This window comes from Phodopus roborovskii, unplaced genomic scaffold, assembly GCF_943737965.1.
Source record: "Phodopus roborovskii unplaced genomic scaffold, PHOROB, whole genome shotgun sequence".
NCBI classification, from domain to species: domain Eukaryota; kingdom Metazoa; phylum Chordata; class Mammalia; order Rodentia; family Cricetidae; genus Phodopus; species Phodopus roborovskii.
The window spans coordinates 20,296,508-20,367,794 of NW_026125444.1; the positions used below are offsets into that span (position 1 = coordinate 20,296,508).

Sequence of the window (71,287 nt, forward strand, 5' to 3'; positions counted from 1 at the left end):
GGTTGGTTGGTTGGCTTTTTGTTTCGTTCTGTGTTTTATTTGGTTTGGAGAGAGAGGCTGTTCATTTGCTTGTTTGAGATGGTTTTGCTATCGCTGAAGATAGCCTTGAGTTTGCTGTGTAGGGAAAGGTGATCTTGAACTGCTGGTGCCCTGCCTCTGTCTCTCAAGTGCCACTCACCAAGGTTTGTGTTTCTGTGGTGTTTGGGATCGAAGCCAGTGTCTTGTGCATACTAGGCAAGCAGTCTACCGATCGATCTATGTAGACAATCCAAGTTTGGGAGTTGTTGAAACACAGTCTCACTTTGTAGTCCAGACTGACCTGGAATTCTTTCTGCTCTCACTTGGGATTGTAGCCATGAGCCACGACTCTCAGTATGTCTGGGATTATTGTAAGTATTATTGTAAGTTAGGCATAGAAACACTTACTTCTAATCCTACTACCTGGGAGGCTAAGACTAGCGACAATTTTGAGGCTGTACCTCAAAAACAAAACAACCACCACCATCACTACCACGGCAACCCAATCAATATTACCTACCCTTCAAATGTTCTCTCCATACTGAGTTCCCTACGTCCTGGATCATCGTAGGTGTAGACTCATTCACTTCTCTGGTCATGCCCAGTTTCCCTAGTAAGAATGGGATTTTCCTGCCCTGTATAATCTCCCTCCACTTCTCTGAGGCAGCAAATATCCAGTGTTGGCTCTGATGGCCTCTTTAACACATCTCTAACTGGTGGCCTTCAACCCTGCTAAGAACTGAACTCATGACATGGTGAATGCCTGGAATGCAAGCAAGTCCTCATGGTTAGAGAAAACCAAAATGCTATTTCTTCTCTTCTGGTGTTCCCTCTTAACCCTCTTTTCCCTCATCTTATTCAATCATTGCTCCTTCCTCCCCATGCCTGGGAGATTTTTGTCTTCATGGCCCAGTCAGTAGGGTGCTTTGCTTCCGTCTGGAAGAGGCATGGCATAAAGGGCCGACGGAACAAACTACATCTGCCTGCATTTTGCTACACGACCGGAAGGGTTCTGCCAACACCCGACAGATGGCTCTTCACCAAGGGTCTTATCGACACGTTAGGAAGACAGCGTTAAGCTGGAAGCCAGTGTGGCTTCCTCGGATGAATTAAGACCGAAAGTGGACCTCGGAGAACAAGCTAGCTCTAGGTGGATAGATACCGGGGCTGGGGACGGAGACGGGTAGTGTCACAGGTGGCAAAAATGACGACAGGCTGCAAAATGGAGGTCCCTGGGCAGAATTAGGAAACGTTCTTCTGTTAAAGGATCATAGTGAGCCAGGGATGGCGGTGCCTGCCTGTGATGCCAGCACTCTGGAGGCTGAGGCAGGAGGAGAATTCTGGGTCACTCTGGGCTACTTAGCAGAATCTCATCTGTGGGGGTGGGTGGGTTAGTGAGAAGAATCAATCTCTGTGGAATCCTTGGGGTTTTTTTGTTTTGTTTTGTTTTGTTTTAAGTGTTGCAAAGTGGTTTGCTATTCATTGTTGGAGTTCCAGGCTATCCATTAGCTCCTCTCTACTGACCTACTCCTCACACTGCTGAGAGCCAATTTCTTAACACACCTTAACCTGCATGGGCTTTTAGAAGAGAAGGCGTCAGTGTATCTAACCTGTATCTTAGAGAGAACTCAAACCATGGGCATCCGCATTGACACTTGGGAAGCTTCAGGCCCCTACAATCAAGAGGGTTTGGGCATGACTGTCAGACAAATTAAAATCCTGGGAAGATTCTAGTAGCATTTACCTTCTATTCATCTAAGCAGTAGCTCTTATTAGCTTCTCTCCTATGGCTTAGACCTCTCTGATATTGCCATAGACTGAGTAACCAACCACCTCTTTAAGGCCACACCTCTGGTTACAATTGTAGCTGAATTCCAGCCCTGTGTCTCTCCAAGTGACTGTCATAGGATAAAGGTGGCCAGTCTCTCACCAATGTTATGGATTCCCTGTTCTGAATCACTGAGCTCAGGGGAGAGTGGACCCAGCAGGAACCTAGTCCCCAGCACTAGGCATGGCTGCTCAGAGAGAAAGGAGATGCAGCCCCTCTACTCAGAGATACGGGAAGGAGCTCCCTGTGTGAGGGCTGAGCCTCCTCAGGTGGAATGGATAATGCCCAAGTAAAAGCCTTTGACTTCTATACCAGGGGGTGGGGGCGTGGCTCAGTTGGTAGGATGCTTGTCTAGATCCATGAAGTCCTGGGTTCTGGGTCATGGCACATACCTGTAATCTTAGCCCCAGGGAAGTGGAGGCCAGAGATCAGGGTTCAAGGTGATCTTCAGCTACATCGTGAGTTTGAGGCCAGCCTAGACTGTGTGAAAACCTTTCAAAGAAGAAAAGAAAAGCCTTATATGTCTCAGAATCATCTCCTACTCTGTAAACTCATCTGTGACAAATGTGACACCGATCTCAGTATCACAGTCATCTTTACAGAGTAACAGAAGCGAGACACGGTAAAGCCATGCCTGCGCCCCTGGGAAATGTCATGTAACTGCTTGCTTTCACAGGCAGGAGCACATTCATGGCTCACAGATCCGCAGTGGACATTTTGACCAGTTTCTTTGTTTTTGTTTTTGTTTTGTTTTTCCTTTTTCCACTTGTAACCACTCTCTATACCAAAGAAAGGCCATTCTTAAGATTAGAAAGATCGCAGTGTGGGACCCCAGTCCGTTAGGCTTGGAGCAGACTGAGGGACAGCTCTTGGGGTTCAGGTGTGATTCAGGCTGCAGAGATGAATGTCTGAGTCCCTGTGATGTGTTGGTGTGCTGTAGGGGTGAGCCTCAGTGCCCCCAGTGGTCTGTGATGTTAGGGGCCACACTTCCATAGGTGATCTGGGGTTTGCCCACGGTTTGTTGTGTGTCTTGGTTATACTCGCTACCTTGAGAGCTGCCTTCTTTCTTTCTGTCTGTCTGTCTGTCTTCCTCAATGCTGTATCTTTAATATGCAGTGCTAAAAGGGGTACATTGTGTTGTAGATTATAATGGCCACCCCTGGAGAAGGCAACCAACCCAATGATGAAGGGGCACCCCAGCCAGTGGTTCAGCTGCGGCAACTTGAGCCTCGGGTGGCCCGCAGACGCCTGTCCCAGGCCCGCCATCGAGCCACCCTAACAGGGCTCTTCAACAACCTAAGGAAGACAGTTTACTCCCAATCTGACCTCACAGCCTCAAAGGTACAGGGACCTAGGGATGGGGGGAAACATTGTCCACATGGTGGGACTGCAGACTAAGGTAAGGGCTGGCCTAGAGCCCTGCTGCCCAGAGGCAAACCGCCAAAGCCATGTTTCTCTACCAGCAGTAGAGCAGCCAGACGTAAGGGAAACTATGGGTCTGAGGGAGATACGTGGTTACTTGGTGACTTAGCATGTCCTGTACAAGGGCAACAGCCAGGCTCCAACAGACGCTCCAGGACCTTACATCTATCTACACACACACACACGCACACACGCGCACACACGCATGCATGCACACACACACGCACACACATTCATGCACACACACGCACGCACGCACAAACACAAACAGCACCAGAAGTATACACACATGTATGTGCTATAACACACACTGGTACTCGTGTGCATGCTCAATGTATGTGTACACATTGTGGGTTTTTGTCCCCCTGGGCTCTCAGGTACACACTGATCTTTTCCTACTTTGCTTTTTGTAATTGATGCTGATGTTTGAGGCAGCCTCCATGTAGCTCACTCAGGCTGGCCTAGAACTTCCCAGAGAACAAGCCAGCCTTGAAATCACACCCCTTTGCCTTTGCCTCCCCAGTGTTAGGGTGGCAGGCATGCTCCACCCAGCTCTTTTTCTACTCAGCTATCATTTTAGCTGCTAATTAACAATAATTAATTAATCAGCTGGCAGAGATTAGAAAAGGGCCTGGTAGATGGGGTATCGGTAGAAAAAGCAAGCTCATAACTGTAGGAGCATTACAGGAGGCCATGGGGGAGAGTCCTGTACTTCCTCACCCTCTCAACAGAAGGGCGGGGGGGGGGGGGGGGGGAGGGAGAGAGGAGCGACTTGACCTCCTGTAGAAGTAGAAGACAAGCCAAAAAGAAGCTGTTTCCCCTGACGCACTTCCCACATCTCTCTCTCTCTCTCTGAACACTTGAAGTCCGTACCTATTCCCAGCTAGCTGGCTTCCTTCCGAGGACGGTACCTTCAGCAAAGCAGCAGCTATGGGGTGGAAAATAAGAATCTGGGAAAACGAATAGGCTGATGGTTGTTTATTCGGGGAGAAATCACTTACACCAGAGACAGATGACCGCCGCAGGTTCCCATCCCAAGGATGCCTCTGGATTCTCTCTGTCTCTGAGCAAGCTGGGGTTGGAGACCCCAGACCTAGTCCCCCCCCAGGTCACGCCCACACCCGTCCCCACACCCCCAATGGGCGTGGTCAGCGCAACAGGTGCGGGTGGGGGTGGGTATCTCACTACAAGCAGCCGTGAACTGTTCATAGAATTCCCAGAGGATTCTCGTTTGGGGGCCGGGGTAGGAAGCTCCTGAGTAGTCCAGGCCTCTGGGGAAATTTTTAAAAGGTGGCATGACACCTGACTATTTTGCTTAAGCTCCGACTGGCACGTGGACTGTTTTCAGCGCCAGGGATCTCACAGAGGCCCCCCCATCTGCCCTTGGAGAAGGGTGGGGTACTGGTGAGTAATGGAAGAAAGCCAGGCTCAGCAGCTCAGGGTGCAGGCATGTGCTGTCCACTGGGAGGCAGAGGGTTCCCCAGGCCAGAGCTCGCTCCACACCCACCGAGTGAAGACAAGCTTGCGTGTGATTCTGAAGGGCATAGAGACCTAAGGTCCTCATCAGTGACCAATGGAGAAGTGTTCACAGACTAGCAGGACCGGCAAACAGAAAACAGGCACCCGGGGCCTTACAGTGGAAGGCGTGCGGCTAAACTTGGAGAAGACCCATTCGCACCTCCAAACTCTGAACTTCATATGCTTACCAGCAAGAGCTGGTAAGACCATGGCTCTTGACTGGTCTCAGGGCATGGAGGCAGATCACTTCTGGCCTTCAGTCCCCATGCCTGCTGGACAAGGAAATGCTAACGGCTTCCTTGTAGATCTTGATGGGTTTCCTAAGACTCACACCGGACGTCACACCGCCGTTTCCCAGGATAGTGAGTTATTCATTCCCCACATCTCTGCTCACATCATCGTCATTTTACAGACCAGAAGACCGAGGCTCTGAAAGGCTAAACTGTCCCGCATTGATCCGCCTGGGAATCCAGGCGTCTGCTGTTTTCTTTCTTTCTTGGTTACCAGAGGGACAATCTGGGCGAAAGTCGCTCTGTGAGACTGATGTGTGGCAAGGTTTTCTTAGTTCTCCAAGGCTGCCACAGCAAGGCCGCAAACATGGGGAGGGGTGCTTCAAGAGGCTGGGGAATCCAAGGCCAGGGTTCTGCTCCCTCTGGCAGCCTCAGGGGACAATCCTTTATGTCTCCCTTAGGTTCTGGCATCTTCCAGAAATTCCTGCCATTCCTTGACTTGTAGTGGCACTACAAGCCGCACATCCACGTCCCCCTGACTTCATGTCATCTTTTCCCTGTAGCGCTGTTCTGTCTCTGTCTACATTTCTCCTTTTCATAAAGACGTCAATCATATTGGATCAGGAGCCAGTCCGAAGGCTCCATTTTAACATGGTTATCTTACTGGCACAGCTGCCAGAGGTGGAGACTTCACATATTTTTTGTTGTTGTTTTGGTGAGATTTGGGGGGAAGGGAGAGATAATTCAATCAAAACAAAAGTTCTAAGAAAGTGGGCCTAGTAAAAGCGTTCTAAAGGGCAGGAGGGAGAGTCCAGCAGGTAAAGGTGCTTGCCACCTGAGTTCAATCCCCAGAACTCACCTGATAGAAAAAGAGTCCCTGAAAGCTGTCATTGTGGCATACCCCCCATCATAAAATAAATGTTTAAAATAGAAAGGAAGGGACTGGAGAAATGGTTCAATTTTGAAGAACACTGGCTGCTCTTCTAGAGGACCCTGGTTCAAGTCCCAACACCCATATGGCAGCTCACACCTGCCTGTAACTCCAGTTCTAGGGATTCTGACACCCTGGCACATACGTGCATGCAGTCAAAACACCCATAAACACAAAACAGAAATAAATTATATATTTAAAAAATACTCAGGAAGAAATATCAATATGCCGGGCTTCCCTAATGCAGCAAGAGTATAAGAAGACGTTTGGGGTGGGGTGTGTCTCATGTGGCAGTCTGTCTAGCATGTACCATCTCCTGCATTATAAAACCAGGCATGGTGATGCACACCTGTAAATTCAGCACTCTGCAAGAATCAGAAGTTTGAGGTCGTTCTTGGATATGCAATATGTTTGAGTTTACACTGGGCTACAGGAGTCCCCCCCCCAAAAAAAAAAGAGAGAAGGGGGCAAGGAAAGGGCTGAGGTCCAGCTGAGCCTAGACAGGCCACTCACTGTCTCTGGACCAAAATGCCAATGCCACAGATTTTTGTAGCTGCTGTGACCAAACACCATCCTGGGAAATTTATAAACCTTAGAAATGCATTGCTCACAGCCCTGGAGGCTAGACTGTCTAAGTTCCAGGTGCCCGCAGATTTAGTGTTTAGCATGTCTGTTTCGTTTAACGTTCAATCCAGCCATGTCCTCACATGGAAGAGGGGGAAAGCTCCCGTGGGCCTCATATCTCGGGGTTTAGTCTCATACATGCAGTGTCTGCTCTCATAACAATTGCCCCAAAAACGCCACCTTTGGTTATCTTCAAATAAGGGTTAGGTTCAACGTCTGTACCAAGAACACTAATGTTTAGACCAGAGTAGCCAGAGCACCATCTTGTCCTAAGGTCAAGTCACAGAGTGCCCTTGTGTTTCTAATCCTTTGACCGACAGTCCATGAGTCCCAGGACAAGGACAGTGGGTGTATAGGACAAAGGGGGTGGGGTGGGGAGGGAAAACTTCTGAGTTCAAATTCACAGAACACTTGCTATTTTTAGATCACATGAAATATGCTTAGACCACATAAAAAGTGTTTAATTATTTTATTTGTTCCCCCACCCCCTTTTATTTTGAAACAGGGCCTCCTGTATCCTAAGCTGGCCTTGAACTCACTACGACTGACCTTATACTTCTGATATCTTCATGGCTGTACTTACTGAGTTCTGGGATTATAGGCATGTGCCGCCATGCCTAGCTGTATGAAGTATACGAATTTAGCAAATTAACATTTCGAGGGAAGGATATTGAGTTGCACTGGTCGCAACTTGAGCAGAAATCTAGTGGCCTTTGTGCGAGCCTGAGGCTGACATTCAGCCCTACTGAGCCTCCTTATCAGCGTCCACCTGCGAGCTGCCTGTGCAGACATCCATTACTCTACAATCATGGCAGTTGTTTTCCAAACACAACTTGTTTCCAAATTCTCTGGTATCTCAGTGAGCATCCATTTCTCGAATACAAACGCATTACGAATGCATCCCAGTGCCTTCTGTGCGTTGGGACAAACCTCCTGTCCACTCCACAGACAAGGCCGGGATGGGACTGTGGCCTTGGACTGGGAAGGGGTTTCCTGGGTCCCGGAAAGAAAATAGTCCCTGCAGTGATGAAAGGCTGTGCTTTCAACAATGTCTATGTCCTCAGTGGCAGGTACTGAATAAGACGAAGATTCATATTCAGGAACTGGAGCAAACCCTGGATAATTTGCTGAAGCTCAAAGGCAAGAGACCTCTCCCCAGAGAAGGCTGGCTCAGGTTTTCCATTGAAGGCACAAATGGGGTTACACAAAGTCAACAGGTTCATATTAGGAGCACACAGTATATCGGGCACTGTGCTTGGGCCATAATGGCCCTTGTTCCAGGGCACTTGTAGCCTGGAAGCATGGGCAAGGGTCCCCAGGCTGGGTAGCTTTGACTGAGTTCCGTAATGGGGCACTGCTGAAGACACCTGACCTCAGCTTTAGAGACCACAGAGGAAGTAAACCAGTACTTCTCCTGAGCTTTCCCTCGTATCCTGGGGTAGAAGTGGAAAAGGACCCTTCACTCTTGAAATCCGGGAGGTCAGGGTTTTTCATGCCCCTCCAAAGGCTCCCTGAACCAGACAGGCAGGAGAGACCCAAAGGGCCTGCTTTTTCTCTTTATGACTCTTGCCCTCGCCTCCCTGATAGGATCCTTCAACCTGGAGGATGGGAATGCCAGCAGCCTAGAGGAGGTCAAGGAAGCATATGCCAAAATGTACTCTGAGGATGACAGGTAAGACCTGGCGGGCACCAGGAGGGAGTTTGCTGTCTTTCTCTGGAAGCCTTCGGTGCTGAGGTACAGCGGCCTTCATGAAACAAGGCCGGCAGGGTTGCTGCTCGCCCACCACAGCTGTCTTATTTGGGGGAGAACTCTGTTCTCCTTTAACATGGCTTAGACATTTCTTCCTAAATGCTTATTACAGAAATCAGAAAAGTATGGAAAAGTATGAAACTGTATCATCTCACCTCTCAGCGGTTAACTCTGAAGGCTATCCATCCGTCTGGCATTTTTAGTTTTCCAGACTGCTTTAGAGAAATGATATCATGGAGTTTACCCATGTATCCATGGGGGCGGGGGTGGGGTGGGGTGGCATGCACGCATGTGCATGCGTGGGTGCATGCGTGTGAGAGAGTGTGTGATATTATTTATATTAGCTGATATACATATCAACTTTATAGGAAAATACTAATCCTGGCCTTTTTAAATCTCATGGAAATGCAAGGCAAATTTGACTTGTCTTAGGGGAAAGATGGGTCTTACAGATATGAAAGGGTCTCAGCTGGGGTCGCAGTCAAGCTTAAACAGAGCAATGTCTTTCTCCTGTTACTCCTGTTCTCATTGGTGGGACTCAGATCCCAGAGGTGACAACTCAAAGGAGGGAGCCTTTGCTTTGCTCACATTTGGGGAGAATTCAGTCTATGGCTGCTTGAACAGGATATCATGGTAGCAGGATTATGTGGGAGGGAGAGGACAGAAGGTAAAGGGAGGAGTAAGAAGGGGCCAGGGACAAGATGCCCCCAAAGCCCCACCCCAGCGGCCACTTCATCTAGCTAAGTCCTACAAGCTTACAGTCCCAGGACTCCCAAAATAGCATCACCGACAGAGACCAAGCCCTCAACACATGAGACTTTTTGAGAGAAGAGGGAGGGGGACTTTATACCCAAAGCATAAAAGAAGTCAAGTTTTGCATTTAAGTTTCTCGCTGCCTGTGCTTTTCATGCAAGTTGTATAGGTAGTCTCTGCTCTGCATCTCTGTCATAATAGGACATAGTGCCCTTTCCCATGCACGGAACCCACAGGCTCCAGATCGGCTCTGACGACCTCTTAGACATGGGGGACAACCAGTGGCCCCATGGCATGTCCGTCTCCAATGGCGTGATATATGTCCAGGTTGACCTCTGATGAGTGCAAGCCATGTTAACCCATCCCAGAGAGACTACAAACCACTTGCTGTTACAGCCTACCAAAACATGCTCCTTGAAGTATTGTAGCTCATGGCTTTCTTGTTTGTTTTTGGTGTGAACACTTAGAAGCTTTATTTTCTTCTTTGTGCCTTTTTTCCCTCTGGTTTCCAAATTTTCATTTTTTTTAAGTCAAATGCCTAACTTTGTTTTAATTTTATTTTATGTATATGGGTATTTTGCCTGCATGTTTGTCTGTGTGGTACACATGTGCATACATTATACCTGGAGCCTGGGTGCTTCATCCTCAGGACTGGAGTTATAGAGGGTTATGAACTGCTGAGAACTGAACCTGGGCCCTTTGGAAGTGCTCTTAAACACTGAGCCATCTCTCCAGTCCTGTTTTCCAAATTTTTAACAATGAATGTGTATTATAGACTATAGGAAATGATTATTAAGTACATGTCCTTGGATAAATTAATATTTGATAGTAATTAATAACATAATATTAAATATTAGCTATGTTTTCCTAGTGGGAAAAATTTATTAAAAGTCAAGTTACACCATGTGCAGACCTTAAAAACCGAGTCAAGAAGAAAGAATTACCTCACTCTCCCTCCACACAGGCCTTATTGCTTTCTTGTTCACAGAGGGATGAGATAAGCTTGGGAGCTTTCCCCTGTACCCTGAGGATATGGTAAACTGAATTTCAAATGATGCACCCTAAGGTCTGCTTGGTTATTATCTACATAGTTAGTAAAACTGCGTTGTGAATGTATGTGTCTGTGTTCACTGGCGATATTTGTCTAGCACTCCGTTGGCTCTGTATTCTCCCCACAGCGTGCTCCTCAACAGTTTTCCTCAGAACAGCTCCCCGCCATGGTGCCCCAATGAGGCCGTTGGGAAGGATGCTGAGGAGGAAGGAAATGATGAAGAGAGAGAGGAGGAAGGGAAACAGGAAGAGGAGGAAGGGGATGAAGAGGAGAAAAAAGTCGATCTCTCACACCCCTCTAGCACTCTATTGCCTGACCTCCTGGAATTTGAACGGTGTGCTCGGCGGGGTGGGATGCTTTACCGACCGAGGGGATTCTGTGGGGAAGGGGACAGACCCTCCAGCTGGCCTGTGTGGTGGCCGCCAAGCATGCATAACTCAAACCAGGTCCCAAACCACCCAACTCCAGGGTCTGCATGTGGGAGGTGCCCCATGGAGACTAGCCGAGGGGCTGGGCAAACACCGTTAAAGTTACATTTGTGTAGCAAGCCCATGGTTTTTATTAGAGTGGGTATTTACTTGGGGCCCATGTGGACGGAGCGTGATTTCTAGTGTTCACCCCTCCTTCTATGACATACACACCTCAGGAGTCTGCTTTTGGAGGTAGAGAACCAGGCCACACCTGCACTCACCAAAAGAGAGTGGCTGGCTTGTTCAGACTCCTGATGCCTCCTCCACAGACGTAAGACCCCCAGCAGCCATGTTGGCATGGAGTGGAGACAAGGAGACACCCTCCATAGCTGAGTCTTTCAAGCCCAAAATTCAAGGAGTGTGGCAGGCCGGCTATTTCATAGCCTCAGAGCGTTCCAGAGTGGAGGGAGTTAATGCAGCCACACCTTCCACAAGGCAGAGAGTTTTAGAGCAGAAGAAATTGGAGAGGCATAAATGTGTGTTCTCCATGGCCCTCAAGATGACTTCTGCATTCCGGGGCCGGGCAAAGGCAGAGACAGAACCATGCTGTTGGTAAACCAAGGAACTGTTTCCTGGCCATAAGGACCCAGCTACAGATCTGAGGGACATACCACTTCTGTTCCAGGTACCTCAACTTCTACAAGCAGACGATGGACCTCCTGACCATGAACAGCATCATCTCCCCACAGGAAGAGATAATCCCCATCGTCTCCGCCGCCATCTCCCACCTGTGGCAGACCCTCTCTGAGGAGAAGAAGGCCAGTCTCCTGCAGGTGTGGGAGCAGCAGAGTACCACCTTCTCAGACCTCGCAGAGGCCTGCCTAGAGCTGGCCTGTGCAGAGGACAGTGTGAAGGATAGTGGGATGGACAGCCAAGGAGCCAGCTGCTCACTGGACTCTACTCCGGAAGAGGTGATTCAACAGTCCTTTGCCTTGACTTCCTTCCTTCCTTTTTTTTTTAAGATTTATTTATTATGTATACAGTGTTCTGCCTGCATTCCAGAAGAGGGCACCAGATCTCATTACGGATGGTTGTGAGCCACCATGTGGTTGCTCGGAATTGAACTCAGGACCTCTGGAAGAGCAGCCAGTGCTCTTAACCTCTGAGCCAACTCTCCAGCCCCTGCCTTGACTTTGTTAATGCCCCTCAGTGGGTGACTCATAAGAAGGCTTTGTATGTGAGGACAGCGAGTGGCCTACCATGTGTGGACTAGTTATATGAGGTTAGCTGGGGGCTAACTATCTGGGAACTCTATCTCAGATCTGTGGGAAGGAAAAGCAAATTGATAGACACAGGCCGTTCCATGGCCCTTTCCTGATTGCCTTTGAAGGGACATCAGGGTTGTCATAGAAGACACCGAATGTGTGCAGAAAACTAGCTGGACGGCTGAAGCCTCAAAGGCTTATGTTCCAGGGGGACAAACCGAGAAAGACTGTAGAGCAGATGCTTGCCCTCTGGGAAGGAAGTGTGTACCCTGGGTAGAGTGAGAACCCCTGGCAGACCAGTGAACCCTCAGGGGGCTGCTGTGTTGGGGGGGCAGGAGAAAAGGAAGCAGGACCCACTCACACTTTTCAGTCAAGTATTTCTCCTGCGGCCTTTGGAGCCTTCTTATGCCAAACCCAGAGTGTTAAGTCTTCTTATTTGTAATTCAAATTTACCTCAGCACCCTGTATTTTTATGTGTTAGCTCTCCCGACCTGAAGTGCAAATCACACTTGTTTGAACACTTAGTATTCTGTTGGAACACAAATTCAGAAAAAGCAGTGCCAAAAAACTATATGAAGACAAGATTCTACATTGGAAGTGTATTCTCATATCATTAATCACCGTAACTTTTATCTTATAACACAATGAAGGAGAGGACTGCAGAGAAATAGGTCAGTGTGTCAGCAATGAGCATCCCTGGCGGGATGGTTACTAAGTGATTTTTAATCCACCTATTCCTGGTTCAGAACTCCCAATGTTCATGAAGTTCTTTTGTGACTCGGACAACCTTTAATACCGCCAAAGTATTTGAGTTTCACATACATAACATATATATACATACATACATAATACATACATCATACATATATACCTCATACATACATACATACATACATACATACATACATACATACATACATAATCTTTACAGCAGCTCTACACCTACATCGTCTACAGCATCTTGCCCTTTTAGTGCCGTGGTAGAATCCCCGAACCAGGGAAATTAACAACAAACGATTTGTCTGATCATGGTTCTGGGGCTGAGAAAATCACAGTTCCTGTGCTGACATTTTGCCAGGTCCATCTTCCCATGTCTTCACATTAGAGGGGAGGGGAGGAGGAAGGAGGGAGGATTTTACTATTTCATTCTTATTTATGAAAGTGTGTGTGCGTGTGTGCATGGGTACAGGTGCCTACACAGTGGAAAAGACATCAGACTCCCCTGTAGCTGGGCACAGAGGCAGTTGTGAACTGCCCAGGGTAAGTTCTGGGAACCAAACTTGGGTCCTTTGCAAGAACCCTGTGTGCTCTTAGCCGCTGAGCCATTTCTCCAGTGCCTAAAGCCCAAGTAAGTCAGAGATATTACGAGTTTTGGAATGGACAGACGTTTGACTGTAGCAGATGTGACTTGTTTATAAGAGAGTTTGAGAGAAGTACCTTGCTGAGCTTGGAAGTGAATGACCGGCCTCGGCAAAGCTGTCCCGCAGCCTTACCTTGTATTCAGCTTCCCAGGATGAGATGGGGGCTGTGTGTCCTAGACGTGAGCGGATCTCCACCTGGGAGGTTTGGACGGTTGCCTGGGCCTTCCCTTGCTGTAAATTGAGGCTTGGCTTTGGCCTCTCATATCTGGTTGCTGCCAGGTTTTTTAGAGAGGAGAGGGTAGCGGTGCCCAGTTCTTTCTCCTCCCTCAGTCACTCCCTGGGAAGACCACTGAGCAGAAACCCTGAGTTTGGGCTAGATTTGACATGCATGTGCTTTGGCCCAGCAGCTCAGGGCATGCAGCGGACTGCAGCAGCAGCGGTTCTGACCCAGGCAATGCTGTGCTTTCTTCCAGGTCCTTTTTGAAGATGCTTTCGATGTGGCAAGTTTTCTGGACAAGAATGAGACTCAGCATATGTCTAACATCAGGTGAGGAAGGTGGTAACATATGTACGTGGGTATGAGTGTACAACTGGGTGATTGTAAGGTACATGTGTACATACGTGAAGTTGTATGAGTGTGCGTATGTGAGACTGTTAGCTCGAGTGTGTGTGTGTGTGTGTGTGTGTGTGTGTGTGTGTGTGTACACGTGAGTGCCTGGGTCCTGAGGTGTTTGCAGCTACTCTTCCCCATCCTACAGAGAGACACATAACCCCTAGGCGGAAACTCGTCCCGCCATGTATCTTGGCCCTGCTTGTGCTTGTGCCTGGGCTGGGCTGTCACAGCCACACTACCCGTCCATCCTTGCTGGGTCCTCCAGCGGGTAGGGCTGTGGAGGAGCCCGTTTAGCTGGTCTCCTCTCGGAGCAGGATGATGAGTGCGGGCAACTCATAGGGGAGAAACACACACTGAACTGGGAGCCTTGTCGAAGCAGGAGCTCGGTTCTTTGCATCTGGCATGCGCCTATATAGCGTTGAGAAAGAGGGTGGGACCTCAGGATGGGGTGAGGTGTGAGGGCCACTAATATTTCACCATGTCAGCAGTAGCTGGGCAGAGGCAATTTTGCTGAGTCACTCCTATGCGGAAGTGATAGGCCAAAGACAGGTGGCCAGACTCTAGCCAGGCTCAGGAAGTTCCACTAGGCCTTGCGTCCGGGCCTTTTCAGGCCCAACACATCCTTACACAGCACAGCTGAGAAGCAGGATGCTCTGCCATGTGAGCCCTTCACCTATGTGCAGAGATCAGCAGCAGCGAATGGCTAGGACCCAATACTCTTACTTCTGTACTGGGTTTAGGTTGTAAAAACGACTTTGTCAAGAAGTTTCCAGAGTACACTGTCAAGCAGCGTTAAGAAGTCCTCATTCCACTGAAAGGACAAAATGACCAAACAAAAATCACCTATTAAAATGCCTTTTCCTGCCTTCCATAGAAAAGGATTCCTGGGCTAAGAAACACCCTTCCAGGAAGAAGTGAGGGCAGGCCTGTCCTATGACACTCGGCCTCTGTGCTACAAAGCACCAGTTGCACAGGGGCTGCTCCTAAAGACACAGAGGAAGAAGCCCAGTAAATAGAACTAGTGTTTCCTCAAAGCTGAGTACCATGGGAAGAAAACTGAGTGAGGACCTCTGTCCGGCTGAACTCACACTAGGAACACCCCACGCTGCTTCACATGGACCTGGAACCATAAGCTCTGCTGCAGGAGCCTGACTGGGAGCTACGGGGCTCTCATTCCTTCACTAGGGAAGTCACAGCTTAGGACACTACATTAACACCCCAGGGGCAGGCTTGCCACAGTCACGGCATTTCAGGGACAGTCCTGGGCTACTTGAGAATTCAACCTGCTCCTTAAAGTTTGCACAGTGAGCCAGTGTTTAGGGCATGGGTGAAATGTTGAGATTCTAAATGGTTTCTATTTCCTCTGCTTTCAGCTCTGTGTTTGCCAACTGCAACCCAGAAAATCTAGAGGAGAAATTCCAGCTCTACGTGCAAATCATCGAGTTCTTCAAAGGCCTTTGCTGTGTTAACACTCCACTGAACCAGGTAAGACAGAGTGGGGACAGTGACTCCTTTAAGAGAATAAAAAAGGTCCTTTAGCGGGGAGGGCAGGAGGGCTACTCTAGCCTAGCCTGACATCGACCCACCCCCCAGGGGGGCTTTCAGGCTCTTCGTTTCTCCCAAGGTCGTTCGCCTTCAGTCCAGCGTCTCCCATACAATGGGGGACACCAGGGACCTGAAGAGACAGAGGGATGTCCTCCATGACAGGGCTGTAGTTGGTTTGTTTTCTGTTTGTTTTTTGTTTTGTTTTCCTCTTTGTTCTTTGGGAGCTCACCACTCAGCTCCCAAATAATCACACACAGGCTTATTCTTATGGATTCCTGGCCTTAGCTTGGCTTGTTTCTAGCCAGCCTTCCTTAACTTAAATTATCCTGTCTACCTTTTGCCTCTGAGCTTTCATCTTTCTCTATTCGCTAGCCCTTTCTTCACATCTTACTCCGTGGCTTGCTGTGGAGCTGGGCAGCTGGCTCCCGACATCCACCTCTCCTTCCTCACTCCTTGATCTCCTCCTCCCAGATTTCTCCTCCTATTTATCCTCTCTGCCTGCCAGCCCCACCCATCCTGTCTCCTTTCTGGCTATTGGCCGTTCAGCTCTTTATCAGACCAATCAGGAGTTTTAGGCAAAGTAACACGACTTCACAGAGTTAAACCAGTGCAACATAGAAGAATGCACAACATGTCTTTGCATCGTCAAACAAATGTTCGGCTGGGTAAACAAATGTAACACAAATATTCAACTCATATTCCACAACAGGATCTGCTCCCAGGGGCTGGCTCCCAGCAGTCACCCATAAGTACTGTGTAGAGTATTTTAGTGTTCTGTGACTGCGGTAATATTGCAGATCATCTTCTGAAAGCTGATGTTGTAGCTGATGGTGACATAAGTCAAGGGGAACCTTGGTTAGTAGGCCATCCCTGAAACTCTCATGGGGGAGAAACCGCCAGGAGACAGGCCCTTTCAGATGCACCATGGCTAAACAAGAAAGATAAAGAAAGCTGTTTGTCTAAAATAGTAATACAACAGTAGCAAACGTTTTCAACGAAGGCGTTATTTCCATACACTGATGTCTTTTCCTCATTTCCCCTGCTCCCACCACTTTCAGCCCCGACTTGGGGCCGGTGTCTGTCCCTGCAGTCCCCTCTCTACTTCCCACCGATCCCCAGTGCCCGCCCATCCCATAGCAACTCTTCTGTTGGCTGTAGTTATGTTCGTACATTTTGCCAAGAGCTTAAAAACAGACTCAGCCTACATGGTAGAAGCAAAGGACAGCGATTAGGAGTCCACACTAGGCAGAGGGCTTGAACTTCACCCCGCCCAGGTGTGAATCACCTTGGGATCCCATTAGCCATCCAGATTCCTGGTGCCACCACCGGCTCCCTCGTTCAGCATTATGAGGACGGGACCTTACAAGCTGTGTTTTGAAGAGGGGTGGTACAGGAAGCCTTGTGGATGAGACTGGAATGTAAAGGGAAATTCCTTTCTCTTCCAAGTTGCACCTCCAGCTAGCTCTGTACTGCCCCTGTTACCTTGGGGGGGGGGGGTGAGTGAGGCTCTGTGGGCCTCCCACTGCGTTCTCTAAATAGCGGCTTAAAACACAGATTCACGCCATAGCTCTGACAGCCTTAGCAGAGCTGGGCTGTTTCTGGAAGCTTTGGTGGCTCCTATGCCTTGCCCCAACTTCTGAGGGCTCTGACAGAGCTCAGCGTCTGTAGAGCAGGGGTAGGGATGGGCGTTTGCAGAGCTCAAACCTCACATCTAGCTATTACCCTTGGGACCAGGGAAGGCTCCCCTTAGATGGTTGACTGGTACCAGATCTGCTCTGATCTGCTGGGCTACCAAACAGCAGGAGTCATCTTCTGCTTGGCAGAGAGAAGGAAATCAAAAACCCTGGAATTAATTTTAAGGGAAGAGATGTTACAATCCTGAGGGATTTGCCTGGCATCTTTGCAAAGAGTGAGAAGCCTTTGCTAAACACAGTATTCTTTCTTTCTTTTTAAGTTTCTTTCTTTCTTTCTTTTCATAATAGGTAACATATCTACATGGTATGAAATTCAAAACTTATTAAAAGATATTCAATTAAATCTTAGTCTCTCCAACTGGCCCAAGTTAGAGGGAGCTCGAGGACTAAGGGCTGGCAACAGGGAATCCTGCATAGGACTGAACTAGACCTTCTGAATGTGGGTGACAGTTATGAGACATGATCTGTGGGGGGGGGGGTGGCAGTGTCACCAGGACCGATCCCAGGGGCATGAACTGGCTTTTTGGAACCCACTCCCTATGACCTTGATGTGGGGGGGGGGGGTCAGGGAGGGTAGGTCCTGCCTTGACTTGACATGGCAGACTTTGTTGACTCTCCGAGGAAGAAGACCTTACCCCTTCTGAGGAGCGGATGGGGGTGAAGGGTGGGAGGCAGGGGGATGGGAGAAGGAGAGGGAGGAGGAACTGGGGTTGGTATGTAAAATGAAAAATAAAATTGACCTTGTTTACGAGCCCATGCTTTGCGCCAGAGGCAATTGCCAGGACAGGTTTCCCGCAGACCCTTTCCAAGGCAGCCAGTCTATGGATATGTACGTGTTCTTTCTAACACAGTGGCTGCCTACTGTCACAGGGTCTTTGCCCTTAGCTCTTTTCCTAACAGTCTGTGCTACAAATAAAGGCCATCGTATTCCTTTCCTTCAAGCCAGTGTCATGGTCCATCGGTGTGTGCATCACCACATTCTGTAGACAGGTATTTAGATGGAGCTTTAAGATTTTCCCTCTCCTATGGGTGCCTGGAAATTCCAAGCATGGGGCAGAAGCCAAATCTCCTCCTGTTTTCTGATTTGCAGGAACCAGATCCTCCAGTCGATGAGGACATGATGCTGCTCAAGTGCCTGGAGACCTTTGACGACGAGGACCTGTAATGCAGGAGAAGGGCTGGGAAGGAAGGGGTTGAACAAGTGTGCGGTTTTCAAGTTTCGTTGCTAGTAGCTAGGTTACACCACCTTATCTTCCAAGACTCTTCGAGAAAGGGTGCTTCCGGAAGTCTTCTTGATGTTCTTCGTTTTCTGGTTATCATAAAATGTTGAAAGAAGCATAGCCTTGCATTGGTCTTCTGGGCTTCCTGAATACAAGGGATTGGTTTGCTGCAGGACATGCTCACATGTCCCTGCTCAGGGGTGGATGGGGCATACCCGAGGCCCAGGCCATGAGCTTGTCAAGAAGGCTGCAGGCAGGATCTAGCCCTGTGGGTGACGCATATCCAGTCCTGTCAGTGTGCTCTGGGCTCAGGGCGTTGCTGTGGTGGGTTCTCTGGAGATCAGAAGCCCAGTTTCTCATCTTGTGTGCATGGGAAGCTTGGGAACAGTGCTTGGCTCAACCCTACGATTCAGGGCCACAGAGCAGAACCCGCTCTACGGGCTGCTTCTGCTTTGGACTGCTGGCTGGTTGCTAGAAAGACAGCCAGTTGAAAGCACTTTGGGGCCAGATTCCTGGACTCAGTGTGGGTATCCCTGGGCTTCCACACTGGAAGTGAGGGGGAATTTTGTGTAACTTGACCAGGCCATGGTACCTTTACACTTAGACATCTTTCATTCGAGATGTTTCCATGATTTTTTTTTTTTAATGAGACTGCGTTTAAGTCAATAGACTTTTGAGTATAGCCAGTCATTGTCCATAATGCATTTATTGAAAGGCTTTGACAACCAAGGGCTGGCCTCTTGGAAGGAAGGAGGAGACCCATGGAAGCTTTTCCTCACTAGCAGCCCCCACAGTGGGTGTCGGATTTGTACCGCCATGATGGCGTGGCCCCACTAGTGAAAGCAAACCTCCCTCCGTCTGTACAGACACACACCAACAGTTGTTTCTGTCTCTCTGACATGCTTGACTAACACACTGGGTGTGCAGAGAGGAAGAGTTACCTGGTCCTTCGCAGTTTAGGAGTTCCAATGACCATAGCTCTTGCCACTGAGGTCCATCTACAGTTCATCTCCTCAGCCTCCTAAGAGCCCGACAGACGACCATCGTAGGGTGCCTTCAGGCTCCTGGACTTCAGCAGAGCCTCTGAAGAACCCACTGGAGAGCTCTGTCGGAATCACAGTTTATAAAAGATCAAACTAAAGAGGCGGCAGGGGGCGGGTTGCTGAATTTTCAGATAGCGAGGCAGCTAGGGGCTTTGCTCTCATTGGTGGCCTGAGTCATGCCGGAAATAAAAGAGGAAGCAGTTAGCTACCCCCAGTCACTGAGCAAGCCCAGAGTACACCAGCACGTGGACAGGGGACACGAATGTCCCCAGAGGAGCCTGCCCCTGTGCCCCTAAGCAATGTGCACCACTCTGGCCAGACCCTCCCTCACTGCACCCTCTTTAGTCCAAAGCTATGACTTCATGGAGCAGAATGTTCCAGAAGCACAGGAAAATGTAACGGGATGTTGGGTTATACCTTGTCTTCAGTGACATGTGCTGGAACGACGCCCCCACTGTCACCAATCCCGGCACCCCCTCTCATGGACCCTGCCCGATGTTGCATAACTCGGACGCTTTCACCGCGTCTCCTTCCCCGCCAAGGGCCCTTCTCACATCACTCAGGGACCTTCCCGTGGTGACCTTTGGTTAGGGTCATTGTGAGGTGGGGAGGCACGGCATGAGGGGGGAGAGGGTACTCTAAGGATTGGATTGGTCACACAACTGTTGGCTGTGGGAGCTGCTGGTCTGAAAACCTTAGCCATCAGACCAGAGTTCATGAGGAGCAAGCTCCCCAGGCAAAATTTCTTATTCTCCAAACTCCATTCCACGCTACGGCTAAGAAGATGCATCCCACCCACACTTTCAAGGGCAATCTCTTAAGGCTGACTGACTGTAGGTGTCAACCACATCTATCATGCACCTCTAAGTGTCTGGTTGGGTGGCTGTGTACTGCACACAGGCCAAGTTGATGGCTAAAGCCCACGGTCTGGGGGGATTCTGGTGCTCTTGTTGCTATAATGGTTCTCACAGGAGATGGGGCATCTGTTCCTACCTCTGTTTGGTAGGAGCATCATCAGTAGATTTGGCTGAATACAAATCTAATTAAGAAGAGAATATCACGTTGCCTTACAGCAAGTATCTTTTTGATTGAAATAAAAAAAAATGTAAAAAACTTGAGTCTTTTACTAAAGAGTTAGTATGTTATTAGGAGTATGAAAACAGCTGTTAGAGCCCACAACACTGGCCACAGGTACCACTCTGGGTCCCAGGTTCTTATTCTACGGGTTGTAACTTTCATATGGAATCATGGAATCAATGGTGGGAACCATATAACTTGAATATGGGAGCTCTCTCTCTCTCTCTCTCTCTCTCACATACACACACACACTCACACACACACCACACACACGCACACACACGCACACACATGCACACACACACTCACACTCGCACTCACATACACATGCTCTCACACACTCACATGCACTCACACACACATGCTCTCACACACATGCACGCACATGCACACAGACGCACACGCGCGCGCACACACACACATGCACACACACATACGCACGCACACACATACACACACACACTGGCAACAGGTACATTTGGCTCTCAGCATCCACAGGGTGGCTCACAACCATCCTGGAGTCCCAGAGGGTCAAATGCCCTCTTCTGAACTCCAAGGGTGCCAGGCACACAAGTGACACATGTACAGACAATGCTGGCAGAACACTCAAACACAAATAAAGTAAATAAACTTATACACAATTTGGCAACAGTAAAAGGGCTCTGAAGCAGCAATGGTTGAAAATTAACTTGAAGTCAATGCATGAGGAGCTAAGGTGCTTCTGCCAGCAGCTGACCACGTTGTATCATGTGACCACTTTGCCCTGTACATGCTATCAGGCCAGGCGACACCACTGCCGAAGACACTTCTGTTCAGATCTGAGAAAATTGCGTGGTGAACTGTGCTGCTTACACTGTACATACAATTCCTGCTCTTATAGAAATGTAAGTGTTTGATTACAGAAAACAAGTACTTTTAATATTCTTTTCTGTTGTCATTCCTCAACTTGTAAGTGTCAAATTAGCATGCCTTCAGGTTGTGCTGCATTAGAATATTTGAGTTTAAAAATTGGCACTTGCCAGGTATGGTGGCCCACCCTTTTGGTCCCAGCACTTGGGAGGCAGAGGCAAGCGGACCTCTGTGAATTCCAGGACAGCCAGCGTTTCACAGGCTTGAGAAGCAGCTAAGCCCTCCAGACAGCTAAGCCTGGCTCCTGGGTTTGCAACGTATTTATTAAGGCATGATACAGGGCGCAGATTCTATTACTTTAAGCCCACCGTGAGACACAATAAATAGGCTTTTAAAATAACACAAACAGATACATATGCCGGCATACAGTATTGAAAGAAAATGTAGTAATACAGGAGGAAGCCGGCCCTTACATGGGAGCAAGGGAATGGGCTCTGCAGCTCAGAGGGGTTGGCTTTTTTCTGAGGGACATCCAAGGATACAGGTTCTGAAACTGGGAAGATGAAGAGATGTGCCATTCACACAGGTCTGCTTCTTCTGTGTCCCTAGGGATTGCTCAGTGAAACAGGAGCTTGAGAATTCAGGCGTTACAGGGGACAGGAGGGAGGGAGGGGGAGGGAGAGGGCTCTAGCCTTGAAGTGACTTGGGAAGCAATTTAGGGCCCACATGAGGTCCATGGCTGTGGTCCAAGACCAGGGACGCCTAGTTCTCCCCAGTGACACTGTAAGCTGCAAAGAGCCGGTGACACAGTTCCCTTTACCTTTGTAGAAACCCCCTGTATCCAGACACCCAGCTGCCTGGACTCAATCCTCCCCACCTGGTGATCCATCCCTATCCCATGGTAGAGTGGGGCTCTTGGAAATATAATGGAGGGCTCTGGGAGAAGGAAGGGACAGCATCACACTCTGCACAGCACCTTTCACTGGCGCCCGGCACTCACCGTGCCCTCCCATTTACAGCAGGCAGTAATGTTTGAATGCCTGTGACTTACATTGCCCTTGGCACCCTCTCCAGCTCCTAGTCTAACTCACAGGGGTGTGCACACTTGCCCCCTCCCAGCCCACCCTCTTCCTGCTCCTTTGGTCACAGATTGGGTGTCACCAAGCACTCACGGGAGTCAGGTCCTCCCTCCCACCCCGTGCCAAGCAGAGACAGGTGAACGGCAGGGGTGGAGAGTGGAGAGGGTCCCCACACCCACAGTGGACCTCTGCACAGAGTTTCTGGCGGTGAACGTGGAGCTGGGAGAGAGGATGCATCCTTTCTCTGGCTCACAGGGACTCCCGTGCCTGTCAGAATGGGAAGCCCCGTGCCTGATGCCCCTGGGGAACAGTGGAAGTTCTGAAGGCAACTCCGATTGAATGGATTAAATGCGGGGAGCCCAAAGCCTTGCTCTAGCAGACAAAGCCTGAGGGCTCAGTGGAGTCTGATCCTCCTCCTCCAAGCCAGGGCTGTGTCTACTTGAAAGGGGTCTGTGGTCCACTACTCCAGGCCTCGTTCCCTCCTGGAGGGAAGACTGAGGAGCAGAGAGCAGAGTGGGAAACCGGCAGCCTTCTGAGAACAGGGTGCAGTTGTGGTAGGCAGCCATGGGTCCAGCCTTAACTCTACCTAAATGCCTGAGGTCAGGCCCTGCATGCGCCCTGAGGCTTGCGGGGGGGGGGGGGGGAATTTAGGGGGGAGGGGCTGGAGAGGGGCCAAAGCCATCATGTCAGTTTCCTCCCCCCTCAATGCACGTGCTGAGGTTTGAACCTGGGTCTGTGCATATGCTCCACAAAGTACTCGATCACAGAGCCACATGCCCAGCTTGCTTTTTACTTTTTATTTTGAGGCAGGATCTTGCAAAGTTGGCACAGATAGCCGCAGAGTCGCTGTATCCCAGACTTCCTGTGCAGCCTCCTGAGTGGCCAGGGTTACAGGCTGCCTGGTCCCATTGCCATTCAGCCAACAGCCGGCCCCTGTTGGACCCCATGCTTCTGCTCCAGATCCACCAGGACACTGGAGCACCACAAAACAGCGGGCTTCTGTGTGGATCCCAGGCTTGTGTCCACACTAGAGAGCTAAGAGACGGCAGAAGGATGCCCGAGGCCAGCCTCACACACACCATGGTCTTCATCAACATTGCTCGGCCACATCACGCAGGCATGGAAGGTGCTGGGAAGGACCCTTGTGCACCCACTTGTGAACAGAGATCCCTGCATGGCGCAGGCAGGTGGGCGGCCAGAGTTTGACTATGAGAAGATGGGGGCCGTGTGCAACTCTCCTCTTCACATCTTGGTTTCTGTAACATCCCCCAGGTTCTTCCCTGAGGAAGTCTGGGAACACAGAGTGAGCTGGCTCACTCCCATCTTATCCCCGCGGTGGTCTAGCCTGGGCCAGAAGGGGAGGGCCCGGGTACATGAAGATGTACAGAACTTGGTCCCAATCCCCCAGGGAAGGCCGTAGACCTTCGAGGCCTTCACAGTCTCCTCAGAATCTTCCTGGATTTGACTCCATGCCAAGAGGCCTCTCTCCTCCAGGGTGCCTGCGAAGTGGACAGTGAGAAGTCAAGGCAACCCCCTGCTTTTCCTCCTCCTCTTCCTCCAAGCCTTGGCAGGAACCCTGCATTCCCCTGTGCTCGTTAGACAATCTCAGAGCCCCTACCCATGTGGTGCCCAGCCTCGGGCTCGGCCATGGAACCTCAGGGCTTCCTAGGCCACGTGTGCTTGTGGCCTGCAGGCACACATGTGCTTGGTGAGGGGTACGATGTGGGCAAAAATGCACGAAGCGGGTGCAGTCACGGAAGTCCTTAGGAGAAAGAAAGACGAGGGGTGGGTGCCTCCCCAGATGCCTGCACCCTCGGCCCCTGGGTTGGCTCATCCCAAGCCTCACTATCACTGGCTTGCTTGTCTGGGTTCCTTCCTATCTCTCTATCAGCCCGTGCATTTGTGGAAGGCAGAGGCATGTCTTGCTTCTCGTTGTATCCTTAGCGAGTAGCACCCGCTACATACATGATGTGGATGGATGAATGAATGAGCGCGTGTGTGGTTTTCCCCAGCAGTAATTACATTATAGCTTTAAGAGAGCCACAGCCATCTCGGATTCCTTTTGTGTCTGGTGTATTGTCCATTTGAGGGCCATGCTATGCCCGGACTGTATCCCATGAAGAGCCGTACATGGAGATCCTAACCTTGGGGGTGCCAGTACTTGCCAGTAATGTTTGAAGAGGTAAAGAGGTTACAAGGGGCCTGGGCTTGCATGGAGCTCACTGAGTAGCTGATGATGGCCTGGAACCTCTGACCCTCCCACCACCACCTCCCCGGCACTGGGATTACAGACATGCACCACAACTTAAGCATCAGTGTAAGTGGAAGCTAGGACTGTGTGCGCATCTAGACAAGCCTCTACCAACAAAGCTACGTCCCACCCAGCCCCGTCTTTTTTACAGAAAAGGACATCGTGACACACAGAGAGACCACAGGAATGTGCCAGCACAGGGCAAAGGCAATGTGAGGACGTCCTCTGCAAGCCAAGGAGACAGGTCCTATAAGGAGGCAGCCTGCCTCACAGCTCCAGCCTGGGGTCTGGAATGATTTTCTGCGGCAGCTCAAGCTGACTAATGTAGGTGTGCCTTATCCTGACTCCAGAGCCAGAGCCCATTTGGGGTGCACTTCGAGCAGCCTGACAGGAGGTCTCCAGGGGCCCCATCACTGTCCAGATGCCCACAAGCCCTGCTTCAGGCGGCTGCAGCCTTACCAGGGATGGTGTTGTCCAAGACAAAGCCCAGAAATCCGCCAACAAACATGCCTGTGGTCAGGAGCACCTGGATGACCTGGTCCAGCTGGACAACCCCTGGAACGGGACAAAAATGACAGTTCACGGGGGACCAAGGGCCGCCCTGCTTCACACTCACAGCCGTGACAGTCCAGGAGAGACAGGACGCACCTGTCTGCAGCTTCTCAGGGTTCTTGTTCACCCAGTTGGGGATGGCGAGCCCGCAGTAGATGGAGAAGCCAAACACAAAGAGGTTCCTGGATGAATTCATGTCCACATACTGTGGGAGAAAGGGTTCCTGAGCTCAGCGGGACCACAGACGCCTTTACACATGCGCACTCTGGCTGGTTTGGGGAGGCTGGGATGTGGTTGGCTGTCTCTTGTGTTTGGAGGACCGCAGGAGCCTTTCTCTGACTCCTCCCTCTCCCCCTTTGCCCTCCCTCCTCATCTTCCCCTCTCCTCCCCCTCCTCTCTCCCTCTCCCGTGCAACTCCATCCCATGGGCTCCTCTCAGGATGGGTGGGGTGGCCCTGTTTTTTACTGAGGTACCTCACCTGCAGGTTGGAGATCCCCACGGCGCTGATGACCCCGAACATGACAAGGAACATGCCTCCGATCACCGGGGTAGGGATGGTGGCAAATGCTGCCCCGATCTTCCCAAACATGCCCATCAGAAGCAGCACACAGCCTGCAGCAACAATCACCATCCTGCTCCCGACCTGCACACCCAGAGAGAGCGGGATAGGAGTTCCAGGCAGACACCCTGGAAACCTGCTCCTTCATCCTTCACACTGCTGAAGTGAGCCCGCAGAAATGGCACCCGGTATGCGAAAAATGCCCGGCCCGATGCTCACACACTGAGCTAGAGAAAGGTGAAGGGGGAACTTGGGCCCAGTCTTCAGCCCGCATCTCTCTGCCCAACTCTCTCACACCTGGTGGGCACATTACTAACCTCTCTGAAATCAGCCTCCACATGACCACATGCGAGCAGGGTTATCACACAATTCAATATGACAAGGCGTGTGAATATTCCAACTAATATGCGTTACGCCCATGGGATGCTCAATAAAGGGGACATGGCAGGGGACAGAGGCATAAGGTTCTTCTGCAGTGTGTGCAACTCTACTGTTGCTTATGCTTGGACCACTAGGAATGGATGTTTTGTTTTCCTGCCACATCACATACCCTCCCAAAGACAAGAATCCCATCAAAACTCCACACCTGCTCCTTGCCCACAGCACTATGCAGTGCCAGAGGCACTGATCACAAAAGGCCAGGGAGGAAGGAATGACAGAGAATGACTTGTACACGCCTCTCATTCTGTAGAAGAGGAAACTAGAGAGAGGCGCCCCCCCAGAGTCGCCGAGCTTTACTGGCAGCACTGGCCATCCACAGGTGGCTAGGTGTCTGATTCACAGTGTCCACCTCCATCCCCTGTCATCTGGTGCTTTGTAAGTGGAGCATCTATCTCTCAGCAGGAGTGACAAGTGACAAGCAGGGATCTCATGAAGGGTGCAGGGAACACCCATCAGCAGCCCAGGGAGTGTTCTGAAGCCTCAGGACAGTGGGCACTGGGGGAGGCTCTGTGGTGATTGGCTAGTCTGGGGACAATTCAACCAATATACCAAGAGACAAGGGAAGGGAGCGCACCGTGTGCACGAAGATTTGGTGGGAGAATATTCTAGAGGGAAAGTGGCATATGTGAACTCCATGGTGGGGGAAAGCCTGGGGGGGTGGGGGAGGGCTGCAATGGTGGGAATCCACAGCAAGGGATGGGCTCCATCCTTCAGGGCCCTGGGGGCAGGGAGGGGCAGAATCTAAACATGACACAGCCACACAATGAGGTATTACCCAGTCCCCAAGGGACGTACTTCTGATACCTGCCGCAACGTGTAAGTGAGCCTTCTGATTTAAATGAAAAATTTCCAGTGGGCTCACATGTTGGTAGTGCAGCCTGGAGAGGTTACAGAACACTTAGGATTGCTGGATACAGGGTGGGCTTTGAGGGTTTATAGCCTTGCTGGCCTTCCTGAGTCTGTTTGCTCCCCCCCCCCCATCTCTCCCTCTCCCTCCCCCTCTCGCTTGTGATTGGTGAAAGCGTGACCAGCCACGCCTTCCGGGTCATGAGGGCGCTGTCCCTCTGGGACCATATGTTAAAATAAGCCCCTTCTTCCTTAAGTCGCTTGTGGCCACAGCATTTTATCACAGCATTGGGAAAGTGGCCTAGGTAAGCCGCCCGGGGTCTCCAGGGGCAGGAAAGGAGGGGCTGAGAGGAAGAGGAGCAGGAAAGGGGGGGGGGAGAGAAGAGAAATGGGAGGACAGAGAGGGGAGTGAGAAGGGGACTGGGTGAGGAGCTGGGCCTCCTTCAGGATGGGAAAGGGACCGCAGTGCCAAAGTCGGTGAACACGTAACCAAACTGCTCCCAGCAGTCACCAGGCCGAGGCAGGGGGTGCAGATACTCGAGGCTAGCCTGGGCAACATAATGAAGCCTGTTGTCAAAACAACAGGGGAAGAATGTCACAGCATACTGTATATGCATGATATTGTGCATAATAAACTAATTAAAGTATGCATTAAAGACGCCTGCCACACTAACCATTTAGAAATGGCTACAATGGTAAGTTTCATGCTATGCGTATTTTATCACAGTTTTTCTCCCTTCTCTAGAGGGCTTTACAGAAAGGTAGTCCACATCCTAATCCCTCCGGGAGAGGCATTTCATTATAATCACTCAGCAGATTTCCTCAACAAGCAATTGTTAATACGATGAACCTGGACTTCTCCTTTGCCCGCTTGGAGATTCACTTAACATCCGAAACTCACCTCACTCATCATTTGCTGTTTCTATTCAGAATCTTAAAAGAGATTCCCCTAGTTCGGTGGTCCTCACCCTTCCTAGTGCTGAGACCCCTTAACACAATCTCAGCACTAGTGGTGACCCCTGACTATAAAGCCATTTTTATCGCTACTTCGTAACTGTAGCTTTGCTACTATTGTGAATCATAACGTAAATATCTGTGTTTTCCAATCCTCTTAGGTGACCCCTGTGAAAAGGCCGTTTGACCTCCTAGAGGGGTCTCCACCCAGAGGTTGAGAACCACTGCCTTAGTTCATTTCAATGGGCTGATTATTGCCATGGAAGCTGACTCATAATACACACAGGCACACACACACACACACACACACACACACACACACACACACACACCTCCTGTCCACCCTCCTCCATCTCTCCCTTTCCCTCTCTGTCTAATTGTGTGACATGGAAGAGGCTTAGAGTTCTGGTGTGGTGTTACAGTGTGAATATACTAAACTAAGCTTCCAAATAGTTAGGATGGCGGGTTTCTGTCTTGTGCTTTTCCCACAATCAGAAAAAATATTTTTAAAAGACATTTTAGCACCAACTGACGTTCACCTATATAGCGAGAGATGGAGAGATCGCAAAGTTGCTTATTCTTCTCTCTCTAGACCAGGGGTCCTCAGAAATGCTTTGTCCCGTTTAACGCCGCAGCCGTTGACTGGGTATGGCTGCAGGTCCAACAGCTGGGTCTTCAGGTCCAGCCTGTGGCGCCAAAGTTCTCACGGAAGGGGACAGTCATCCCCAAGCCCATCACCATGGGAGCCTATCATGGAGACCTAGGTCTCCTCTTTGGCCTCAGAATTGGCATGTGGGCAGCTAGCTGTGACATCCAAGAGAAGTTACAGGAGTTATGTGGCCTTCAGCCTCACCTCCTAACACACATAAACACACACAGACAGACACAGAGAGAGACCGAGACAGAGAAAGTACCCATTGTTGCAATGTCTGAAAAGGCCACAGGGTGGAGTGTGAGCCCATAAAAACTAAGTGTTCTCTCTCAGGGTTTATCTGACCTCCCACCTGAGTCACAGCTTGCCTGTGGCTCTTTAACTCCCTGCTTTTTTTTCTCCCCTGAAAAGCCTCAGCTGAGAAACTGTCTACAGAGATTTGTTTTGTTTATGGAATGTAAGGGGCCACAGCCAGTGGACAGGGCATCCTGTAGAAAAGGCCTCCCAAGAGCGAGTGTTTCCCTGTGCACACCTCTGCTTTAGCTGAATACAGCCCCCATCTCATTCCCGACTGCCAGATCAGCGGGTGACATTTGCAGGAAACTAATTTGCAGGGACCTAGCCCCACGCCAGGAACCTCCATCAGCAGCCTTACCCTGGTGATGCCCAATGCCCCGATGTTCTCGCTGTAGGAGGTGGTACCATTCCCGGTCCCCCAGGCTCCTGCCAGCAGGCAGCCAAGGCCCTCGATGCCAATGCCACGGTTGATGGCATGCTTCGGAGGGGGCGGGGCCCCAACCAGCCGAGCACAGGCATGATAGTCACCCACCGACTCCACCATGGAGGAGATCACTCCAGCAATGATCCCAAAGACTCCAGCCAGGCTGATGGTGGGGAGGCCCCACTGTCCTGCAGAGGTAACCCAAGGGGACTGTCTGGGCAGGGGAAGCTGCTAGGCCCCAAGCCGTTCCTTTGCCGGAAGCGTCTCTGGAAGGCTTTCAAGCCTGGGGAGCTCTCAGCTACCAGAAGTATCAGCAGTTCTAGACCTCCCTCCACCCTGAGAGTTGGAGCGGACGTTCAGATGTGGACATCGTTGTGTGTGGAAAGGTAGAAAAGACGCCTTCTTCAAAGGAAACCTTGGAACTGTTGGAAACTAAAAGTCTCTACTAGAGAGACATCATCATATCCATGAACCAGGCCGGCTATCCTTCAGCCCTGGCTACTTTTGTACTCTTCCCCAAAATATTCTAACTCAGCCCTAAACCTGCTTTGTTTGAGATCCACTGAACCTATCAGGAGACCCATAAATCTGCCCGAGAGTCAGGCCTGGCTCTCACCCCCCCCCCACATACCCCCAGGGCCCAGGGCTTATTGGTAACCTGGAGGAGACCCACTGCTCCCAAGGGCTTTTTAGCACAGCCTGGGTTTAGTGTCTGAATTCCCAGCTTCTGAGGAGGCTGAGGCTGGAGGATCACAGCTCAAGGCTTGCCTGCACTACTGAGTGCATTCAAGGCCAGCCTGAGCAACGTCGCAGTCTTCTGTCTCAAAGGAGAAAAGTAAAAGGAGGGGCTGCGTTCGTGTGGCATTGGTGCAGCAATTGTGGAGAAAGCGGGGGCCCTAGGCTCAGTCCACACTAGCACACGTGGCGTGCACCTTAGAACAACCTTGGTGTCTCCCTCTTCGCCCTCACCTCTCAGGGGTCAGGCACGGTCTCCCTGGAGCCCATTGCTCCTGGTGATCCCTCCCCAACCCTTTTCAACCCTCCATCCAGTGTCCCCAGTCCCAGGAAACACGCGCCCCAAACGATAAGGACACCCAACCCTCCTCACCTGGGTAAGGGAAGCGAAACCAAGGGGCCTGGCTCAGCACGTTGCCTTTGGTGTCCGTGCGGGCCATATATCCATATGCTGTGGGGGACTTGGGGAGGGTGTTGGTAACCGTGAGCACGAAGCAGAAAAGCCACGAAAGGCAGAGGGCCAGCAGCACCTGCAGGAGAGAGTTGCCCTTCACACTGCCCGCCCCCTCCTCGTGTGTGTGTGTGTGTGTGTGTGTGTGTGTGTGCGTGCGCGCGCGTGTGCATGCAAGCATTGCGCAGCGGCAGTAGCGGTAGGGTGTGCTCTGAGACCCGGGTGTCCCAGGTTACCGAGCCGCTTACTGACAACAGGAATCTGCTGTGTCCGTGGATAAATTAGCACAGGCTGGCAAGAGAGGCAGAAAATTCCCTATGGAAAGAGACCTTGGGCAGAGTGGGACAGAAATGTCCACACCGGGGAAAGCCTGTGGCACAGGCTGGTCACAATCTGGCTCTCACACCATGTACTTACTTCATCTGTGCTGTGAAATTAGACCCACTCCTCTGACAGAGCCAGAAAAGTGGTGGGCTCCTAGAACACTTAGTGGATGCTCCCTCCCACTGGGAGACTGTTGGCTGAAGAGGAAGGGTGTGATAGGAGGCCTTTGCTTCTGGGAGCCAGAGAGAAACTTGTGTGCAACTACCTTTCTAGAAAGCTCTGGAAAAGGAGATACCCATGAATCACTAGAGGCGAGCCTGCCATTCCCAGTACTTGGCTATGGGGACAGCCAGGATGTCTGTCCCATACAGGTGCTCCGAGTAGGGACCTGAGATGGTATGCCACCAACCACCAGGGGGCAACACACACACACACTCACACACACACACACACACACACACACACACACACACACACACACACACCCCTCAGCCTCCCAGGAAGAGCTCTCCAGAGGTGACAGAGCATTGGTTTTGGAGTTAGGCAGGCATAGGAGTTTGTTGTCCTATGTGAGCCAGCCAAGGGTAAAAGAGGAGCGAGGGGCAGCCCTTACAGGGAAGACCTGAAACAGGTTGAATCTGGAGATGTAACACTTCTTCTCTCTCCCATAAGCGGGCACAGGAACCATGACATTCTTGAGGTACTGAGAAAACAGCACGATGAGGAAGATGGTCCTGAAACAGAAACAAATGACCACGTCTACGGTGGGCTGGATTCTTCCTGGTGGGGGCAGGGTACCCACTCCCGGCTCTAGGGATGGGCCAGGGAGCGGAGCCATCCCATCCGGTCACAGAGGCCTCTGAGGCTTTGCCTGTAGGAAGCACAGGCAGAACAGGAACGCTGCCATCCCTGAGGAGGGGCCGAGCCCCACTGGGAGATGCTGCTGGCTGAAGGGAAGTGGAGGGCTAGGAGACTCACTTCTGTGGGTCGGAGAGTAATGAGAGTCAGAGATCTGTCCCAGGCAGCTCTGCACATCCCACACACAACGGGCACGGTGAATGAGGATGCCACCCCTGAGCTCCAGGGTAAATGCCGAAGGGAGGCTTCGCTTCGCCTGTGGCCCCCTCGAGCCTCCTTGGCTGTCATCACCTCCCCATAAACACCCCAGCGCCAGCCCAGGACACACACACACAGCACCCTCTTGACTCCTGGCTGTCTCCCAGAATGGCAGGTTCTTGGAACTCAGTCTTTCCCCGTAGACTGCTGACCCCCTTGTGAGCTGGGGCCGCTCTTGGAACCCTCTTCAGCTTGATGAAACCCTAGCAGGCGAGGGACCAGAGAGTTCTTACACAATGCTGTGATAAACTGGTTTCTATGAGGATCGGTACGATTAGAACACCTCACAGTCATAATGCATTCTAAGTCTCGACGATAATGCCCATGGGAGTATGTGTAAACAGTGAGAGTTTGCCAGTGTTCTGGATTCCCCAAATGTCTAGTGGGTAACCTTCCACCAAACAGGACTGAGATGGCCTACCTTTCTCAGAGGATACTCACAGGGCAGAAATCCCCCAATGGATCCCAGCGTCATTGCCCGCAGATTCAAACAGAGGCAGAGCCACCAGAGAAATGGTCGGGGCGATGGTCAAGGGGCCGATGTAGCGCATGAGAAAGCCAATGAGACCCGAGAAGCCCACCAGAATCTGGACACAGGAAGCCACCATGACAGCGCCCTGCAACTGAAGGACAGGTGTGGACCTCAGTGGGGACCAGGACACACACCCCACGGGGCTGGCTACGGCAGCCCACTATGAGCCCGCCTGATCACACCTAGGGAGAACTTTCCCAGGCAGTGCAGGGGCCAAATTGGACCCAAAGGGATGGAGGGGAAGGGATGTGAGCTGGCATTTTGATTTAACTGCCGCTTTCAGGGGCTGGGTTTCACAATTACTTGTGGATTGCTGTTGCAGTGGGAAGGGAGGCTAGCAGACTAGCCACAGGGGCGCAGCATCTTGCGTCTCTGTTTTCAAACTTTCTATGGCAAGTGGTCAGAACTTTTCCCACAAATGGGAATATTTTGGGCTCTGTGTTTCCGGGCAAGACCAGAACAAATAAGCAAGCTGTGTTCCATCAGGACTTCATTTCCAGGCAAAGAAAACGGAATTTCATACAGTTTTGATGTGTCAGGGTATCTCATTCCTCTTCCTATGTTCCTAAAACCACTCAGCCCATGGGCTGCCCAGCAATTAACTAACAGGCGGGATTTGGATCTGTGTCAGCTGATCTACTGGATTGAGTGAGTCTGTTTCTTCCTTTTTTTGTTTGAACAGTGCAGATGGTATCTCTTCTCTTTAAAAAAATGCTGTATTTTGTTTTGAGACGGGAACTCATGTGGGTCCAGGCTAAGCTTGAGCTCACTGTGTAGCAAGGGATGACGGAATTTCTGATTCTCCTGCCTCCTCCTCCAGAGTGCCGGCATTGCATCTGGTTTATGGGCTGTGGAGGGTCACACCAGGGTTTTGGGAATGCGAAAGCGAACACTCTGCCAGCTAAGGTGCATCTCAGTCCCCTATGTTCATCGCTGTGGATTTATTGTTACCTTTTCAGCGTGAACACACTGCTGTTGTGTCTTACATCTGAAAATACCATGCAGGTTCATGTGTTTCAACACCTCGTCCCATGGTTCTCTATTATTAGTTTTCCTCTGCAGCTACTTCTTTAGAAAACAGAATATGGCCAGGTGGTGGCTCACACCTTTAATCCCAGCATTCGGGGAAGCAGAGGCAGGTGGCTCTCTGAGTTTGAGGCCAGCCTGGTCTATAACATTCCAGGACAGCCAGGGCAACACAGAGAAACCCTGTCTTGAACCCCACCTCACCCTCACCAAAAAAAAAAAAAAAAAAAAAAAAAAAAAAAGAGGAGGAGAAAAAGAAAGCATCTGTTTGCTTTTCTTTGACAGTTCCTCCCATCTCAGCGTATCAGCTTTCCTGCAGCTGTTTTCGTCTGTGGCTGGACCTGTGCTGTGTAGTCAGCCTGCTGACTGACCATCTCTGTCTTCCATCCAGGCAGCTCCAAATCCTCTCCTGCCCATCATGATGCCTTGTTCTCATTTTCTTACTGGAGTGTTTCTCTCGCTCCCTCCACCATGCACACACACACACACACACACACACACACACACACACATACACGCACATGCACGCACACATGCATGCACACACGCATGCATGCACACACACGCATGCACACACACACACCCCGCTGGACTGCCAGCTTCCTGAGGACAGGACCCTTGTCTGTCTTGTCCATATCAGTGGATTAAGTAAAGCATCCTTTTTACAGGGAGTTGGATAATGACAGTTGAGCAGCCTGCTCTCCCATTACCTCTCGGATCCTTTTCTGCCACTCTTCAATGAATTCAGGAGAGCTGGTGTTGACCTGGCTGGCATTGAGAGTCCACTCCGGGCATTTCCAGGCAGGAAGAGAGAGCATGGCGAGGGAGGGTGCCACAAAGGCAAAGGTCCCTCCTTGGAGAATGGGCAGCCTGGAGGAGGGGAAGGATGTGGTTACCACCAAGGTCCTCTCACAAAGCCCTGCTGCGAGCCCCAAAGGGCCTCGTGAGCCCAATTCCTAGCTCAGTGGTAACACGTGGCCCTTGCTCCTTTGGTTGCAGGGAGCTCTTCTGAGTTCCAAGGAGAGGCCATGAAGCCTGTGCAACTTTGGACAAGTAGCAGGAAAAGAAACTCAGACCCAGGTGTAGTTCCAGGAGGAGGGGGCCGGGTTCTAAAGCACAATGTGAAGCCCGCATGGGACTTGGAGAACGCCGTAGCTACCATAATTCTCCACCCTAGGCCCAGTGCATGCTCGGCCAGCCCCAGCACAGTTCGCACCAGGCAGCTCTTATTTCCCAGCAACTTATTTCCACACTGGTGAGAGTGGTTGCTGGATTCCCTTGTGCTCCGATGACCCAAGGGCAACCTTAGGCCCCTGTCCTCAGGTTCCTTATCACAACACGGTTGAGGGCCGCGCTCAGATGTGTCACTTCCAGACCCGAGTGACTGCTGGGACACCTGTGACAGCTTAGCGTGCTTACCCCGTGAACACAGAAGCCCGTGTGGTAAGCGGCCTCCACGTTCACGAGCAGGCCAGGCTTACCTGCTGCTTCCTCATCCCTGGACACTGGGATTTGGGGGCCCAGACGGCTCCCCCAACTTGAATGCAGCTGTCACTTTGTGGGTGTGGGTGCATGCATGTCTGTGTATGTGGAGGCCAGACCACCAGCCAGAGTGTAGTTGCTGAGTCACTGTCCACCTGTGTCTGTTTCCTCGGCTCTGGAGTTACAGGTGCTGTCACCACGGCTGCTTTTTATTGTTGTTTATGTGGGTTCTGGAACTCAAACTCAGTTTCTTTATTCTTGCAAATAATCAGACCCACTATTTCTACTCGCCTTTGGGCAAGGTCAATATGCAGTTAATTTAGAACAACAACAACAACAAAAAAAATCTGGCCATGACGTTCCAAAGGAAAACAGGAGGCATGGATGGTGTGTTATGTATGCATGTGTGACTGTCTTCATTTCAGAACCCTAAAGCTGAGCATCAGGACAGAAAGGGGAGAGCGTGGCGTACGTTGTTGTGTGGAGGATAAGCGTAGAGTATGTTCATTGTCCAGCCACATCCCACACATCTGAGTCCTTCATCAACTTCTCACTGAGGATTTGCCGTGTGTCAGGCATACGGGTCAGAGCCGTGATGGAAAGGCAATGCCCACTTGCACAGTCATCCACCCTCATCTACGGTTTTTTCCCCCCACCCTCTTAGTTACATGTGGTCAAGTGTCCTCTGAAAACATTATTAATTACCTCAAGTCTTTCAAAAGAGATCACTGTCAAGATAATTATTATAATTCCATTTTATTACTGGACATCGTGTTAATCACTCGCTGTGCCTATTCATAAATCAACCTCCACCACTGGAACACATGCATAGGAAGGAACACAGCATTACAGGGTTCGATATTTAGTGCAGTTCCAGCGTCCGCTGGGGTTTCGTCGTTTGTCCCTTCAGACCAAGAGGGGCCTGTCCCTCTCTTCTGCCATTTCTGTGTGTGCAAGTGTCCCTGGCCCCACAGAGTGACAATTCACAACAATTTGCACCCTCTGACCCCTATAATTACGTTTACAAACAATCTGCCACGGGAGTGTGTCCCTGGGTCCTGTCTATGTCATCATTACCACCGGGGCCCAGGAGAGCAGGAGTCGCTCCAGGGCCGAAACTGCCACCACCAAAGACATGCAACACTTTAAAACGGTTGTTTCGGCTCCCTCTCGTTTTATAGGTATGTAATAGAGCTTTCTCACATATTCATTGGGCATTTCATTATGCCATCGAAGACTTGCATTTGTCCCTGTAATTTTGTGGCTATTATTACTATCCATAAACTCATTGCAGAACTCTGATATTGTCAAAATCCAGTTCTAACGATTATTGCCTCAGGATGGTGAGTTTTCTTACATTCGTCTGTGTGTATGCGCACACATGTGTGTGGTGATCAAGCACCGACAGCGGAAGTAAACTCTCTCCTTCTAACGTGGATCCTGGGGATTGAACTCAGGTCACCAGGCTTGGTGGGCAAGTGCCTTTACCCACTGAGCCGTTTTTTCTGGCCTTTGTTTTCATTTTTAGAAAGTGTTTTCTGATCTGGAAAGGTAGTTCAGTGGTGACAGTTGTCTGCCGCTCTCACAGAGGACCCACGTTTAGTTCGCGTACCCACGTAGGGTGGCGCACACTGTATTTAGTGTCCATCTACTCTGAAGGCAGAGTATTTGTGGAGTAACTTCTGCTGTGCTTCTCTCTGTGTGAGGGTGTGAGGGTGTCAGGTCCCCTGGAACTGGGGTTACAGACAGCTGTGAGCTGCCGTGTGGGTGCTGGGAATTGAACCCAGGTCCTCTGGAAGAACAGCCAGTGCTCTTAAGCACTGAGCCATTTCTCCAGCCCAAAAATAAGTATTTTAAAGAAGGAGGGATATTTAATATCCCATTTCTTTCCTCACCTGAATTTGAATAAAAACTTGTCTCTATAACAGATAATGGAGGCTTAGCCTTCACCCCTCAAAGGGCTAGTAACCCATCTCACAGCTAAATGAACATATGTTCTAACTTTTGCACAGTGGGGAGAAAATCCTCTCCCTGGATTGCCCAAACTATAAATAAATTAAATTTCCTCTATCACTTTCTGTTCCCTAGTTCCTTTGAACCTGAGATGGCATGTTTGTAAGTACCCTGTCATATCATGGCATCCACCACGCCAGAGACACGCACACAGTTCCCACCGTGGCATCCACCACGCCAGAGACACGCACACAGTTCCCACTGTGGCATCCACCACGCCAGTGGCATGAACACAGTTCTCACCGTGGCATCCACCACGCCAGTGGCATGAACACATGTGTATTTCAGCTCTCAGTGGTTCTTCCTCATTCCAAACTCAAGCTCATGTAGCTGAGGATGACCTTAAACTACTGATCCCTGCCTCTGCTTCTTAAGTGTTACAGTTATAGGTATGCCGCTAGGGATTGAACCCAGGGCTCCCAGATTGCTAGGCAAGCACCTTACCAGCTGAGCCACATTCCCAGCCCCCTGCCGTTAATCAAGTGCCATATCCTCTGCGTTCCTAAGCAAAGCCAACTATGACTTTTTCCTGCTACAATATTCCTTAAAGTATCACAGTATTGTGCTTACAACACAGCCTGCCAGTGTCTATACACATATTTTATTTCCTTTTTTAAAATGTACGTGTGTGTGTGTGCACACACATGTGTGCAAGCGTCTGTGTGAGTACATGAGTGCAGCACCCATGGAGGTCGGGTGTCCTAGAACTGGAGTTAAAGGCAACTGTGACTTGACTGATATGCTGGGAACTGAACTCAGGATCCGATCTTAACCGCTGAGTCGTCTCTCCAACTCCTGGTTCCTCTTTTGAGCCCCGCATCTCCCTGGGAGGAAGAATCATAAGTAACTCCCAGCACTTATTGATGCCAGGCAGCCATGAGGCAAAAGCTAAAGACTAGTTACGACAACTTCAGGGTTCACCCAAGGGAGCTATAGCAGCAAGGTTGGAAGTCACACCTACAGGAGTCTGATGCAGTGGAGAGCCTCCAGCCACTGAGGATTCAGGGCTTCCTTGACCAACAAGTCTTTCTCTTAGAAGACAGAACATACCTTAGGTTGCTCCCAAGATGCAAGGTCTGTGAGCATTGTCCCCAACTACCTACTTCTGTGGCAGCTACTATGACTTAGTGCATAGACCAAACATGGGTACTCTCCCTAAAGTAAATTTCTTTCATCCTTAGCCTCAATCTCATGGTATTTATTAAGAGATGATGCCTCTGGGAAGGATTTGGATTTAAATGAAGTCATTCAAATGACGCCTCTCCCCCCCCCCCAACCAAAGAGAGGACTAGTATATTTATGAGAAGAAACAAGATGAGAGGTTTCTCCACTACTGGAAGGATGCCACCTGGAAGCCACAAGGGGGATCTCACTGGAGCCAAAGCATGCATGCACCCTGATCCCAGATGCCCAGCCCAGAACCATAAGTAAAGCACGGTTCTTTTGGGTGGACTGAAGTGTCCAGGGGGTGGGAAAGCCATACATGGTAGAGATGCTCTGTGAATGATTGACTGATTGTCAATCAACTTCCTGGTTGTCAGGGATCGGGAGATGGCTCAGCAGTAAAAGACACTAGCTACCCAATGCTGCAAATCCAACAACCTGAGTTCGATCCCAGGAACTCACAGAAACGTGGAAGTTGAGATGACGCTCCTCATATTCCCCAATCAACAATAATAATACATTTTAAACCTTCCCGATGGTGGAGAGTGTAGACATGTGGTAGTATGTTCAAACAGAAATTATCTTGGGCTATCTTTAGATTACATAATAACCACCTATCACTCACCTTGTGTCTCACCCAACATCCTTGTGACTGATAGGTAAAACTTTGGGGAATGTATCAACTTATCAGAGCACCAGTTGTCACCAATCCAAAAGCCACAGCAGAGACTTCCTTGCCTCTCTGCACCCTGCATACCTGACACTTTTGAAAACACCTTGACTTACAACTTCCTTGTGTTGTGTAACTATAAAAACATCATGAAACTGTTTCTACATTAGAGTATTATTCTGAACAACTGAAATCCACATTCCAGGGCAATGGATGGTTGACCGACCATTTGGCTCAAGAATGTTCCCTTTGGGTTCTATGCTGACAAGTGTTTAATTGCTCAGTCTATGATATTTTGCTATGGCAGCCAGAGCAGATTGTGACACTTAGCAAACAAGGTTCAACGGAAAAGAACTGAATCACTTCACCTCCCTGTACTTAAGCTTGCCCTTCTATACAACACGACTAACACTTAGACTCACTTCAAATGGTTCAGGGGAAATTATGTGTTTGTAGACCACAACATATGTATGTGCATCATCATAGCTGCTATGTTCATATGGAAGAGGAACAAATCAGGTTTGGGGTGGGGCCAGGCTACAATCCCACCCCACCTGCAGTGGGTTACCCTCTTTCCAACGTCATTCCCAGTGGTTTCTCCTCGTTTCCATTTCAGAGAGAGCAGGTATGAGGAAATGAAACACAAGCAAGTATTTGTGATGACAGGAAGAGCAGGCTCTGTCCGTCTCAAAGAACTTAGCAATGCCTGGGATAATGCAGGAGATTGGCTGCTCTCGAGGTAACCTGGAGAGTGAGTCAAATATGTCTCTTCCACATTTTGTTGGCACACCCAAGGTATGCAGAAAAATGCAAACACTTTGGGCAGCATTCTAAGAGGAAACCAAAGTCCAGGTGTGATGACATTATTGATAAGGATGTTCCCTGGTCATCTGATGTGTGTTCTTTCCTCTACTTCACAGGTGACCTCATCCATGACCTATCCTAAGTCCAAGACGAAGCACTTCTATGAGACGTAGGCCAATAGGCCACCATCTTCCCTCGGTGCCCCCTGCCCCCTGTGCCAGCCTCTCTCGATTCCCCTCTCTAACATGGCAATTTCATGAAGATCTGTTAAAACCTCCAGAAGCCTAAGAGGTCCTGACCTTCCAGCACATCTGTGGGAGGATCCAGGAGTCATGATAAACACTCCAGATGATGCTGGAGCAGCAGCCCAGGGTCCACCCAGTCCGTATTCTTCAGGGTTCAGAGTCTCAACTCATGAGACAAAGAGGGAAGGGGTCCTGCCGTGACTTTTGCAATTCTGTCCACTGAGTCACTTGATACGAGAAGATGAGAGTCCTGGACGTCGTCCATGATAAAGAAAGGGAGACCTGGGGGCCGGCAAAATGGCGCAGCGAGTAAAGGTCCCTGCTGCCAAGGCTGGTGACATGAGTTACACCCCGGGACCCACGTGGTGGAAGGAAACCACTGAGCCCAGAGAGTTGTCCTCAGGACCATGATGTGTGCTGCTCCTCCCCCAAGGAATAAATGCAATCTTTCAAACGCAAAAAAGGGGATCGTTCATCAAATCACGCTGTGCAAGGAACTGCGAATCCAATGATTTAAAGTAGAGTGAGTGAGACACAAACACTTAGCACAGGAGACTGCCAGCTCCAGCTAGCAGAGCCCAAGCAAAGCATCCCCAAACGGGGCTGCTCAGGGACTTCTCAAAACCGAAACACAAAGTGGAAAGAAGAGTTTATCTGTTGTCACCAAGTGTCCCAGATAGGAGGAGCAAAGGCTGCTCTGTTATACCCTCCACAGGGAGCCCCACCCAGCTGGTGATGAGTAGACAGCCTCACCGGCCTGTGCAAACTCTTACAACAAGAGGGTAAATGTTGCCGTGGCCTGAACACTTGGAGAGGGATAGTCTGTATGAAGCTAGTGAAACAGTGTGGTTGCTCATAAGATATAGAAGAGGGCACACGCCTACATGACTTTGGGATAACGTTTAAAAGTAAAACTCTAGTGGAAAACAAATGATAATTTGCATAGATCACACACACACACACACACACACACACACACACACACACAATGAACCTTAAAAGAAAAATTCAACATTACAAAGTGGCCAGATATCTCCAGTTGATCTATGGATGTAACGCAAACGCTACCAAAATTCCAAGATGTTTGTTATTTTATTCAATAAAATGCTTTGGAAATTATGGAATAATGAAAAAAGCTAGAATACTTTAGAAATAATTTTAAAGGAGAGCACGATGAAGAAAAACACACTCAATCAAATAAAGTATACAATGAAGTTATTAACTTCAAAACGGCCAGGTACAGGATAGAGAGATGATTCAGCCTTTAAGAGAGTTTTCTGCATGTATATAAGGACAGGAGTCTGGAGTTCCAGCAGATGTGTAAAAAGTTAGATACACACACACACACACACACACACACACACACACACACACACACACCTGTAACTCCTTCAGTGACAGGAGCAGAGACAGGGAGATTGCAAAGACTTGCTGGCTGCCACCCTAGGTGAAATAATGTGACCTCCAGGTTCAATAAGAGACCCTGCCTCAAAGGGACAGGCAGAGTGATGGAGGGGGACCTCCCTCTGACTTCTGTTTGCATCATGTGTAGTCAAGGGAACACATGCACATACACCACACAGACAGACAGACATATACACACACTATTATGTAATTCCTTCTGAAATTAAATCCTTTCATCTTGGTGAAACTTAAGAAAGGGTGTTTATAGGGGAAACAACAGCATGTTCTAAGAGGAGGTGAACTACTTCAAGGATGCTCATTAGGAAAGGAAGCACACAACTCCAAAATAGCTTCAGGAAGTCCCTGGAACTGACCGGGTCCACGAGGACCCTCCCTCCCCGGGTGCACAGGAAGAATGAAGATGCTGAGAGTCATGTTCAGTCAAGCCAAGCCCCAAAGAGGACTTTCAGAAGCCCTTCTGCTGGGAGAAGCAGAGAATTACCTAGGAGAAACAAAGACCAGCTGAACTGCTTGGAAGATCCTCAGACGTACTGGAAGGATGCTCTTCAGCCTGCTGAGCTGCCTGCAGGCTGTGGAGTACATGTCAGGCTTCTTAGCTTTTTGGATCTCTGAAGTGATTGATGGACATCAGGAACAGCAGAGCTGCTGAGATGCAGCCCCATGGAATGAAGCACACAGCCACAACAGCATCCCCTGGAGCCTCCCTGAATGTGCAGATTCCCATCTAAGAACAGCCCTAAGGATGTGGATGCGCCACATAACCGATGACTGTCTTGGTGATAAGCAAATAAATTCTGTTTCCTATTTCCCTCAGTGTTGTGTAACAGTCTCCATCCTACTGGGGAGCTTATTAATCAGGGAGGTAAACAACTAAAAAATAAATAAATAAATAAATAGTGCTTCAAGAACTCCCTGAAACTGGCTAGATTCATTAGGGCCCTCCCTGCCGAGAAAGCACAGCCCAGCTGCCAAGGAGACTGAGGGGAGAAAAGAGCCAAGACTGAGACCAGAGCAGCTGCCTAGAAGAACCGGAAACCAGCTGAGCTTCCAGGAAGAGCTGGGGCACCCAAAGGACACTCTAGCTAGCAGGCTGTGCAGTGAGCTCCAGGTTCGCTGCTGTGTGAGCTGACTCCCATGCTGGGGTGGGCTTTGGTGATGCACCTGCCTTTGAGTCATTTCTGCTCCTGTAAGTGACCCCTCAACCACATTCCTGTAAGTAACCTCAATAAAACTTATTGGCAAACCAAGATGGACGTTGGTTGTGCCCATACTTTGGTCAGTTGTCGGTTCCCTTGCGGTAATGAGAAGACATTTGTTCATGTCTTTCCAGGAAAAATCTGACACACACACACACACACACACACACACACACACACGAGAGAGAGAGAGAGAGAGAGAGAGAGAGAGAGAGAGAGAGAGAGAGAGAGAGAGAGACTCTAGTTGAAGATATAAAAGATTCCTGGAAAAAGTTGGATGCTCAGAAAGACTTCTTAGGATATTAAGAATTCAAGGGCTGCCAAGCTTGAGAAGCTGAGTTGTATCCCTGGGACCCACATGACAGAAGGGAAGAACTGACTACCACAGACTGTCCTCTTGATATCTACACATTCACTGCAGCTAAATAAATAAACAAAATGTAAATCAAGAATCAGCATGAATGGATAAATAAGCCATTAAAAGCAACGTGTCCATTAAAAACCAGAAAGACTATGGCATGCAATGTAAGGTGTGGTTGTCACTTGACGAGTACAATTGGTCTACTTTTACTCTTTTCTTTATCCATTATATATAATTTCCAATGTATACAATATGCACGGCCAAGCAGAAAACATGAAAGTGTGTAAAACAAAATGTATTTCATCGTTACAACAAAAAAGAGCTTAGTCTAAGGCACACGGCAACATATTCTCTATGAGAGATGGATGATTATTCAATAAATAATGCTGAGAAAATTGGTGTTTAGGGGGAGAGTGATCATTTCTAACCCTAGAAACATAAAACCTTTAGTGTAAAACACAAAGTACAAAAGTCTTTGTTGAAAATTAAAGATACCAAAATAGTTATGCTAACTAATATAGACAAAATTCAATATTCTCAATATATATTTAGATAATAGATGTAAATTAAATTTCTGATTAAAACTTAAGAAAAACATTGATTTGTTAATAAAATTCCCCCTTCTTATATGCACTAAACTGACATTAAAATATAGTTTAGGGGCATAAGTCCCAAGGATAAAGAGGCTGGAGTAGGAAACGATTGTGCTAAAGTTTGGCAACTGGAAAACAGATGATGAGCAGTAACAAGGGAACTGCCCGCCCCGGGAGACAGATCCCATACAGGAAGAGGACGGTAGTACTCCGAGAAGTCTCTGGAAACAGTCCCCAGTGTGGGGGTAAACATAGGGCTGTAACAACAGGTGTGTTGGCAGGAGACTTGAGATCTGTTGTATGGAAAGAGCAGAGCATGGGGTCCCTGGGCAGGTAGACAGCAGGCAGAACTGGATATGGGAGCCGGGGGAGGCCCTCGTGACCCAGCCTCTGATCAGTGCGTCCACATGAAACACCAACCCCTCCCGCTCACAGTCCCACGAGAGTAGGGTGGCCAGCTCCTGGCCCCCAGGTAAGAGACTGTGAAATCTTTTTCTGATGGAATGAAAAGTACAGAGATGCTGAGGATGAGACTTCCTCGGCACCACTGTGACATCTACAATTAAGAACAACTTGAATCGTGGTCCTTGCAGCTGCATACCGGGCATGCGTGCAAGTTGGGCTATAGTGAAGGCCAATACCCACTTCAGGTTCAGGACTTCTGGTCAACCTCTTAGAACAGTACTTCTAAATATGAACAGATATACAAGGATAGTCAGCAACCAGGAAAATACGAAGGAAAAAGAGGCAAATAAAAAGAAAGCATTCCCACTGTACACTTAAAAAAAAACTTTGCAACCATAAATCAAAAAGAGTATGATTAAAAAGGAAATATTGTACTTAGAGAACAAAAATAGCTCTTGCAAAAATGAACTTAATCAAAGGCTTTAAGGATAAAGTTGTGCTGGCCTTTAACCCCAGCACTGGGGAGGCAGAGGCAGGCAGATCTCTGTGAGTTCAAGGCCAGCCAGGTCTACAGAACTACACAGAGAAACACCATCTCGAAAAACAAAACACACAAAATGCAATAGGTTATCATTTTTCCTGGTCATAAAGTACCACGTATACTTCAAAGGCAAGTAGATGACAAGTAAAGGAGAAATATAAAGAGTGAATTTAAATCACCATAACTCTACAACTCAGAAATAGCCATCGACCTTCTGTTTCCATATTCCTTCTATTTAAAAACTAAATAAGCTTTTTTAGCACATAGGTGATACCACTGATACCACCCACAAATAGCTTACAGTATATTCTCAGCTGTTTTTTCTATCTTTAAATAAATGCTTACCTCTCTCAATCATCAATTACACTGGCCACTGTAACGATGGTGGTAAACACGAAACTTTTCAATGGGAACTCATTGAATAGATGAAAATACATTTATTCTATAGAACACTGAGTGACCAGCTTTTAGAAATTACTACTGCAAGGACGTGTTTACTGAAATGGGGGGGTGTATTTAAGAAGTGCTGTGTGTGTCAACAGGGAAGCATTCCTGTTTGCCACAGTTACATTTTAAATAATTTTAATGGGGAGGGCAATGTGCAAAATTATATAGATAGTACTGTCCTTTTATTTCTGTATGGGAAAAAATTCTATGCCAGGCATTGAGCTAAGCACTTCATATACATTCTCTAATTTAACTCTCTCTTTTTAGGGTTTCCGGGTAGCCTGGGGCGACCTCACATCTGTCACTGCCGGCTTTGGACCCCTCACTCTCCTTCTCCACTTCCACTGGGTCCAAAGCCAGCCATGACTGTATAATAAATTTGAGGTCATCCTGGGCTACCTGTGACTCTGTGTCCTCCCACTCCCCAGAGAGACAAATGCTAAGCAGCTCAGACTCACCAGTCCCTGCAGCCTCCCCACATGACGGATCACTGGCTTTCTCTTCTGCCCAGTATGGTAGGCACTGTCCCCACTCCAGCCAGAGATCGGGTGATGGCAGGAATGAAGATAGTCCAGAGGTGTTTGTGCTCCCCCTGGGTTATCAAACTATTGAATCGGTAGACCCCAGGAAGGTGGGATCTGCCCAGTGTCTCATGCTGGGAGAAGGAAAGAAAGGGCTGATACCTTGGTGCCAGCCAGGGGGGACGAAATCTTCCAGAAAGAGAGTTCACATAGATCTGACAACTTGCCAGACCACCTTGCTGGAGAGACGGGAGCTCAGCTGAAGATGGGTTGGTGATGGGTAGAGCCATACCTTGACCAGGCATGCTTGGCTATTGTGTCTCTTGCCTCTATTTAACTTAATCCCGAGGGGACAGTGTCATTGGGGCTCTTCCTTTTCCCAATGTACTCGCATTGGATAAATACCCTTTATCTGTTTTTCAGTGTTGTATCTGTCTAGTTGACCTACTGACTATGGGTGGCTGCGCCTCAATTGCCAGGGCTGCCAGGTTCTGATCCTAACGACTGGGTAACAGAATCAAGGACAGGGACAGAGCTGAGTCAAGGTAGGGAAGGTAGAACAAAGGTCTGAAGAGTTGAAAGCACAGGAACGGTTCTTCCAAGATGCAAGAATAGAGACAATTGCCTGAAACCCCTTCAGAAGAAATCCCACAGTTACAATTACATACAACTAGTGCCAGAGGCAGGGTTAAACCTGAAGCCACACACAAACAACCTTTTACTTCCCCCGGAGATTACCCTGGATACGCAATGTTTTGACTTGAAATGAATAGTTTTGTCTCATTTTACAACCTCTGTGAGTTTCCGGAGTGAGCAGATAGTCAGGGGATACACAAGAGAGCCCCAGAGTCAAGCGCCAGAGGCCGCCAGCCCCACACTGGGAAAGTCCTTCACAGCTCCCAGGCCCCATGCAGCACGAATGGACTCTTGGGATTCTTTTGCCGTTTTGTAACTAGGTTTGAGTTGTTTTTTGGGAAATCTTTCTGCATCACCAGCATTTGTGTGTCTCATGTAGAAAAGCACTGTGTTATCACTGACCAACAGATTAACCAAATGTACTTGGCCTTTGATTCATTATCATCACAATATGTGATTCCCGGGCAGTTACTCATTAGGACCTGGGCGGGAAACCCATTTCCATGGGTTGGCCCAAGCTCAGCTTATCTACTCCCACATAGTTTAATGATGTCAGCATGATTTATTTCTTAATTTTATTTCCCTGGGGTGTAGATTCCTTGAGTTCCTTCACCCCTGACTCCTGATTAGCTAGTTCGGCTTAAAGAACAGCTAGATGGCTAAGCTAACTCCTGTTACCAGCTGAAATACACTCGTTCTGTAGTCATGACATTAGAAATGAGAGTTCGGGATGGTGTTCCAATCAATTATTTCATTGTACAAAAAAAGAAAATCCCGGAGTTAGTGAAGGTAAGTGAGCTCCCACATTCCCACAGCTCAAAGCCAGGTCTAGAATTTGAACCTTAAGCGTTCCCCAATTATAGCTCACAGCATCAAACGGATGTGATGAACCCATCCAACTGCCTTCTAGTTGTTTATATTTATGCCCGTAGATTAGGAATACACTCAGCTTCTGTCAGAGCAGCTTCTTTTCACTGTGGGTGACAGGTGACTGCCGAGACTCATAACTGGTCAAGGATCAGGGCACATCATGGAGGAAGAGAGGCAGAGTGACTGTAGGAGGTCAAGAACAGAGGGTGCATGCTGTCTTCTAGCCATGGACGACACAACAAGGCACCACGATCTCGAAGCAGCAAGTATTACCTGCACAGGACTGGTCCTGTCAATGTTCTGCGGGGACCCACAAGTAACAATCCTCCTGGAGGAGCTGTTGCTCGGGAGAGGGAAGCGTTTCCTTCAGCCGTGTAGCCACGGCTGAGGCTGAGGTAAATGACCTCCCACTTGTGCAAGCAACCCTGATGGAACTCATTGGGTCACAAGAAAAGAAGGAAGGAAAGGGGGAGGAGAGGTAGGGGGAGAGAAATTGGGAGAAGAAGAAGGAGAGGAAACTTTGGTTGGGATGTAAAAACAAAAGAGTAAATAAACAAAACCAAAAAAAAAAAGAGAAAAATGGAAACATATGGTGAGATCAGGAAGGAACTCCTGAATCATTGCAGACAGGGAGGAGTGATGAGCAAAGGGGTCAAGACCAGGCTGGAGAAACCCACAGAGACAGCCGACTTGAACAAGGGGAAGCTCATAAACCCCAGACTGATAGCTGGGAAACCAGCATAGGACCAGACCCCCTAAACGTGGGTCTCGTTTAGAAGGCCTGGACAGTCTATGGGACCTCAGACAGTGGAACCAGGAGGACACATTCCCCATGGAGGGACACTCCCTTAGCCTACAGATGCAAGGGAGGGCCTAGGCCCTACCCCAAATGACTTGACAGAGTTTGATGATCCCTCCTGGAAGGCCTCACCTTCCCTGTGGAGTGGGTGGGGAATGGGATGGGGGGGGAGGTGTGGGGGGATGGAAGGGTGGGAGGGAGAGGGAGCTGGGGTTGATATGCAAAATTAAGAAAAAAATTAAAAAAGAAAAGATCAGGAAGACTGGAAGGGGGTCACGAGAGGGTAGGGGTGAAAATTATCAAAGTACAATATATGCATTATGAAATTGACAAAACATGTTTGATGGAAGGAGGTAACAGAAAGGTCAAGAGGTTCCTCGGAGAGGAAGTCACAGACAGTGACTTGCAGCCCCCGCCCTCCACATTGTGAAAGGCAAGACCCCCCACTTTCCTACAAATGTCTTCCACATTCACGTCTATCTGTTTTGAGTTGTGACCTGCTGAGTGTAACCAGGGTGGTCTGTGTCTGGTGCTATCCACCGGGGCCTGGTGCACTCTGCAATGGATAGCGCCAAAGACAATGACTACCCTCTCCCAGAAGCCACCGAGAGACAATAGTTCAGCAGTAACGTAAAGCCCTGTGAGCCACCCACCATCTCCTGTTGATAGGGCCAATCTTGTGTGAATGGTCCAGGAAACAAGATACTGTAAGTTGGAGGTTATTTGTTTGTTTGTTTGTTTGATTTGGGGTCCAGAGAATGAGATTCACAGCCCTTTATATATCCCAGCCCTCACATACTTGCAGGCCCCTCTTTTATAAAGTTCCCTGAGCCTTAGAGACTTCTATTACTTTAACGTATCAGTTTGACTGGGTTGGGGATGCCCAGATGGTCAGTAAGAGCACATCTGTGAGGGTGTTTCCAGGAAAACTCGGCAGTAGATCAGCAGATGGCGCAAAGATGCTGACCAGTATGGTGTCCACCCACCTACAGGAAAAGCGAAACAGAACAAAAAGACAATGGGAGGGTGGATTTGCTCTCTTCCTCCCCTGAGGTGGGGATGCCCATCTTCTTAAGCCTCCAACAGGTTCGCAGAGATGCTCATGCCACAGCTCCCACCCTGCATCCCTACCCCAAAAGTGTCGCGCCTGTACCCAGCCCAGTTACAGCACATCTCCCCCGGTCCCCCCAGAGCCTCCTCCTGAGCCTGCTTGCCTCGCTTTACCAGGCCTGCCTGCTGAAAGCAGTGAGAAGCCGTGAACCCTAGGCCTAAAGATGGGCAGGGGTAGCTATTGCGGGACTCTGTTCTTGCCAGGTGGAACCTGGATGTACAGGCCGGAGTGTCCACATTCATGCGTGGGAAGCCATTTGTGATCTGGGCCAAAGACTGAGGCAGGAAGAAAAGGAGAAAGGCCATGGGCTGGAGGCTGGCCTCTCTTTACTGCACGGCTGGCTCTACACTGACTGAGCTGCAGAGCCAGAGAACTCTAAGCTCAGCTCGGGCTTTCTAGATCGGATGACGGGTTCATGGCTCAGCTCACAGTTTCTTCAGCTTGATTTACAGCTTTCTAACATCTATCTACTCGTGGGGCGTCTGAGTCCTTATTGGTTTATTCTTCTCAAGGGCCTCATAAATATTAGGGGCCTGAGGAGAGGGAAAGAGAGAGAGAGAGAGAGAGAGCTGTGAGGGCTGAGGGGGTGGCTCAGTCCCCAGTGTGTCCTACGCAAGCATAAAGACCTGGATTCAGCCCACCTCCCCATTAAAGAGTCAGATACAACAGAGCACACTTGTAGTCCCAGCCCCGGGCAGTAGATACAAGAGGATCCCTGGGGCTAGAAGGCCAATCAAAATAGCCTATTTGGAGGGATCCAGGCCACTGAGAGACCCTCAAAACATAAAATAAATGGCTCCTGAGAAACAACACCCGAATTTGTGCTTGGACCTCCACACACTCACTATATATATATATATATATATATATATATACATGCACATGTACATACACATGAGAGAGACAAAGAGGACGAGAGGCCTGTAGCATTTGAATCCTTGCTTCATCATGTCTCCTCCATTTCTCTTAGCTTAATTTTATAAGCTAGTAAAGAACACATTTCCCCCCCTAAGCTAATACAGAATTGTGTTACCTTAAACCAAGCATCCTGGATCGTCCCTTGCTCCTCCCTCAAACCAGCTTCCTGTCAATCCAGCAGCACCCAGGCTGACCCCGCTGATACCATAGCAAGTAGAACTCAAAATCCATGGAGAGCAATTTTTACCTACCTGATCCCAAAAAACACTTGCAAGAGGGTGCAGATGCCAGAGACGAAGAAAATGGTGCTGATGAGGTAGCTTTGGGTCAGGGGGTCATGCTGCAGGCACAGGTCCTTGGCTAGAATGAGAGGCACAGCCACGAGGCCCCCCAGGGCTGTGAGGAAGTGCTGTGGACAGAGCAGAGAAAGACACGCTGCTGGCTGCATCTTCATCCTCCCAGGCGGAAGAGCATCCTCGCCAGGGATGCCCTACTAGGAGGTTCTGTCCTGAGAAGCTGAGACCCGGCCAGAGAGACTGGGCTGTGAGCATGAGGGACACTGCACTGGGAACTGATGCCCTGGGGAAGAAAGAAAAATATCAGGGGACACAGGCTCAGGGAGACAAATGGGGGCTTAAGAATAAGATCACAGCATGGTAGGTGTGAGCAAGGAGGACCCCAGTGTGAGCTTGGAGCTCACTGAGTCCCACCTGACAGAACAGAACAGACCCAGAGTTCAGAGCAGGTTAGAAATCATAGCGCGCAGCCTCAGCTACCGAGGGGACAAATCAGATGGATGTAGGTTATAGAAAGACAAACAGGAGATAGATAGCAATTAACAAGGTACAGGAATGAGCCACTATTTCATATACTCTGGCCTCAGAATGGCCAGTCTGATTGGATCTAGGGAACTGCTCACTCACGGGCTACAGCTAGTCCTGTTTGGAGTCATGCCAAGTGTCTTGGGTGACGGTCCAGTCCCATACAAACAGGACTCTTGTATGCAACTATTTGTCCTCTCCCCTCTTCCTCCCTCTCCCCCTCCCCCTCCCCCTCCCCCTCCCCCTCCCCCTCCCCCTCTCCTCCCCTCTCCTTCCCCCTCTCCTCCCTCCCCTCCTCCCTCCTCTCCTCCCCCTCTCTTCCCCCCTCTCCTCCCCCCTCCTCCCCCCTCTCCTCCCCCCTCTCCTCCTCCTCTTCCTCCTCCACATCTCCTGGTCTTGCCAGTGGGGAATATTAGGAGGGTAACGGGAGAAACAAACTGCCAGGCCTGTAAGGGGCAGCTCCAGCTCTTGTCACTGCATCAAGCGATGTCTCAAAGGGACCAGTCAACTAACGGATTAGACACAGGTTAATCCCCTCAATGAAAGTTCTGGAATAATCCGAACAAAATGACCGGCACTGCTTTTTGACAGATGGGGGTTGGAGGTGTACCGGAAGCAGGGAGAACTTGAAACTCCCCGACAGCTTACAAGAATCAGTGATGAGCAAAGATGGCTTGGCTGCTCTAAGGGAAGGTGGTGGACATTTCAAGCATGGATGTTTCAAGGCACACCCTGACGGTCTCTCTTTCTCCCATGATCCCTTGGAAAAATAACACAAGTTTAACCCTTTACAACCCTTTTTGGTGAGACGGTGAACTGAACACAGGGCCTCACACATTAGGCAAACATAGAACTTCTAACTCTGCCTCCCTCGATACCATCTTACACACATCCTCACACGCTGGGGGGGGGGGGGGGGGATCTGGGATCAGTGTGGAAGCCATGGCAACAGCTGATGTCGACCTTGACTAATTAGATCTGTGGTTGATGGAGAACTTCCTTGGACCTGGTGTTGGCTGGGTAGTCTTACCTGGATCCCCAGGAAGATGCAGAGATACCATGGTGGGCTGTCCAAGATGCCATAGGCCAAGCTACTGCTGCTAGGACCCTTTTGCTGCCCAGCCTGGTTCTCGCCTTGGCCTTTAGTGTGGGAGCTGACCACACTGTCATCCCTCTGCAGAGACAAGAAAAGAGCGAGTGTGAGCACTCCAGGGGAAGACAACTATAGTCCCTGTTGTGGGCTACATGGTGGGACCCCCTTCCAGACACAAGAGGCTTAAGACAGCAATCAGCCATGCTGGCCAGCAGAGGAATGCGGAGACAGAGGGACAAGAACGGTATCCTTTTGTCCCTGTTAGGCATCTGTGCTAAAGACTCGAAAGTGTTGGGCTGTGGAAAGGGTGCGGGTTGACCCAAAGGCTTGGCAGCGAGACAGCTTTCCCAGAGAGGCGATGGGAGCATGCCTTAAAGTTAAAAACAGAAAAAAAGAAAACACTGGTAGACTTCCTTTCAGAAATTGAAGGTGGGCCTGGCCCCTGTAGCTGAAGACACCACACACTTGAGATACAGGACTCAAGAGATTTGAGCTGGGTCTGACCTGAAAGCCTCTTCCCTATGATCTGGCCTCCGTGTTCCCGGAAAACACTATCTGAGCTGAGACGGGAGGAAAGCAATTACACAATGACCGGCATGGCAAGAAATCCATAAAGGTGGCAGACACATACATATCAGTGGCAACCAACAGCTGTCTAATCGGACTTAAGGCCCCTTCAACCGGAGGGGGATCGTGCCTGCTACTAGACACCTAGCAGGACTAGTGAGATCATGGACATTAGAAAAAAAGAAAAGCAACCGCCCCCCCCAAAAAAAAACCCTAGTACCATCATTTCGATAGACTAGCATAACTCCTTATTCTAAATCTTATACCCACGGGTAAGTTCCGCCCCTTGTCAAAGAAGCGTCTCTTTACAGAAAATGGAGACCATCATAGAAACGACAACTGGACACAATGCAGAAATCAACAGATCATGGAGAGAGAGTACAGCTCCTATGGATATGTCTGTATCACACAGCTCCTCATCTACGGCTCAGGGAACATCAGAAAAATCATAAGAACCTTGTTCTTCTTTATCATGCCAGCTTGTTCCGCAGTCCCTGTCATCAATGTGAATCGAATAAAAATGACAGATTGAACGGCCAAGAGCATGAGGATCGAGTCATTCTATCTAACTGATACGTCCTGGGAGAGTCCCCAGGCCTGGTGAGATCACAGTGCAGGGTTTATGCCAAGGTGCAGAAAGGGCTGCCCTAAGCAGCAGGAGACAGTCCTGCCAAGGTTACTGAGGTCACTTCCTCCAAACCCACCCCCACACCTAGTTCCCTACACTGCAGCCCCACCTCAGGGATGCCTGAAGCAGTGACCTCTCGACCAGCATTAAGCTCATTGACCCTGAATGCTCCTTCCTTCGCAGGAAAAATATTTAAAATATCTGTGGGTTACCTTAGTAGAAAAGTGAGTCATGTATTAAGTGCCCTCAAAGTATTTACTTAGCAATACTGGAGCTCAAACCCAGAGTTTCCTCTGTGTTGGGTCCGCTCTGAACTACACTCCTAGCCTCTCCCATCTTACTCTAAAACAAATGAAACCATCCTCATGAGCTTCTAAAATCTCCCGGACTGGAGTTCTGTGTGTTCTCTACCTAATGGATGAGCGGCTGTGCTTCAGAGATGCGTGAGATGGTGGGCGGCAACTTGATCGGGTGTGGAGGGTTGAGAACAGCATCAGATCAAGGACTGTGTGGGTTGCTGTTCTCCCCACTGGCAGAAAGTGGCATCCCTGTGGACGAAGAAAGCCTAGTGTGGCACATTGAGGGAGGAAGCCCTGAGCCAACCTCATGTTCCCCGACATGGAGTCTACTGAGCTAGCCTCAACACAGCTCTGCGGAACTATTTTGTTCCCACATAAAATGTTTGTTGGTAAATCTCCTACCAGTAGGCTCTAATCCAGAAATGTAAGTGTCTTGCTTCATTCTAGAACATTGCTGGCATTCACTGAGCTGATAAAGCAGGTGGGTAAATATATCAAGGCATGGCAGGAAAACCAGAGGAGACCCCTTTGCCAGGACCTATGCGTGCGAGCTACAGAGTAATAGCCTGTGAGCCCTGGCTGAAGGAAGAAGAGATTCTCCAAGAAGCCTTCCCTGACGCCAAACAATAGTGTGAGCAGAGGGACAATCTCTTCCAGCTGGAGTTACATCACTCAACTCAGCGTCTAGACCTTCATCTCACGGGATGACGTCATCAAAGAGTCATTCTGATGAGCTTGGCCCTTCCCAGCCCTTTATAAGGTTACAAAGAGATTCCAATGGGCCTCACCTCCATCTTCTCCCCCTAACCCATCCTCACCCCATTGACAGGTGAGGAGACTAAACCAGTGAGACCCCAGGGTTTGTCCACAGTAAGCAAACTCTGCAGGCCCCACCTGGCCTAGATGATTTCCTAACTTTCCAGTTCCCTGGAGCTGGCTACGTTCCTCATGGTGGCCCCTGCGACCTGGCCTCCATGCCCTTCCCTGCTCTGTGCCTCTTTGCCATGGGAACAGGTATAGTGTCCTTGCTATACCACTAAGATATGCACCCAGGCTGAGTTGTCTGCACAGCCGGAAGTCAGGTAGAAAGTCTGCGAGAGAAATCCCAGCAGGGTCCGCTTCCTTTCTGTGCTGTGTTCCCTGATCAATGTGGCCCACCAAGAAAGCACAAGGACCCCCCCCCCCAAGGATGGGCGACAGACCAGAGAGTACCCTGCAGTTTCTAAAACAGTAGCTATGGACCATGACTGTAACAGAGCTGCACAAGTTTTCCTTCCCACCCCCCGCTGTGGGTGACAGACCATGCAACTGAAAACCAACCAAACAAACAAAAAAGTACAAGAGAAAAAAAAAGAGCAACTGCGCGTGCATTGCCCTCATTTCTAACTTGGCGGGGAAAGTTGAAAATGAAGGCTAAGATGATGGTAGCAGCTGGCTGGAGAGCCACAAGAAAGCACAATACAACTAGATTGGTGTTGGTTGAACAGCCCTTCCTGGAATCTAAGACCTTTGAGCCCATGGGACTCACACAATGAGGAAGAAACTATAGTAAAGCGACTGAGCGGGTGAGGGGTGGTGAATGGTGCCCAGTTTACCAGGGCACACAGGAGGAGTGTGTTGGCTGGAGGGTTAAGAGGGAACAGCCAGGACCTCGGACTTGTCCCAGGCTTTTTTGTGCGTTCACTGAGCGTCCCGTCCCATGATATTTTCAGGAGGTCGGAGGGAATGCATAGGCTAGGATGCAAATTGGGCTTGTGAAATACTAAAGCAATCAGCAAGGGATGAGAAAGAGAAAAGGCAAGAGAAGGAACTGTCTGAGTCTCTCAAGAAGCTTATGGAGCAGCCCTTGCGTGGAGCTGGGGTTTCTTAAAGGACTAGCTGGTGCAGCCTGAGGCGGGACCATGCTGAGTGACAGGAGGCCCCACTTAGACTTGCAGATTTATTGGTCTCCTACTAATGTGCCAGAGATTAGGGTTTAGGCCAATGCTAGGGCCAGGTGACCACCAGGGACATTGAGGGCGATGGGCTCTGGCTAGTGGATGCAGAGTTAGTATGTTGCATACAAATAAATAAGCAAACTAATTATTAAAAATTGACCTTCTCCTAGGAGAAGCCGACAAGTTTGTCTCCAGCGTATTTTGTGCACACGTCTTCCCTGCGAGTGGGGGGTTGCGTGCTCAGTTCTGGACCCTTTCAGGAGCCAGATATGACCGATAAATAAAAAGACGACGGCAGGGGGCCTGTGAGGCTACAGGCATGACCTTGTTTCCTCTTGACCCTGACTGGGTCAGGAGAGCACGGGGCAGTCTTGACTAGCCCCTCGCGGGTGGAGAGATGCTGGGAAGTCCCTTGGCACCATCCTGGAATGAAAAAAGCCAAACATCTCTTCGGGATTCTGGAGAGAGGGCTGACTAAAGCACAGCCTCCCAAAGATACCACTGTAGCCAGCATTTCTTGGAGAAACAACCGGCAGGGTGATGGGCTGTTTTGTATGCATGCGGTACTGGGCCTAACTAACGGTTTTCTTTAGTATCCCTTTAATTGTTGACTCCTGAGACCCACGGACACCCGCTTGGAGCAGATGACGGTGGGTCGGAGACGCTCTCGCCCTTTCTGTAGATGGCCAGGTGCTGACCTCCAACTCTTTTGCAGAAAAGCATCTGAAGGACGGGGGGGGGGGGGGGGGATAGGAACTCAGCTCACATGGGGTCATAGGTCAGGCACGGTGAAATTCTTTGGAGCGTTATGGTCTGGTGAGATGGAAATGATACCCAACAAGGCCAGTGAGGAAATCCTACAGCAGCTATCCCAATAGCTATTACAACAATGCTGGAGGAGCTTGAAGGAAGGTTCCCCGTGTGGGTGGAAACAGACATTCCCAAAAGTCATAAAATCCTGGTGCCAGGGTAGGCTGTCCGCCCCCGCCCCAGCCCCTGCCCTCGCCATGACTTGTTGACTAGGATCTACCCTTAGTCTGTCCTGTTGTGTAGCTGATAGGTATCTGTATCACTTGGAGAACGTTGTTGGAGGGGGGTGGGTGAGGAGAATGTAAAAACTGAGGGAAGAGGAGGAAGGTCATGGAACCCCTTCCTCTGAGCACAGCAACCATTACCATGCTCATCAGGGCGCTTGTGACTACTCAAACAGGTCCACGAGAGGGGACCTGTTGACGTCCCTATGGAGGGATGTCACTCCATTTTGCACCTTGCCAGCTGTATGTGGTCCCCTCTCCCCCCAGCTTCACATACAGTGTATGGAGAGTGAATTTTAAGCGGGAACTCCATCTGCCTAGTTCCAGAGAAGTCAGCATCCATGGTGGGGTGACCATGCTCCTGCATGTAAGCCAAATAAACTCTTGCGCACCACGCTAGACTTGGGTGGGATTGGTCTGTCATTGGTGCCCTAACGGGTGAGTAGATAATTGTTTATACCACCCCAGAAAAAGTTCATGCAAGCCCTCTGCTCTCCACGGAAGATTCGTCTCACAGAAGCTCAAATTCTAGGGAACTCAACATTCCTGAGGAGGAAATGGAATCTGCAGCATATTTCTTCAATCTTTTTTTTTTTTTTTTTTTTTTTTTAGTGCCAAAAAGCATAACAAAAATAATTCCAGATGAGACCAAGTCTTTTTCTCTAAAGATCCGTTATTTTCTCGGAGGAGAAAACTAGGGACCCTTGCCAGGAATATGAGCAGAGTGGACAGAGCCTGCGTTTGGCTCCAGAGAGTGGTCTAACTCAGGTTCATGGGCAGTCCCTGTCTCCAATCCTTTAGCTGGGTCTGAAGAGAGAAGCCTCTGTCCCTGCAGGCAATGAAACACACAGGGTCTCCACTTGGCCTGCCCTGTAATGTTCAGGTGACCAAAAAAGGTTGGAGGGGGTGGTGGGACCAGGGTTCTGGGTCTAGCTAGAGAGGTCTCCATGAGATTCTTGTGACCAGACTTTTCTCCGGACCTCAGGTTTCTCTCTCTTGTATAAAACAGAAAGAAAAGTACCTGTTAAGTCAGGCGGGAAGGAAGAACCTGGCTGTCTTCTGCTTCCCTTTGCTTGCTTCAGAAGGACCTTTGGAAAGAAAGCCTAGCCTAATGCTGAGAGGCTGGGAAAACAAACAGGGGCTGGATCCAGGGACCACCTGGTAAATCCAGCTGAGCCTCCTGGGGAAACCGGGCGGCCTCCCTCTGCCTCTTTACCATTTCTTCCTTTGATTTACAGTTCAAGGCTGGGAGAGCATCCCGTGTCTACTGTGGGGGTGACTGGAAGTCACAGGCCCTGAGGGAGCCAAGGAGGGAGAAGCCACTCCCGGGTGATGATCTGACCCGGAAGGCAAGGAGTGAGGAGGCAGAGCTCCAGACCGAGGCCTCCTGCCCTTTCCCCTCTGCCTCCCCCCCAACCAGCACTCACCAGGGACTCACAGCTGATGTCTGCAGAAAGCATGGCAACCAGAGGGAGCTCCTCCTTCTGTCCTCCCCTCAAGAAACAAGACACAGAATACCAGGGAGGGAGACCGGGCTCCCAGAGAGGAGGGCTAATGCGGTGCCTGACTCAGAGGGCGGGCACTGAGGGAGGAACCTGCAGGATCTACCCTTAGTCTGACCTGTGTGTAGCTGGTGCCCCTCCACGCTTCTGCTGTGGAGACCAAGGTGTGTCCAACTGTGGAAAATGCTTCCTGGTTTGATAAGTTTTGTGAACTTGAGAATAATCCCCAGAGCCTTTCAGAAGGCCGGGTTCCCAGGGCAGGTGGAGGGAGGTGAGTTTTTGGTTTTCCAGCCTGGAAACCGACTGAGATGGGACAGAACTCACTAAAAAGACATCACACCCAGCAACATTGGTGCCTGAATGAAATGATTAACGAGACAGGGACATTGCTCGCCCTGGGCTCCCCCTCTACAGCTAAGGAGTGAAGACAAAGCCTACAGCAGTGGTTCTCAACCTGTGGGTCACGACCCCTCTGAAGGTCAATTGACCCTTTCACAAGGGTCACCTAAGACCATCCCAAAACACAGATATTTGCATTGCGATTCATAACGATAGCAAACTACAGTTATGAAGTAGCAATAAAAACAACCTTATGTTTGGGGGTCACCACGACATAAGGAACTCTGTTAAAGGGTCACAGTAGGAAGGTTGAGGACCACTGATCTAGAGGATCCTGAAGAAACAGTACTTCAGCCCTTAGCTTAGCGCTGGACAGTTTTTAGGGGGACCTAGAATGGCAGAGTTGCTCTCCACCTGCACGGGGGACTTGGAAGGGCATCTCCAAAAACCGCCATGACCATGAAAGCCAAAGCTAGCAGCAGTAGACTATCCCGAGCCAGACGGCACTGACTCCCACCATTCAGGAGCCACAGAAGAGCCCATGGGAGTTGGTCCAAGAGCAAGCCCTGGGGAGAGCGTGATGGTGTGCAAGAGGAGACGCCAATCCCGCTTGAGCTGGGACAGAAAGTCGCTGATTCTAAGTAACCACCTGCGTAGGACTTCACTCCACTCAAGGCTGCAGCTTTATAAGTGCTGTTCTGTGTGTGTTGTCTAATTTGACGGCAACCTGAGTATGTGCACACTCGCGTTACAAATCACACCACAGCCACAGGGTCCCGGAGAATGGTACAGGCCAGGCAGGGGCTCTGCTGGCTGTACCCCGACCAGTACGCACCAATATATGTGCACATGTGTATGTGTGCTTACATGTGTGGTACATGTGTGTGTGAAGGCCAGAGATCAACGTCAGGTACTGTCCTCCGGTGCTCGCCACCTTCTTTACTGAGGCAGGGTCTCACGAGCCCAGAGGTAGCCTATTTTGTTAGGCTAGCTGGCCAGATTGCTCTGGGGAATGCTGAGCACTGAGATTACAGGCTGAGCCACCATACACACCCACACACACCCAGCGTTTATGTGGGTGCTAGGGATCCGAACTCTAGCCCTCACATTTGCATACCAGGTGCTTTCCCACTGAGCCACTCCCTAGCCCTCTTAGGTATAACTATTACACAGCAACACAATTACACAACTACACAAATACAAACAACTAGTATAGCTAAGAACTTCAACTTTTCTCCTTTCCTGCAGATGTAAGTTTTGTTTCCCTTCTTCTGGGACCACACACACACACACACACACACACACACACACACACACAGATACAGAAACACAGACTTACACATACACAGAGAGAGGGAGAGAGATACATAGCACAGACAGACAGACACACACACACACACACACACACACAGAGGAGAGACAGACAGACAGACACACACACACACACACACAGATACAGAAACACAGACTCACACGTACACAGAGAGAGGGAGAGAGATGCATAGCACAGGCAGGCAGACAGACAGACAGACAGACACACACACACACAGATACAGAAACACAGACTCACACGTACACAGAGGGAGAGAGATACATAGCACAGACAGACAGACAGACACACACACAGATACAGAAACACAGACTTACACATACACAGAGAGAGGGAGAGAGATACATAGCACAGACAGACAGACACACACACACACAGAGGAGAGACAGACAGACACACACACACACAGATACAGAAACACAGACTCACACATACACAGAGGGAGAGAGATACATAGCACAGACACACACACACACACAGAGAGACAGACACACACACACAAACACACACACACAGAGGAGAGACAGACAGACAGACACACACACACACACACACACACAGATACAGAAACACAGACTCACACGTACACAGAGAGAGGGAGAGAGATGCATAGCACAAGCAGGCAGACAGACAGACAGACAGACACACGCATGCACGCGCGCACACACACACACATTCTTTGACCTCATTCTTGCAGAACACTGACATTTCTCCAGAGTGATTTAACAGCAATGGTCACAGTAGGTGATTTGCCACTCATCCTGGGTAACTAACTGCTTCTGCCCACCCTCCAGCTCATCTCCAGACCCACAGCCCCGGGAGGTAGAAATCTATGAAAACCAGAAGGTTTATAAAGGAAGTGAGGCCCCAGGAAAGAAAGACTCCTATCCCCTCCACTCTCACTCTTGCTGAATGACACCACCGTCCCCAAGTGACCTCAGGCCTCACCCTGAGTCCATCCAGGGCAGCATCCTGGCAAGTTGGTGAATAAGTGTTACTCATGTGATCCAATAGTCTTCAGAAATAGGAACTACAGTAGCCTCATCCAAGCCTCCCTCTGAGCCACATCATAGCCTTCTTTCCTGCTTATGTATGTTCTGTGTACATCATAAAACAAAAGTTTTCCCTTAAACAAACAGCACCCTTCCATACTCCCTGAGCCTCGAGAATGACACGAAACTACTCCTTACGATCTATGTGTTTCGTGATTCCTCCTAAACCTGCTGCTCACCACTTTCTGTAACTGCACTTGGGTCTCTCTCTCTCTCTCTCTCTCTCTCTCTCTCTCTCTCTCTCTCTCTCTCTCTCTCTCTCTCTCTCTCTCTCACACACACACACACACACACACACACACACAACCAATAGCAAACGAGTTCAGTCAAGTTACCCAGGGTTACTCAGCCCTTCTGAGTCATTCAACTGTCAGTCTGATCTCTAAAGCCAGATCTTTGTCTAGGAAGAGGTGGGTCTGAACATCCTCTTCCTCCTTCCAAGGCTCTGGCTATAAAATAGTGAGGATGCAGGCAGGAGTTATCTCAGTATAGTGTTCCTCACAGAAGCATGAGGACTTGGGTTCTACCTGAGCACTGATGTAAGAGAGTTGGCCATGGTGGTGCACACCTTTAATCCCATTACTGGAAAGACAGAGGCAAGGAGATCTCTAAGTTTGAGGCCAATCTGATTTACATAGTGAGTTCCAGGCCAGTCAGGGCTATATTGTGAGACCTTTTCTCAAAAAATAATAAACAAACAAGCAAACAAATAAATAAACAACCCCAGGAGTGGTATTAGTCACTTGTAATACAGAGGATCCCCTAAGGCTCACTGGACAGCCAGGGGAATGTAGACTTCTCTGGTCATCCAGAGGGCAGAAAATTCAGACAGTGTGATGCTAAATGGAATTTCTCCCTTGCTGACCTTGTCTTTATCCTCATTCCCTTCATAAAGGCCTTTTTCACAAAAGGGGTGTCTTTGAAAAAAGAGCAAAGACTATTTATTGAGAGGGAAAAAAATCTCAATAAACCAAATCTTTTTTGTAGCATGGAAGGAAAGATAAACAGAAGGAAAGATAAACAGACCTCAGACATCACGGACAGAAGGTGCCAGGCATTGAAGGAGAAAATGGGCACAAATAGATAAAGTTTAGGGAGGCCACCGAGCTTGATGGATGGGGAGCTCTGGAGAGAAAGTCAACCCAACATGGAGACTACCAAACCTTGGCATGGAGCCAGCTCAGAGGCCACTGGCTGAACACATTCCTGCAGGAACCACGCATTGTACTGCCCCCCCACTTCCACCCGGGACTGCCTGGGTTTGGTTCTATTTCTCAAGATCCTGGAAGTATGATGTGCTGAGCCTTTGCCTGCTCTCCATTGCCTGCCTGGGAAAATCCTGGCTTCTGTTGCAGGTGCTTTGGGGTCAAGATTGATGGAGGGCCCTACTCATCCAGCCAAGCCCTGAGCAGTGTTCTGGGTACATGCCAACCCCTAAGGTGCAACGTGAGAGTCCTGGGTCACCAAGTCAAGACCCCGGCTGTCTCACGAAAGTTAACATCACTGGCTAGGTTGCATTCACTGGCTACAGAGTGGTTGGTGCGGTTCTCTGAGAGTGAATATATTTGGAGGGCGGTAGGGAGGGGATGCTGACCTTATTCTAGCAGAATCAAAACGTGCCCTAATACTAGATTCAGCTGTAAGCATTGTGAGGCCACAGAGACTTCGAATCACAGATAACAGTGAAAGTTGGATGGCAGAGACCTTGCGAATTAAGTGACACTCTTGGCATTGGGGTCAAGGGCGGACACATGTGAATAAGGCAGGTACCGGGCTGTGACAACCCTCGGGAGTCGTGGCTTCCTGACTGACGTGAACAAAGGTTCCCAACAGAAGCTGCCTCTTGCCGCTGAACCGTCTACAGAGCTGCTTAACTGATTACGATGCCAATGGCTGTAAACAGGAACGTTGGGAGTCCAGTGCCCAATTACCTTGAGCTATCTTTAGTCCTCTTAGTAGCTGTCGGTGGCTCTCCTCTGTACATCACCCGACAGCCCCGTGGTCATGAGATCACTTGGGATGCACAAACAGAACACTGCTGTTCCGCTGCAACGCATTAACTTAGCAGACATGAGCTTCCACTAACTCGAAAGCCAGGGGCGTCATCAAAGAACATCTGAAGCCTCCAGCGGAGGCTTCCCTGGTTTTCGCTGACCCAGCCATCCCTCTGCCATCTCCATCGATGTATTTGAAACGTGTCTTGATTTATGACTTTCTTTGCTCTGTTACTACAAAAACCTCGTCAAAGTGGTGCCACACTGGAATGTGGGATTTGATGTAATCTAAGTCTGTATTCCTGGGTGTGGTCATTCATATTTGGCCGCAGAGGTGGCAGTTGTGTTTTTGCATCGGCCACAGAGGCACCCACGCTCCTTCTGTCTTGGATATACCTTTACATACGGCGTCCCCAGTCAGGGAGTGCCCTGGCCATTCATATTTTATTATTTATTCTATTTTTGTTTGTTTGGTTGTTTGGTTTATCAAGGCAGGGTTTCTCTGTGTAACAGAGAGGTCCACCTGCCTCTGCCTCCTGAGTTCTGGAATTAAAGATGTGTGACACCATGCCTGGCAGCCCACTTATATTTTTTAATTTGTCTTGTATTTATATTCTGAAGCTGAATGTGTGTGGCCCAGGGTAGCCTAACTCACTATGTAATCAAGGCTGACCCTGAACTATGATCCTCTCGCCTCTACTTCCCAAACGCTGGTTATAAGCAGCCGCCACCACCCCAGTTATGTAGTACTGGGAAGGGACCCAGGGTTCCATGCATGTCAGGAAAGCAGTCTTTCGACTTCGCTGCATCCCCAGCCCTGTAAATCAGTTTGGATGTACCAGAGCACCTTGCTCTAGACACTAAACTAATATAAATAGCCTGGTGTTTGGCGCCGTCACACAAACCCTTGCTTCCAGACAAGTGACCTTGAGAAAAGAACAGTCAGAGAGCCAGCTGTGCCTGTGACAAAGTAAAGCAGACACGTAGAAATTTTAAAGACTGTTCTCAGGAGCTGGGGACATCTGGCTTAGCAGGCCAGGGTGCTTGCTGCTCTTTCAGAGGGCACGCAGAGCTGACCTCAGTTCTCAGCACCCATGCTGGGCAGCTCACACCACCTGTACCTCCAGCTCCAGGGGCCCTGGTGTCCTCTGTGAGCCCAGCAGATACACAGACAAGTATGCAGGAACAAAAAGAAATCGTTGTAAACGGTCTGGGAACCCTCCAAAAGAAATGCTGTGCTTCTGCTTGGCTCGTGTGTGTGTGTGTGTGTGTGTGTGTGTGTGTGTGTGTGTGTGGTGCCTTATGAAGGAGATAGGTGTAAACAGTAGAGGGGAGTATGGAAATGAAGGATGGAGGGCAGCATAGGACTGCAGTCTCCCAGAGAGCCTGTGTCCCTACGCCAACATGGAAGAAGCTTGGACCACAGTTCAGAAGCAGGTTCCGTTGCTGGTGGGTGGTAAGGCTTTGGGACAGGTGTTTCCAGGGTCTTGGCCTCTTAATCCAAAGATTCACACAGATTTGCAAAACTTTATTCAGAGCAAACTGATAGCACAGGCCAAAGAGAGACACACTTGTCAAGATTGACAGCAGGCTACAGGAAACAGCACACTCAAGGTCCCTGACTGTTTGGGCACCCTTTTACGGGGTTCAAGAGGAGGAGGAGCTTGGTTGCTGAGGGATGTAACACAGACAGTTCTCTATTTTGATTGGTAGACTGATAATACATTTACTTTTCTTAGTGCATCTGACTTTAACACATGCATACCTAATTGTGCAGAGGCATAAATGGTAATTGGGGGGGTGTCTCTTTTTTTCTAGAGGATCACAGGATGGTTCCTGGGTGAGGCTGACAGGATTACCATCAATGGGGCAAATGTCTAGCTCACAGGAAGCTTGGCTATCTTCACTGTCTGCTAAGGCTAATGGTCCTGTTTATGAGGTTCCAGAACATGCCTGGGAGGACTAAGGTCACGTACATACTATTTTGGCATATATCCACTCAGACTTTAACCCTGCTGTATTGCTATGCTAGCCTTGTTATTTGAAGGCATTTCCATATAAAAGTAATATTGTCTCTATATCAGCAGTCATTGCAGCAAATGCTAACTCTGCTGGAATTCTTGAAGCTCAGGGGGTCAGAGGCGTCAAGCAGACTTCGGAGTGTGGGGCTCCCTTTTCTTCCCACATCCCCATCGGATTTCCTGTCTATCATGCTTCGGCACTGGGAGCCTGCTTGTTCTGGACACAGTTAGGTCCCACAGTCGGAGCTGAGTCTCGGGGCGGGGGAACTGAGCTCCACCCACGACTCTCACACCTGACTGCCATCTTTGAGCTTGGGCAGCTGCAGGAACAATATAGGGGCTGAGCTGCAGGTCACAGCTGCATGCAGGATGAGGTACTCAGCAAGGTTCCCTCCACTTGTCCAAACTGCTGAAGTCAAGTGGGTTTACTGCCTGCCCAGGGGCACACAGACACTGTAACCCACGACTGCAGTCTCTGATTGAACCAGATAGTTCTTTCCCTGTTCTCAAGTTTGGGGTGGGGTGGGGTGGGGGGATGGAAACACAACTTTTGACCTAACACCTTGTAACCTGTCAGAGCCTGTGGGGGCACTAGAGAACAGGGTCACAGCGCCACCTAGTGGAAAAATTAAAACCATCGTCCTTCCACCTAGAGACAGAATAGGAACACACCCTACTGGGGTAGGTAGGGCACTGTCTGTGGTGCTGACATTCTAGGGTGCTCTCTGGACTGAATGGAAGGGAAGGAAGGATGGAGGGGAGGGAGGGAGGGAGGGAGAGAGGGTTAGGGAGCCTGGCATCTTGTCTCAGCGCTGTGTTCCTGAGCCTATGTCCTGGCCATTATTAAAGGCTCTCCTCTTCAATCTATGAGAAGAAGACAGGAAAAAATGACATTGTCTTCAATCTTCAGTGCCATATCAACTGGTTTAAAATGAGTCTCCCCGGCTGGGGAGATGGTTCGGTGGTTAAAGCATTGCCATTCCTGTGTGACAGTCAGAATCTGGATCCCCAGCATCTATGAAAATTCTGGGTGAACTTGTCATTCCAGCGCCTGGGACGGGGAGAGGGGAGTTGGTTAGCTATACTATCCAAATGGGCCAGTCTCGGGCTCAAGTGTGAATAAAGTGGAGAGTAGTTGAAGAGGACACAGACCCCTGGCCTCTGCAAGCATGCACACATGTACATTCACACCTGTACACAAGTGCAAACACGTGTGAACATACACCACACACATGACAAATGCCTTGATTATTCTTTCCTCCTCCTCCTCTTTCCACCAACCATCCATCAACCATGCAATGCATTCTACAACGCTCAGCCATTGTGTGGTGTGTTTTGAGCATCCTGCCAGGTGATGAGCATACCAGAGTCAGCAGTATCAGACACATCCATCCCTGCTCTGACTTTAACACCGGGTACCAACTGTGACTGGAGTTCTAACTGGTCTTAATAATAAAACCCCAGAGTCAGATATAGGGGTAAAAGCTGAAAGGTCAGAGAGATGAAGGAGCAAGCCACAGCCACACCTGACCTCGCTAACTTCCCAGGGGACACCTCTCTGCATCCAGACATCTCACTTCCTGTCTCCGCTCAACCATCTCACTTCCTGTTAGCTAGTGGCAAGCTCCATTCTGATCTTCAGACGTATTTTATTTGTAAAAACAAGATATCACCACAAGTTTTTTTTTTTTTTTAAATGCTAACTGAAATTTGGCTTGGGATTAAGACAGAATTTCCAAAATTTTCTGAAATGTACGGAAACATATTTCTGCCACTTTGTACCACATATGTATGCAAGGAGGTGTTCTTATCAGCGACAGCTATGGAATCGAAGCATCAACAAACTCTGAAGATGTTGCACATTCTGTGTTCTACAGATTCAGATACTCAAACAGGCACTGTCTCACCAGTACCCACATTTGGCTTTGTTTTTAATAAACTGAGATTGTGTGTGTGTGTGTGTGTGTGTGTGTGTGTGTGTGTAAACACGTACGAGTTGTTTTAAAATAAGTGTATACTTTGTTATCAGCAAACATTTGATTCCTATACTTATTTTATATATTTGTATTCCCAGGGTAACATTAAAATAGGGGTCACCAGTGGAAACGATCCAAGGCGCGGTTCTGCAGGCGAGCAGTGAGTGGCGCCGTCAGGCGTCAGTCAGCGTGCGAATTCAGAAAAGGCTGAGTTGACATGTGTTGGTGAAATGAGAGTGTTTGGAGGAGGCAGCTGGGGCAGAGGAGAGGAAGGAACTGAGGACCCAGACAGGACTAAATTGAGGCAGCGGAAAGGAGCCTGGCGCTAATGGAGGCAGGAGAGGGCAGCGGGCGCTCGCATGAGCTTGCTGACCACATGAAGAATCCCGCACTTCATCGCAGGAGCGAGGGCAGGTGGTTGGTACGTTTGCGTTGATTGGGCATGAGGGTGTCGTGGACAGTGTGGGAGAGATCACGTGGGGCTTCTAGGATGTTTGGAAGGATGCAAGGTGTGAAGTTTTATGGGCAAGATGGAAAAGGGGTAGGAACGTGGAGTGCAACCATGGGTTCAAAAGGGTTTCGAAATATTCAAGTGGATGTGAAGGTGCACGAACATCCAGGACACTTCCTACCAGATGCCTGTACATGCCAGTCTTGAGACTCAACTCAGGATAAATGACAAGGAGCCGCATGTGATATAATCCCGGCACTTGGGATGTAGAATCAGGAGAGCTTCGCAAGTTCAAGGCCATTCCCCAGCAACATAGCGGATTTCAGGCCAGCCTGGAATACACAAATCCCTATCCGTGGGCTGAAATTCAGTGTGGGCAGGCAGTGTGGCAGTAGAGACTCAAGGCGGAGGGGGACGGGCCCGAGGTACCCTCTGTGCTAGCATGCCTGGCTCCCAGGGCACCTCTCCCACGACCTGCTCTGCTGCCTCTAGCAACCACCCCAGGTGCAGCTCTACGCAGGGGTCACTGACATGGGCTCTTCCTGCCCTACTGAGCCCTGTGCCCATCGCCTCTGAGTGGCAGCAAGGGCTCTCCATGTGACACCCTCCAGATCATTAATGGCTGAGTGTGGCTGTACATGCCTGTCATCCCAATGCCTGTAAGGCAGAGACACAAAGACTGCAAGTTCAAGGACAACCTAGGCTATATAGTAAGACACTATCTCAAACACAAGACAAAAACCGGGAGCCTCTCCCAGCACCCCTAGTCCCGCAGGCGAGAACACTGACCAGAGGGCTGTGCACCCCCCGTGGTAGCCAAGTAACCGGTTGAATGGTGGCCTCCGGCCTGCCCAGCAGCAAGATGAGGGTGTTAGATTAGGGACAGTTTCTTCTTCTACCGTGTTTTGTCGGTACCCTCCAGCCCTACATGGAGATCTCCTTTTGTGAGGCCTCCCCCCACAGCCCCACAGAGGTGGCCTTGCTTCCTGAAACACCAACCTTGTTTCCCCAGAAGGGCTAGTAGGTGCTTCATCTGGGCTCCTGCCAGGGTCCCGTGAGTGCAGCCAAGCAGACCTGGGCTATCCTCCCTGGGTTCTGCAGTGAGTATGGTGTGGCAGGAGAGGAGCTGTCACTCACCCACCTATCCTGTGTTCTCTGGCCCCCACTGTCCTTCAGCCCAAGTCTTTTCTAGTTTGAGCTAAAATAATAATAATAATAATAATAATAATAATAATAATAAATTAAATAAATAAAATACAGGCTTTCCAGCACGGAGGTCTGATACAGGCTTGGCCTCTGTAAACAGCCTTTATTCTGGCATCAGAAAGGCTTCTCTCAGTTGCCATATGTTGTGTATTAAGGAAGCTGAACTTGATGGTGGGGGGAGGGGATCTTAAAAAGAAGCTGGATTCTCTGGCTGAGAGCATTAATGAGGGCTCGGGATGGCTGTTTCCCTGTGAGTCTTTGGAAGACGGGCTCATTGCCACAAAACAAGGAGCAAGTAGGAACAACGTGATGCGGAAGACCACACAGCCATAGTATCAGCAGGGCCTGAGTCAAAAGCACAAAAATGCAAGTCCTGCGTGCCACACGCCTCCTTGCTGAAGCTGAAAATCAAGCTAACAACCTGACAGCCAATTTCCTTGAATTCTGGGTTCAAGTGGGGCAGCACAGGGGGCCAGACCGTGGCTCACAGCCACCCTCCCTCCTACCTGGTTTCCTCATCTTTGGGTCTGCCTCAGGAGGGTGCCTGTGAGCAGATCTAAGACTGGGCGCTCTCCACCTCCCTGGCAGGGAGATGAACACTAACTAGATGTGGAAGGAAGGTCAGAACATGCCTAGCACAGCCACTAGGCTGTGACCCACACAAAGTTATCCATGGCAGGTGCCCAGCACAGCCACTAGGCAATGGCCCACACAAAGTTATCCACGGCAGGTGCCCAGCACAGCCACTAGGCTGTGACCCACACAAAGTTATCCATGGCAGGCGATGAATGGCAGGCAGTTATGGCAGAGCATGGAGTCACCATCAACAACGCTGATGTCTTGATAGCAGCAGCTCCCAAGGGGGCCAGAATCTCCCCAGTGATGCTAAGCTTAGCATTGAGACTGCGATCAGAATGCAGGCCCGTGGTTTCCCTCCATTTAAACTGACAAAAACCAGTGAGCAAAACAGAAGACAGTTTCATGTATTTTGTGTGGAAAGGGACCGTGGAAGCTGCTGGGCAGCTACAAATGGAAAAAGGAAGAAAAAAAAAAAAAAAAAACACCTCCATGACCCTCATCTCTGAATATCAGATATGAGAAAAGCTTACAACCCCTCTCAAGAGAGAGCCACGCCCCAGTAAGGTACTTGGGTACTTGCCACCACTGTTTCTTCCTTCCTTCCCGTCTGCCTTCGCTCTTCCTTTTTTTTTTTTTTTTTTTTTTTTTTTTAAATACAAGGTCTTCCTATATAGCCCAGGCTGTTCTTGAACTCTTGATCCTTCTGAGCCTGGATTACATCATCATGACCAGCTCTTCTTAGACTTTGTTTTTTGTTTTTGTTTTCTATGTTGTTCCCTTTTCCAACCCACTTGTTCAATCATCTAAATATTGTCCAACAAACCATTTGATATGGGGGAGCGGCAGCACATGTCATAATACAGAGACAGTAATTACGGAGGGCATTTTATCCCTTAGGCAAGAATTCAAGATAATGGAGCATAAACCATGGAAGAATGCTGCTTAGTGGCCTGCAGAAATTTCTGTGGAGGCATTTCCTTGATTGCTAAGGAATGTAGGAGGCCCAGCTCACTGCAGGTGGGACTATCCCTACGCAGATGGGCTGGGTAGGTAGATAAGAAGGCTAGTAGCTATGGCCGGAGAGATGGCTCAGTGGTTAAGAGCACATACCGCTCATCCAGAGGACCTGAGCTTGGATCCCGGGGCTCATATGAAGTAGTTCACAAACACCTGTAATTCCAGCTCTAGGATGCCCCTGGCCCCCTGGGGCCTCTACACACATATGCATACATACATCACACATATGTACATAATTAAAATTTAAAAGGTTAGTGGAGCATAGACTGGGGAGCCAGCCAAGGAACAAGCTCCGGAAGCCACTGAGCTTTCTTCAGAGTCCATCTAATGAAGGCCAGACTCAAAAGTAAGCACCATGACACCTAAACTGAGGAACTGGAAGAAAAAGTAAACGGAACTATAGGAACTGGCCCCAGAACTGCATACTTAAACGGAAACCCTGCACAGCTTTCCATCGAAATGTCATCTGATCCCAGAACATATGCACCAGAGACGTGGGTTTTTCCGGATCTCTGACATGAAGGAGCCTGCTCCAAGGAGCTGTTCTCTCAGTCTGCAGCTTCACTCGCTCGCTCGGCTCTGCTCATCCTGACAGTGTTGATGGGAACGGGAAATGCGCCAGCTTCTCGTCATTCCCAGCAGATTTCTTAATTAACCTGCTGATGCTGTCAGTGTTTTGGAGTGGAGCCCTTCCTTCGCTATTTTTAGGGGCTTGTCCTAGGAACCCACCTGTCATTTAGCCAGCCTGTCTTCATGAGTGACATGCATATGGGCGCTGAGGATCAGACGGGAAAGGACACCTGTCGAGGCCTCGCAGCCTTAGGGCTCTGGTCCCGCATCCCCCTTTCCACCTGCAGGATTTTCAGATCAGCTCCTGGCCGTAAAGAGGCCCTCAGGGAAGAGGACAAACCAACATTCTGTCCAAAGAGGACCGGCTAACACAGCACCCATGTCCCTGGCATGCCATCCGGTGAATGCATTCCAGTGTCACAGAATATTGGAATGGGGACATATGAGAACAGGGAAGAGTTTCTGGAAACACTTATTCTGCAGTCACTTACTCCAACACCTCACGCCACAGAAGGGTCAGCCCCGGAGACCATGGTGACTTCTAACTTACGGTGTTGTCCCACGGATGATGAAAGGTCAGAGACCTAACAGGCCAGGGTCCAGGCTCAGCAACACCCACTGGGTCACATGTCAACAACATGTCAGCAAAGAAGGCGGAGAGATGGGAAATCTCATAGGTCTGAGAAGTTAGTCCTCACCGACTATTCCATCCCTACAAGTCCCATTCAGCTCTCGTCAACATTGGAGGGAATTTGGTTACAGTATTATTCACAATGGCAAAACTATGTGAAACAAAGAGAATGCTTATTGTCCTGGTCAGTTGTCATCAGGCTGACACAACCTAGAGTCACCTGGGAAGACAGAGACTCACCGGAAGAGCCGCCTTCATCAGACTGAACTGTGGCGACGGCTGTGGGACGTTTTATCTTTTTTTTTTTTTTTTTTTTTTGCTAATTAATGTAGGAAGGTTCCGCTCGTTGTGGGCAGTACTACCTCCTAGGTAGGTATAAGAAAGCTAGTGGAACACTGTCCAGGGAGCCAGCCAAAGAGTGAGCCAGTCCTCCAAAGTTTCTGCTCTGGGTTCCTGCCTTGAGTTTCTGCCCAGGCTACTTTCCCTGATGGACTGTGCCTTGGAAGCATCCGAGGAAATAAACCCTTTCTTCTCCTCAGTTGCTTTTTAAAGAGTGTTCTACCCAAGAAACAGAAGTAACTGAAGTATGCAAACACTA

General features: G+C 49.5%; 2 protein-coding genes across 2 annotated transcripts; one reads left to right on the forward strand and one right to left on the reverse strand.

Moving 5' to 3' along the window:
• The first annotated feature begins 2,995 nt into the window (after window positions 1-2,995).
• Window positions 2,996-18,249, forward strand: Stra8 (stimulated by retinoic acid 8). Its single transcript, XM_051175891.1, has 8 exons — window positions 2,996-3,187; window positions 7,636-7,711; window positions 8,159-8,243; window positions 10,253-10,459; window positions 11,221-11,506; window positions 13,635-13,708; window positions 15,148-15,259; window positions 18,104-18,249. The coding sequence occupies exons 1-8, from the start codon at window positions 2,996-2,998 to the stop codon at window positions 18,176-18,178; spliced, it is 1,107 nt and encodes a 368-aa protein (XP_051031848.1). The 3' UTR covers window positions 18,179-18,249.
• A 4,818-nt stretch (window positions 18,250-23,067) lies between these two features.
• Window positions 23,068-57,493, reverse strand: LOC127215417 (solute carrier family 23 member 1). The gene is made up of 12 exons (XM_051175871.1): window positions 57,449-57,493; window positions 51,494-51,637; window positions 49,894-50,051; window positions 34,152-34,311; window positions 32,325-32,506; window positions 31,381-31,501; window positions 30,366-30,522; window positions 29,192-29,445; window positions 25,563-25,727; window positions 25,181-25,289; window positions 24,992-25,087; window positions 23,068-23,780 (listed from the first exon to the last, which is right to left on the reverse strand). Exons 1-12 carry the CDS (start codon window positions 57,479-57,481, stop codon window positions 23,524-23,526), a joined length of 1,836 nt encoding a protein of 611 aa, XP_051031828.1. The 5' UTR covers window positions 57,482-57,493; the 3' UTR covers window positions 23,068-23,523.
• Between the last annotated feature and the right edge of the window lie 13,794 nt (window positions 57,494-71,287).

Excerpts from the sequence above, each read along its gene's own strand:
- Stra8 (XM_051175891.1), top strand. The coding sequence starts at position 2,996 with ATGGCCACCCCTGGAGAAGGCAACCAACCCAATGATGAAGGGGCACCC. Across the intron at positions 10,460-11,220 it reads GACCTCCTGGAATTTGAACG|GTACCTCAACTTCTACAAGC; the intron begins GTGTGCTCGGCG and ends CTTCTGTTCCAG. Across the intron at positions 11,507-13,634 it reads TGGACTCTACTCCGGAAGAG|GTCCTTTTTGAAGATGCTTT; the intron begins GTGATTCAACAG and ends GCTTTCTTCCAG.
- LOC127215417 (XM_051175871.1), bottom strand. The coding sequence starts at position 57,481 with ATGCTTTCTGCAGACATCAGCTGTGAGTCCCTG. Across the intron at positions 31,502-32,324 it reads CATTGGGGGATTTCTGCCCT|GACCATCTTCCTCATCGTGC; the intron begins GTGAGTATCCTC and ends TTTCTGTTTCAG. Across the intron at positions 30,523-31,380 it reads ACCTGTTTCAGGTCTTCCCT|GTGCTGCTGGCCCTCTGCCT; the intron begins GTAAGGGCTGCC and ends TCTCTCCTGCAG.